The sequence below is a fragment of the Marmota monax genome, unplaced genomic scaffold (assembly GCF_021218885.2).
Source record: "Marmota monax isolate L192 unplaced genomic scaffold, Marmota_monax_Labrador192_F-V1.1 WCK01_AAM20220418_F8-fsc00824, whole genome shotgun sequence".
Classification (NCBI taxonomy): Eukaryota; Metazoa; Chordata; class Mammalia; order Rodentia; family Sciuridae; genus Marmota; species Marmota monax.
The window spans coordinates 18,402-90,490 of record NW_026693271.1 but is presented as its reverse complement, the minus strand read 5'-3'; the positions used below and the strand labels follow the sequence as shown (position 1 = coordinate 90,490).

Genomic DNA, 72,089 nt, shown 5'->3' with positions numbered 1-72,089 from the left:
GAACCTCAAATTCATTAGAAAAAAATGGGTGATTACTATCTGCCCCTGATATAGGTTCAAATCAGAAAAGTAATGTGCATGAACATGCAATGAAACATCAGGTGACACACACACAAAAGGAATAGTGACAATGATGTGCACCTTTCTTTGCTGAAGGCAGCATTTCTACTCCTCTCAAGACCCAATAGCAAAAGGAAGCAGAAAGCATTTATGTTCCCAGGAGGACAGAGGCTATGAATGATGTGATAAATAACAGCATTGGCTTAAAATAAATATCAGTGTCACAAAAACACAGTTTCCAGACCCCAGATGTTTTGGGTCTGTCCTTTCTGTTCCACCTCTCTGTTCTTCATTTCTATGGTATCTATCACCATGGTTTCTAGGTTCTCAGATCAACTCATTATGCTTAAAACAGAGACATGTGGGAAGCCGTATTATTCCTCTTCTAAAGCCTTATCCGGGAGCTGAGCTTGAGTTCAACAAGGTGGAACAGGCTCCTTGGATGATGGAATCTTGAGAATTACATGGGAGAAGAAAAGAAAGCACCAAATAACTATCAAATGCCCACAGGGTGATTGTCTTATTAGCTGCCTGGAGATCCTGAGTAATGAGTCTCTGCTCCTTGCCCTCAAGGACTTACAGCCTCTAAGGCAACAGCCAACTCTTCACACATAGGACTAGCATAGGACATTCAATCACACCAGAGTTTGTCCTTGCAAAGGTGATAGCTCGTCTCCAGAATAATAACAGCTCACTTCCATAGCAAATTCAGTCTCATTTCATACTGTACCATGGTCAAACCAAACTAGCAGAGAAAAGTGAGCACTAAGGAGATGTGTTAAGGGGAAGGACTAAGGGAGGCACACAGAGCTAAACAGATCTAACTCATCACAGAAAACCCCATTTGAGCCAGGATTCTCAAAAGTCTCAGATAATGTCCAAAGAGGTCAGATCTTGGTTCTATTGCTCATTCTGCTACCACTTCAACGGATAATCTAAAATAATTACTTAATCTCGTCTGATAAATGTGCAGTCTTTGGAGCTGGCTGCATGAGCCACAAATCAGGACACTAATAGACAAACATCTTAATGTTATTTGTACAAAACAAGAGGCCTTCTAGGAGGTGTGGAAAGAACATAAGCCTCCTGGAGTTTCTGGGACATAAATTGTTCATAGACTCAGTCACTGACAAAATATTGAGAACAGAACTATCCCAGATAGCCTGGGGCAAGGGATTGTAGAAATGGGCAGCTTCTACCTAGAATAAGCCTTCCCAGTGCACTGCCACATGTTCAGCAACACCTTCTTAAATATCTCCAGTGAGCTAGTCTTAAAATGAACATATTTTATTTCTTTACAAACCCTTGTGTTGAGGGCTGACTTTCAATAGATCACAGCAAGGGAGCAGCTCTGCTCTGAACAAAACCCCAACCCAGGAGCAGGGTTAGGGCCAGAGTCCACACAGAGGTGCATTTCGTGGTGGGTGAGAGGACAGCCCTTTTCCGGCCACACCCCGTTTCCCAGGACCAAAGGCTCTGGGCACTGGTGGACATAGGCCACCCACCCAATGGGGAGCTACTTTTAATATTGAGGCAAACACCTGCTTCCTAGCAACTTATTTGTCCATCTCAATTTCACTCTTTACTCCCATATAGGGTAAATAGTATCTCTTACACAAACATTGTAAATATTTAAAGGGAGATTGGTCCTTGAAAATCTTCATTTTCTAAACTAAATGGTTCCTTCCATTGCTTCTTGGTTTCCGGGCCTGTGATCCAGGATGCCCTTTAACCATATTCTAGCAGATCATGCATCTATCTGTCATGGCACAGTGTAGCCACTAAGGGACCTAAAGGCTCCCTTAATCCACCCTAGCTGAGAAGGCAGCAAATGCCTAGCCAAGGGTACAGAATTGGACATTCTCTGGCCTCTTCCACTCTCCTTCTTATCTATGCCTTGCAAGCATACACCTCTGGTCTTGTCAAAATATAACAGAAGCTGCCCCCTGAGTGGAGAAGGCACCTGAACTTTAGCAGGACCAAGGTGAGGCCAAGTAAAAGAGATACTTTGTGGTTGGCCTAGAGAGAATGCTATAGGCTATTTACCCAGGCCTTCTCACGGAGGTGGAGGGGGGAGGTCAAAGGAAGCCAGCATGGATTTTTGTCTGCCTTTAGCCTGGACTTACATTTAAGGAGAAAAGAAAACTTGAAGCTCTTCCAGCAAGGACGGCTGGCAACATTTAGCCACCTCCATCTCCTTCCAACAAACTAATAGCAACATCCAACAAAGAGTAAGCATAGTACAATGAGATTATTATAGCTCTTGGCCTGAGTGCTGTGCTTCTACTAAACCAAGCAAAACATTGCATTTTCCTTTTGAGCCAGTGTTTCTATTAGCTCCTGGTGAAACTACGGATTACAAGAAAAAAAAATATTTCCTAAATTAAACGATACCTAGATCCTGCAAGGTTTAGGATCAGGAGATGTGAAAAAAGGAAGGTCTGATAATTCAAAAAGCCCTGACTTAATCCCTAGCCTTTACGTTCTCTCACTTCAGTTAGCAAATCCATACCACACCAATACCCAATGTTTTTAGTCAACTATTCTGCTCTGAGACTAAAAGACCCAACCAGAGCAACTGTAGAGGAGGAAACATTTGAGGGCTCACAGTTTCAGAGGTCTTAGTCCATAAAGACCAGCTCCATTCCTTGGGACTCAAGGTGAGGCTGAACATCATGGAGGAAGAGTGTGGTGGAGGGAAGCAGCTCACATGGTGATAAGGAATTAGAAAGAGAGAGACTACAGAATGGGGAAAAAATCTTTACCACCCAAACCTCAGATAGAGCACTAATCTCCAAGATATATAAAGAACTCAAAAAATTTAACACCATCCAAGTGTGGTGGCACACGCCTGTATCCCAGGGCCTGGGGAGGCTGAGGCAGGAAGATCGCGAGTGCAAAGCCATCCTCAGTAAAAGTGAGGCACTAAACAAATATCAGTGAAACCCTGTCTCTAAATAAAATACAAAATAAGGCTGGGGATGTGGCTCAGTGGGCAGGCACCCCTGAGTTCAATCCCTAGGGCTTACCCCCCTGCAAAAAAAAGCACCCCCCCAAAAAAACCCACAAATAACCCAATCAATATATGGGCTAAGGAACTGAACAGACACTTCACAGAAGAAGAAATACAATCACCCAACAAACATATGAAAAGATGTTCATCATCTCTAGCACTTAGAGAAATGAAAATCAAAACTACTCCAGTCAGAATGGCAATTATCAAGAATACAAGCAATATTAAGTGTTGGTGAGGATGTGGGGGAAAAGGTACACCCATACACTGCTGGTGGAACTGCAAACTGGTGCAACTACTATGCAAAGCAGTATGGGGATACCTCAAAAACTTGGAATGGAACCACCTTTTACCCAGCTATCTTACTCCTTAGTTTATTCTCAAAGGTCTTAAAATGAGTATACTACAATGATGCAGCCGTAACAATGTTTATAACAGTTCAATTCACAATAACTAAACTATGGAACCAACCTAGATGCCCTTCAAGAGATGAATGAATAAAGAAAATGTGGTATATTTACACAATAGAATATTATTCAGCCTTAAAGAAGAATGAAATTATGGGATTTGCAGGTAAATGGATGGAACTCGAGAATATCGTGCTAAGTGAAATAAGCAGATCCCTAAACACCAAAACCCAAATGTTTTCTCTGATAAGCAGATGCTGACCCATAGTGGGAGAGATGGGGGAGGGAAGAATGAAGGAAATTTGGATTGTGCAGAGGGGAATGAGGGGAGGGGTGGGGGCTGTGGGGATAGGAAGGGCGGTAGAATGAGACAGACATTATTACCCTACATACATGTATGATCACACTACTGGAGTGACTCTGCACTACAAACAGCCAGAGGAATGAGAAATTGTGCTTCATTTGTATACAATGTGTCAAATGTATTCTACTATCATGTATAACTAATTAGAACAAATTTAAATAAATAACTAAAAAGAACAAATTTAAATAAATATACTTATTTATTAAAAAAAATATATATATATATATATATTTCGTATAGCCCTGGCCCCAATGAACCACTTCCTTCAGCCATACCCCACCTTCCTCCAGCTTCCACTCAGTTAATCCCATCATGGATCAATTCATGATTAGATTAAGGCTATAATCCAATTGTTTTTCCTTGCATTGTCACACGTGAGCGTTTGGGAGACACCACATCTAAACCACAATACACTACGATAACTATGATGTTAAAGTTGTACTCATAGTCCATTCAGGTTGCCATAAAAAATCATAGACAGCATGGCTTATAAACAGCATAAATTTATAATTTTCTCCCATTTCTAGAGGATGAGAAGTCCAAGATCAAGTCCTAGGAATTTTCCTCATAGGCAGACATCTTCTCATGTAGCCTCAAGTGCTGGAAGGAGACAAGCTAGCTCTCTGGAGTCTTTTTATAAGGGCATTGATCCCATTCATGAGGGCTCTATCCTCATGACCAATCACTTCTCAAAGGACCCCTCTCTGTCTGTTACCATACCACCATGGACTTGCCAAATCTTATCAAAAGCCCCCCCCCCCTTGTAATGCTATCACCTTAGGGGTTAGAATTTCAACATAGAATTGGGGGAGGGGACACAAACAGACCATGGGATAGTCTGGGTGTAAACATTACTCCTTTCACCCATTGGGTTTCTCTAGGCTCTGCTAAGCCTCAGTGGCTTTCCCAGCATGAAGCTTGGCTCCAAAATAACTAATTTGCCCCCACAGTTCACAGATCCTAACCCAATTCACTGACTACCTGAGAGAGCTACTCCCTTGCCCAAAAGATGTGGCATGAGTTTTTAGTACCCTCCTTGGCTTCCTCATTTCTACCTGGAGCGAAATATCTTCCATCCCAACCCCCAGCAATTCCCTCATTGGCAATCTTGACATCCTCAACTTCCAGTCCTATGAGACCACTCATTCTCTGACTGTCCAAGTTTTCTTGCTCAGATCAAAGATGTGAATTTGAGAAATGTTCTTCCTCCTTGGTGGAGTAACAAAACAAATGACTTTACCCCTCAGATAGAACCTGGCTTCCTCGTGGAGAGATGTGTCCTTAAACACAATAACACAATTTTTACAAAGTAAACCAGTTGGCCAATGCAGCCCTTGGTCCTGGAATCCTCCTTGGACTTGGGTACTTATTGCAGTATCATAAGACTGGTCTTTCCCTTGGAGGGGTGGCTTCTGTCCGTGACATCCAGGACCTGCCACATATGACTGGGGGTGCTGGAACAGCACGTGACTTGTCGCCTGCATGCTGAAGAGGGCTCAGAGAAGAGCTTCCTTCAGGATGTGCTTAGTGGGATGGCAATGTAACCCACAGGAAAGGAAGGGAGCATTGCCATAGAGAGCTGCCTCGACCTCAGGTAGCCAATGAAATCCTGCAGGCTCACCTTGCACAAGTGGAAAGTTCCGCAGGCCTTACCCATCTTCTTGGCACTATGGGAGAAGGAAAGTTGGTACCTAGCCCCCTGCTCTGATGGGGGCTGCCCCTTCTGCACCATGAACACTGTGACCCTGGCAGAGCCCAGAGATTCTCTTCCAAGTCTACATTTGTGTAGTCCTCCTCCAGCAGCAGAGCAAGGCTTGTCTGCCAGCCTCAGGGTGTCCAGGCTTTGCGGAGAAGGCCTCAGACCCCGCCCGGCCTCAACCCCCTCTGGCTGGCCCTGCTCACTGACGACTTCTTAGCGCTGAGGCTCATGACACTTGCGTTCTTCACAGGCCCAGGATGGCTCATTGCAAGGGGGGCGTGACATTAAATAAAGTAATTACAGCTTTAATATGGTTTCCGGCAAAAAGGAAGGCTACAAAAAAAAAATAATAATACACATAGGCTTACGTACAGAAATACACTGATTTTAAGTACTTGGAGATGTAGACGCGCCCAGTTTTGAAGTCCATAGACAAAACGCCTCTTGTCAACCGAGTCCCGGCCTCATCGCAGATGGAGTTCTGGCTCGGCTACCAAGGAGACAGGGGAGGGAGCTGGAGATCCGCCAGGCGCGGGCGGAGGGAGTCTCCTTCGCGCTCCTGGCAATGCGCCCCCGGAGGCCTGCGACACGCGGAGAAGATGAAGGACGCGTCTGCTTCGGGCTTGTGACTGCGAGGCCTCGGGACAGCCCTGCTTGGTCCCCGGGGAAGACCAGGCCAGTGGGCTCAGCGCCGCAGGAATGTGCAAGAGTCACCTGGGTACCGCGCGGCAGCAACGCCGCCCGCCCGCGATCCTCACAGCCAGGGCGGCGTCCCAGCCGCGGAGGTCTCTTAGCTCCTGTGCGCGATCCGGCCCCGACTACTAGGTGGCGGCAGAGGCCGCCAGTGCGCGGCTTGTAGGCGATCCGGGTTCTGAGGTTCGGAGAACCCAGGACCGAGAACTGCAGGAGGCTGGGGCACACCAGCTCGGTGCCCAAAATGCCCTGGCCCGGGGCCAACGTGCACAGGCGCCTTCAGTAGTATTGCCAGGGAAAGTTGTTGACCACAATAACACAGAACAGCATGGACACAGGTAGTAACAGAGGGGGTTGTTTAAGGAGGAGCACGAGTTCTGGAGTCTAAAGGGCTGAGTTGGAATCCTGCTTGATGACCTTGTGCACGTTGTTCAACTTCCAATTAATACCACAGCCTCATCTGCAAATGCTGATAATTTATTTAGAACTTTCGTCATGGGATGATTGACAGAAACTAAATGAGTTGATATACTACTTGTGTGTGTGTATAGATATGTATATATAAATTATGTGTATAAGTAATAGTTACATGTACATATAATTATATAAATATAAAGTATAGCTAACATTGATGTGCTAGGCATGTACATAATTTTATATATAATCATAACTTTCCCTGGCACTCAAAAAATAGAATGGCTGTGGGATGGTAATGTTTTTTGCTGAATTGCTAATTTTAAAAAAACATTTCATTCACAAAAGAAATTCGGTCACACTGTTGGGGTTTTGGGGATTAACATTTTATATGGAAATTTTTAATTGTTTATGAAAGTTGAGGGAACAGCATTATGAACTCCCCTAGGCCCATCACCCAGATTCAATCATTATCAACAGCTAGCCAATTCTATTCTGACTATACCTCAAACCCACCTCCACCAGCCCACTGGATTAATTTAAAGCAAATCCCAGATCTTGAATGATTTCATTTGTGAATATTTGACCATTTTGCAGTATTTTTTAAGCTCAGTGTTTGTCTCAAATTGCGTCTATGTACAATCTATTTTATTCATCAACCCATAAATTTCCCATGACACTGAAAACCTTGTCCACACCAGCTTTTGACACAGAAATTGAAACTGAACATTGAGTCAGTTATGAAAAGTTAGAACTGCAGTTTCTTTGCTGGAAAAGTATTTCCATTTCTTGTGGGATCAAGGAAGGGAATTTTGTAATTCATCTCTAGTTCACCCACAGTGAGATTATAGAGGCGGGTTTTGTATCCATGTTGACATTCTAGACTGAATTATTGCATGCAGGGAAGGAGATTTCTGCTAATTTGTCAGATCTGCCGCAGTCTGGCTGGGCACAAATCACGAGCCACTGAAGCAGGAACAAACTTTATTTCTGAACTCTACTAGCACACTCCACACACGCTCCCGGGAAATCTGCGGAACACCAGGCGGCTCCTCCAGGAACCAGCAACCAGAAATCCGTCCTCTGGCACTTCCCCAACCAATGGGAACTCCCCGGGAATCTCCCCGACAGCCTAACTGGAACTCAACAGGAACTCCGGGAGAACTCGATGGCGTCACCTCTCAACCACTACTTCTGGCAAAAATGCCATGCGTCATCCCGACTCGGTTGTGGCCCTCAACACAGATCTCTGTGCTCAGAGCAGGAATGATCCGTTTTAAGAATGAAACCACTTCTCCGGACTCTTGAAAGTTTTAGGATATACATCCAACACTTCAGGGATAATCCATTGTCTTCCTAACATACTCCTTACACGGTGCCAATGTCACTTTCACACTGAAAATTCAACCAAATGTTTTTCCTTAAGTAATTTTGGAACCACATTAACATTTTAAATTATTGCACACACACAACCTGCCTCATATTCCTTACATTCAAGAGCCCTTTGGGACAAGAAAAAGATGGAAAACAAATAATAAGATTCTCATTCAACTATATGTTTTTGAAATCCAACACTGCCACTGTGTCCTTACATACTGACTGGTGGACAAGGCCAATGTGACTGGACGCAGGACTAAGCTGGGATATTTTTGTGCTTCTTTCCCAGTAAGATAACAGCAGTGTCAGATAATATTGATATTGCTGTAAATAGCACACGTTCACAAAAAAAGATGTACAGTATTTAATCCTCACAATTGTGAAGTTGATAGCATACTCATTTTACAAAGTACATGAGAACTAAAATGCAAAGCAGTTTAAAAATACACAAATGCATATACATTTTACTCTAATTTGTAGTTTTTTAAAAAAATTGTTATATATGACAGCAGAATGCATTACAATTTATATTACACATATAGGGCATATTTTTCATATCTCTGGTGGTACACAAAGTATCTAATTTGTAGTTTTTAATAGACTGTATTCTCTCACTGGATGATGAACCTTGGTGCTGTTTTCTTATTATATTTATAACTAGGCATCTGTCTTTCTCTTATTCTCAAAACAGGGAAAAAACCTGACAATGTGATATCAAGCAGAGAGACAGTCTAGGTCTATTACTTGATTCCCCATTTCTTTCATTCTCTCTTAGCAGCTTAAGAATTATCAAGCACAATTATGCTTGTGACACTAGTGACCCCCTGATCAAACCCAGGGACTTGCACTGGCTAGGCAAGTGCTCTGCCACTCAACTATAACCACAGCCCATTTTTAAAAATTTTTACTTTGAGTCAGGGTCTCGCTAAATTTCCCAGGCTGGCCTCAAACATGCTGTTCTAACAACCTGCCTCAGCCTCCTAATTTGATAGGATTAAGGGTGACCCCACCATGCCTGACTGGGTTAAGATTCTGATATTATTGCCACAGTCTTGATCTCTTCTACAACATCTGCAGTTAATTAACACGTTTGGTTTTTTTTGCCTTATTTACAAACTACCTGGGGTTTCATTTGCCTGTTTTTTGTTTTTTTTCCATATAAATGCTCCAGGTACAAAGGCTTTTTTCTAAGTGAGACTCTGAAGACACAATGGGTACTATTAAATATAGAATTTAGGAACTATCTTAGGTAGAACTGGTGAAAAAGAGTGGTTGTAAAACAGCTCTTGACAGCAATGTCACCATCGTCTCCTCCTTGGAGTCATTTGCCCACCAACTGACGGACGAGGAACGCCCTGTGCTGCCTAGTAGTCTACAAGTAACATGGAGAAGAGAGCTCAGCATCATCCTTCCCATTTGAAGCCAACCTCCTCTTGTGACTGCAAAGCACTGGCAACAATCCACAAGTGGAGATGTTAGGAAACCTGGATTCATGGGTTAGAAATGGGTATCCCTTTGCTGACTGCTGCACTCTAAGGAAGGTCTGTTTCTCTTCTGTCCAAACCAGCCCCAACTGCATATCTAGAAATGTCCGGAACTTTAGTATTTCTTTTTTATACCTTGTTGCGTTAAGATTCATTGCATAGGACATGCTGCAGTAGCAAACCTGTAGCATTTACTCTTTGCCTGTGTCCAGCCAGAACAATTGTGTTGCTTATGAAGGTGTAGAACAATTTCTGTGTCAGTCAGCAAGAACCATAGGAGCTGTGGAGTCCCAGCACCTCCTAGGTCTGCCTAATTTCTTAGGTCCTCTTGCACTGCCATAGGGCTATCTTCCTAAAATGCCTATTATCCTTGGGCCATTTCTCTCTCAGGAATCTACTATAGCTATCTATTGCTTACTGGAAAAGAAAGTATGAACTGTCCTATGTACCCGGGGGTGCTGGGTGATTTTACACTGTAGTCAAGCCTGTGAGCTAAGTGATATTATCTCCATTGCTCAAATGCAGATTCTGTAGTTCAGAGAGGTTAAGAAACTTGTTTCAAGTCATACTCCTAAGCAGAAGAGTGAAGATAGATCCTAAAGTCCACATTTTTCCTCACACCAAGTGAATAGGATGGAATACAGATTGGTAAATCATCCTGGAATTCAAGCATTTCCTTATTTATCATCACCTCTTCAACATTCTCTGGCCCTCAAACACTTTCCAAAGAAATGCTCTACCACAGATCATTCCTGTAAGGTCCTTGTATACCTTGCTCCCTTAGGCAGTGAAGAAATCCATATTTACCATCAAGTTCAAAGGGTACAAATATGTAAATGACTTTTTCACAACAAGTGGGAAGTAAACAGCAGGTGAAGTCTGTTGCCTTCAACCCCACTCCACCCATGCACCTCAGTTCCTACCTCTTGTCAGTACCCTTCAGCCAGAACCCACCAGGAACACACCTGTAGTCTGACAAAGTTTGGTTTATTAATGACCTTTTGCAATGACAGAGATGCAGGCACTCAGTAAAAGTGTGTTGAAAAGGGTTCTCCACACTTGCTAGCTTGTGTTAGCTGACTCTGGGGAAGGTTTAAGGAAGTAGGACTTTGCTCTGGATTGGATATTGTCAAGAAGCAGGTATGATTCTGATGGGTACCTTAATTCTTATCTAGAAGGCAGGAGGAAGGAAGGAAGCTCACTGCTTTTCCAATTATATGGAAAAGTAGTAGTCCCTTCTATTACCCAGGATAGGGAATTTGGGGGTCATTTTTGTGGTTAGGATAACTTCTTTGTTTTGATCATGGTCCTACATGATCGTAGAGTGGCCTTGTTTCTGTCTTAATTCATGATGTCATGGAGTGGTTCTGTCTGGTGTTGATGTTCTGTGAAATTATATTTAACAAGAGTATATGACAAAAACATAACCATACTCTTGATATTACGGCTTATTTTCATTTGACAATATATCTTCTATACCTTTCCAAGTTAATACATATAAATGTGTTCTATTTTATGGCTGAAAAAATATTCCATAGAATAGATGTACTTTATGAAATCAATCCATCATTAATCATGAGTTATGGTTTTATCTTATGGGCTTTGTTTTGCTAATTGTTTAATCTGGGCCACTCTTGTTTTTGGTATAATCTCCTAATAACAAAGACCATGTCTTAAATACTAATTTCCCCCTAAAACCTAACACATCACTGCCTATTCATGTCATGCATTGGACATGACATAAAAATTCTTTTAATTTTGGAAATGCTCATCATGTTTTCTGATTTGCTAAAAGGAAGACAGTTCGTCGGATAAGAGGCTCGTATTTGACACATTTATTGAACAGAAGGAGATAATTTTTTAAAATTTCCTAATCCCATATAGTCCAATTTTTCTCCTTATACTCAATCTCCCTCCCAATCCATGCATCATGTTATCCCACAATAATACCCTTATTGTATTACCACACCAATTGTATTACTGCAAAAATCATTTAAATTCTATCTCTGCAACTTAAAATAATTTTCAAATTAGTTTCAGAGCAAGGCTGCCTAATCCACACCGTCAGTTTAAAGATGACAAAGTGAGGTCTGGAGGGATTAATACCTTGGCCAAAGTCACATGGCTACTGAACAGGGGAGCAGGAGGTAGGACGAGAGCTACTACCTGGCACAGTTCCTCCAGGGAGTGGGAATGACTGGGGCACAGCACATTAGCAATGGTAATGTTTTTTGTTTTTTTGTGTGTTTTCTTTTTTGGTACCAGGGATTGAACTCAGGGACACTCAGCCACTGAGCCACATCACCAGCCCTATTTTGTATTTTATTTTTAGAGACAGGGTCTCACCGAGTTGCTTAGCACCTTGCTTTTGCTGAGGCTGGCTTCGAACTTGAGATCCTCCTGCCTCAGCCTTCCAAGTCACTGGAATTACAGGCATGTGCCACCATGCCCAGCTTGGAAATGATATTTTTATTTGAGAAGAGTTTAATTTCTTTTCAGTCTTTGATGGATAACTGATTAGTGTCACTTGCTACTCACCAGTCTAAAGAAGGAACTCTCTGCCAGACCCCAAGTCTACAACCTGCTTTCCGCCCAAGGTGTGCTCTTGCCCCAGAATGCCCTATACTGTGCATCCAGCAGCTGATTGAGACATGAATTCTCCTCTTTACTTGTACTCCCACTCCATTCTTGGCATTCCAGTGTACCCTGGCTTGAAGTTGTGGCTGCTGGTTATATGAAGGTTATATATCCATCAGGCTCAGCCAGAGAGGAAACCTTTGTCAGAAGTTGGCCCAGATTTGTAGGGCCTAAAACCTATAAATTTTTTTGAGACCATCTTTAATGGGAAATAATATCTTTTTTTCCATTTATACAGAAATATACAAACATGTTGCATGGTCCCCCTCTCTGTGTCTTAAAATGGGCCAGGCCCTGAAAGGTGAGGAGGTCTGAAACTTAATTTTCTTTAGTTTTAGAGTCAAATTGCCCCTGGGCCTTATATAGAGTACAGTAGAACACACTTGGCGCACCCTTTCTGATCCCTTTCATGTAGGGACAGAGCTGCTAAGACCCCTCCACGAGGTCTACAGCAATTAGAAGTCCCAGATATTCAGGACAGTCTCTATTTGGATATTTTATCATGTATTAAATGATGCATATTTTCAAAAATATTATACATATGTGTGTATACACACACACACACACACACACACACATATATATATATATATATATATATATATATATATATAAATTTGTAGCTGTGTAGATGGACACAATACCTCTATTTTATTTATTTTTATGTGGTACTGAGGATCAAACCCAGTGCCTCCCACATGCTATGTCAGCGCTCTACCACTGAGTCACAAACCTAACCTTGATGCATTTTGTCTATTCAAAAAATTAGGTAATTATGTTAAAAGACTGGATTGCAAAAGAAAAGGGAAAAAAAGCAAGCAAAGCAAAATAAATACAATCAACCCCCAAATATAAGTATAAATAACAATGGAGCTATTCCCTCTGTCCCTCTGGATATTTTGCTTTCTATCTCAGAATGGAAAGAGCAAACTCAGGAAGGATGATAACAGCACCCAGCAGCTTCAGAGCACAGAAGAGTCTATCTGCTAAGAAAACAGCAGGAATCTTTAGAAGGAAGTTATCTTTCCTTATTGGGTAGCAATAATTATGCTGGCAAGCAAATCTTATCTTCTAGACTCACATTAGATAAGAAATAAACTTTACCTGGCAATTCTGTCACAATTTAATATGTGAATATGTTGTAACTGACAATTTCCAGTTCAGGCAGTATCACGAGCATATAATGGATGTTGAGAAACTATATACAAAAACCCATCAGCATGGGATTAATTAAATCAACTACCACTCCTTCTCATAATGATGCTGTACTGTAATGAAAAACAGTAGTAAAAAGGAGGTAATTTTCCTTTTTGACTGTGTCTTTTGTAATAAGCATGTCTTTTATAATCAGAAAAATCAAGGAAGCCACTTTCATTTTACTCATTTAGATGAAATTTAGAATAGTAGTAAACAATATGACCTTGGGAACCCAATTGGCTGGGTTCAAATCCCAGTACCATCCCCTTGTTCAACCTTCAGAAAGTAGCTTGAAGCCTCTGTTCCTCAGGTTCTTCATCACTAAAAAGAATTTAATAACAATACCTATCTCATAAGGCTGCTGGAAGGATTAAATAAATCAATATATGTAAAATGCTTAGCTGAGCATGATGGCACATGCTTAAGGAAGGCTGATGCAGGAGGATCACAAGTTCGAGACCAGTAATTTAGCAAGGCTCTCAGCAACTTGGAGAGACCGTGTCTCAAAATAAAAAGCAAAAAAGAGCTGGGATTGTAACTCAGTACCCTTAGGTTCAATTTCTAGTGCCTTCATAAATAATGCTTAGAGTCTACCTGGCACACAACAGCTGATTGATATGAATTAGCTATTATTATTTCATTTTGGAAACACAAAAATTATTTAGTGATTTCTGTTTAGACTGTGTCAAAATGTCTCTGATGTCAAAACAACTGATTTAAATGTCAATAGTCAAAGGAGAAAGACTAAAAAGAGAGACAGGTTTAAATATTGGAAAGGAAGAGATAGCATAGAACTATTTGCAGATGATAGAATTGCCTACCTAAGAAACTTCAAGAGTTTCTGAAAAATTACCAGGACTTTGGCTAGGCATGGTGGCATAGGCCTATAATTCCAGTGACTTGGAAGGCTGAGCCAGGAGGATTGCAAGTTCTATTGCAAGTCTCTGTTTCAAAAAATAAAAAGGACTGGGAATATAGCTCAGTGGTAAAATGTCCCTGGGTTCAATATTTAGTATATACCAGGATAATAAGAAATATACACTATACACACATACACACAAAGACTAATAAGAAAATTCCGTAGAATAAAGGAATAAAAAAATTCTGAATTCAATAGTCTTATATAATACTAGCAATAACTAGTTAAGAAAATGTAATAGAAAACAAAGTTCCAAATATACATCTTATATATGTATTCCAAGAATAATAAATTTCACAAGAAACATAAACTCTACAAAAAGAAAACCACGAAAATATGCTGAAAGACTTAAAAGACTTGACTCTCCCAGATAGAATAATTAAAACTATATAAAATAAATTTATCTAATATTAAACCTAATGCAATTGTAATGAAAGTTCGAATAGGGCTTCTTGTTATATACATTTGTCAAGTTGATCCTTAAATTATTTAAAAGAATAAGTACTCAAGAATAGACAAGACAAATGTGAAAAATAAGATGAGAGTAGCTTACTCTGTCAGATATCAAAATAACTGTAGAGATAATCAATAAAATGGTTTAGAGAATACAAACCCAGACCCAAGCAGAGCAGAGTTATTCAGGACACTGGTTAAGACGATTAGTGTGCATACATAAAAATTTTAACTTAGATTTCAATGTTACATAGTACATAAAAATAAATTCCCAAAGTTGATCAAAAAATTCTGATATTTAAAAAAAGAAACTATTAAATATAGGGAAATATTCATAGAACCTTGGAATAAGTTTTGCCTTTCAAGAGTTATAATCTATAATTCTTATGATCTGTTTTTAAAATACTCATATACACATATATCTAGATAGGCATATGGGAGTTGGGATTATAGTGGACTTTCATCATCTGTTTGGATTTTGGAGGTTTTAAAATTTTGTATGATTACTTTTGAAATAAAAAAGAGGCTAACAAAAACCAGTGCTGTAATTTGTGTCTGTAATGACCACCTAAGTCCTGTGTGTTAAAAGCTAGGTCCCCAGAGTGGTGCAGTTGGGAGGTGGAAAAACACTTTAAGTGGTAGGGTGTATTGAGAAGTCTTCAGGTCATTGTGGGGCATGCTCTTGAAGGGATCCTAGCCCCTTCTTCCTCTCTTTCACTTTGGGCCCATGAGATGAGCAACTTTGCTCTGCCACATACTCTCTCCACCAGTAAGTACATGCCACCTTGCCACAGATCCAAAAGCAATAGGCCGTAGACTGAACCTCCAAAACAGCAGGCCAAAACAAACCTTTTCTCTATACAAGCTGATTATCTCATGTATTTCTTATAGTAATGGAAAGCTGACTAATACAAAAGGCAAACAAAAAGTATACCATGTACCCTGATGAAATATATGAAAACACTCTCAGAAGATACTAGCATAGGCACAGCAAGGTATATAAAGTGCATCAAAATTTCTGGAGTATCAAAATTTGTCAGTCTTAAAGTTGTCACTACATGGATATAATTCTTGATGCACTTTAGATTGTGGGTGGTTCTCAAAAAAAAGTCATTCAGAATTGGCCCAACATTCCAGAAAATGTTGGACCAATCTACAGAGCAGTAAGATATGATCCAAAAACTAGGGTTTCCCTATCTTTATATTTTACTTTTGTTTTAGTGCCATGACAATGTGCTTTCATATTTAAACTGTGGTCAATAAAAGCCTTCAGTTGTCCAGTGATGCTTCTGCTAGAAAATGAAGCAACGGTATTATTTTTCTATTCTTGCCACAACAAATTACCAGAAACACAATGGCTTAACACAAATCATTCCCCTATAGTTATCAGAAGTCTGAATTTGTATCCTGGCTAAAATCAAGGTGTCTGGTCCTTCCTCAAAGCTCTAAGGAAGAGTCTATTTCTTTGCTCATTCTGATTATTGGCAGAATTCAGTTCCTTGTGTTTAGAACTGAGATTCCCATTTCCTTGTTGTCTGTCAGCTGAGGGCTGATGCCAGTTTCTAGAAGTCGCTCTATTTCCTGGTTTATGGCCCCCTTCCTCCATCTTCAAAGCCAAGAACTCCAGGACAAATTCTCTTCACACTTCGAATCTCTCCTTCTTTTGTTTGCTCTCTTCTCTCACCAAAGATTGGAAAGGTTCTCACTTATAAGGACTCATATGATTAGATTGGGTCCACCTGGATAACCCAGGACACTCTCTCCATCTAATGGTCTGAAACCTTACATCTACAAAATCCTTTTGCTATGGAAAATAATTATAGGTTCCAAGTACTAGAATGTGAATATATTTGATTGGAGGGCACATTATTCTAGGGGTTAGTAGTAGAATAAGTGCTTTGGAACCAAACCTTAGGGTTCAGAATTCTGGTTCTATCACTTATTGACTGAGCAATCTTTAAACAGGTTTAATTTCATAATATTTATAATAATGATCTCGACCTCATCTGTGTTAGCTTCCCATTGCTATGACAAAATACCTGAGATAATCAACTCATAAGGAGGAAAGGTTTATTTTGACTCATGATTTTAGAGGTTTCAGTCTATGGTCAGTTGCCTCTACCTTTGGGCCTGTGGTGAAACAAAGCCACTCCCCTCACAGTAGCCAGGAAGCAAAGAGAAAAATACAGGAAGGACCCAAGGTCCCAATATCCCTTCAAAGGCACACCCTCAATGACTAAGCTTCTTTCCATGGGGCCCTACCTCCTAAAGATTCCATGACCTCCCAGACCTCCTAATAGCACCAGACTAGGGACTAAGCCTTCAATGTCCTTCAATCCTTTGAAGGACAATCAAGATCCAAACTAGGGCTGGGGATGAAACTCAGTGGTACAGTGCTTGCCTAGCATGTGTAAGGCCCTGGGTTCAATCCTCAGCACCCTGACCCCAACACACACAATGCAAACTATAGCATCATCCAACTATCATAATTATATAACAAGCACATTTAGCAGGATACCTAACATGTAATTAAACTTAAATGAGGAAACCTTTTTTTTTAATATTTACTTTTTTGTAGTTGTACACAACTTTTATTTTTTATTTATTTATTTTTATATGGTGCTGAGGATCAAACCCAGGACCTTGCATGTGCGAGGCAAGCGCTCTATCGCTGAACCATAACCCCAGCAACCCCCCCCCCCAACTTTTCTTATCTCAGATTTCATATTGCTATTTGCAATCCAGGGCTGCAGTCTGTTAAGATAGTGTTTAATCTTGATTCTGTGATCTTCAGTATTATAACTTCCTTTAGATTTGTGGTATCTTCCTCCTGATAAGCATGCTTGCTCTTTCATCTCAGTCATAAAGCTAGGCAAAGTTAAGCTGTGATTTCAATATCACTGGAAACAGCTCCCATCATGGAAGAGACCCTGACTTACATGGGTGAGGTGCTGAGAATAAAGAGAAAAGAAATATGAAATTTCCTGCTCCTGTTGAGCTTTTAGGCTAATACCTATTTCACACATGAGAAAAAAAATAGGGTCACTGTGATGATCCCCAAGCCTACTCTAGGCCACTCATTTTGGGTTTAAATGGATAAACTAGATTAATAAGGGAGATATTAACATCCCTATTTTATGAATGAACAAACAACTGATGTTCAGACCATTTTAAAGGACTTGCTCAGGTTCATATTTCTAACAAGAACAGAGTAAGGATACAAATCTAGGATTTCTGAGTCCAAGTCATATGCTCCTTCCTCCTCAGTACTCTTTCTTCTAAGGAAAACAGCTTCCTATGCATATTCTAAAACTGGAGTGGGGTCTGCACTGACAAACAGTTCTGCTCACCACATCTCAGACCCTAAAAAGCACCAGAGGGTAGGTGATTAAATGATGGAAGACATTCTGGGGCTTTGATGAAAGAGGATCAACTTAATTATAATAAACAAGGAAGAAGAAGAGGAGGAGTAAGAGAAAGAGGAGGAGAAGGGGGTAGAGGTGAGAATGAAGTGGGTAGTGGGAAGGAGGAGGAAGAGATGGAGGGAAGGAGAGGAAAGGAAATTGGGACTCTTCAGCCCAGAAATATTATAGTTGAAGAAAAAAAAAATCTAACCCAGACTGACAGACAGAACTAAGATTAACAGGGATTATAACTTTTTAAATTTCTATTAAAGGACTTCTTCATAGAAAACACATTGATCAAATTCTACTTCCACAAAGTAGTGCTGGCCAAAAATATCCAGGTAGGTAGTGAGTTCCTAGGAGAAAAAAATAATAAATTGATTCATTAGGAATTAAATTGTTTTACCATATGTAGTCTGCAAAAGGGTTATGACCAAGGGGTTATCATGTCAAATAAGCCATAGATGTGGCCTACATAATATTAAAATCCAACATTGTGACTGAAAAACTATATTCATTAAAAAAATCTATATATATATATCCTGGTTTTATAAGGGATCTCCATTTACTACTGCCATGACCTTCATGGCAGTTAATTCAGGAAACTGGAAGAAGGGTGATGGGGCATTAGAAAAGACAGACACACAAGGAAAGAAAAAGCTAGGGCTTTTGCACTTTGGTGGAGTGTAATGAACATGAGCCAGCTCAGGACATTTATTATAAGTTTTATCACTAAAAATGTTATCGTGAGAAAGTTTCTTCAAAGCCAAGCGGAACCAAGGTCATAAGTGAGCAATGCGATTATGATGATCAATCAGCTTGTGCCCATAACTTTCTGCAGGCATCCCCAGCAGTTGGTGTCCAAACCTCAAGGTCAAGAACTAAATAGCTCTGTGCCTAGCACAGAACCTCCTGTTGGGTGTCACCATAGCAACTGGGCGGTCTCCACCTGTGCCTTTGCACCAAGAGTTCCTAGGAGAGGCATCACTTGTTACAGGACAGTTCAAGAACCATAAGTCAGTCACAGCTCCTGACATGCTACAAACTATGTATACAATTTTAATAAAAGTTCTATAATAAATTTCCCTTAAACCTACTAGTTAAAATGAGTATTAACTTTGCCTGCCTTTAAAATTTAAGAGAAAAAAGAAAAGAAAAAGAATTTAGGAGGACTTTTAGTGATTATATGAATGAGGCTTAAAGGCTTAAAAGAAACAAAAAATGGTCCAGGTAGGTTGTTAATAATTTGAATCTTCAATTTGTTTTTTAGTCCCTAAGCTATACTAGTTTTTAATCTATAAAATCCATGTGTATTGCTGAAAAAAATCTCAATTTGACCATGGGTTTTCAATGGCAATGAATGGGTTCTGGCACCTGACATTTTCTTTCAAAATGTCAACCCCAAGGTAATATGGAGGGTCTCTGGAATGGAAGCTCCCTTAACCCTTCTGGAAAATTGTATTGAGCATCACCAAAAGTACTTTTCTATATAGTTTCACTATGAGATATATTAAGTATTACTATAGTTCTCATTTCATCAAAAGGAATCTAAGGCTTCAAACTTACCTTAACTTTTAAGTTAAGGTAGATGGGGGTAGGATGTAGATTGGGTTGCTTGCAAAGGGGAAGGCAATCATAGTGCTGGCACACTGGGCTAGCACAGTTCATTCATAGCAGAGCAAGCCAGGTCTTACAAGTCCTAATTACACAATGTTCTACTATCCAAGTTACTGGGAATTAATTTTTACTCATTCCAAACAAACTGAATATATTTCTGTCCTTTCTGCACATTATCTTGGGATACATGTACCTGTGCTCTAACCCATTAAGTCCCAAGTTTTCAATTCTGTATTTGAATGAAATGGCACAGGTGCATTAAAATAGGCTAGAATTATAATATAGAGTTTATATATCAATTAATATCATTATACTAGGACATTGGGACAAGAGTGTGTCAACTGAAAAAGACCATTCTGTGATATATCTAGTCACCTGTCTAACCAGCACAGAGGTGAGAATCTTTGGAAGCAAGATATGAACATGACCAAAATAGGAATTTGGGTTGCTATAGTATTATTTCATTATAGATAGTAGATAGTAAGCTATCTACTATTTAATGGAGTCATTTTTTAAATGCCTATGTCACTTCTTATCATCACCTAATGGCCAATGTCAATTAAATTTTCTTGTGACCACTAATGCTCAATTGAGCTTTATCTCAAAGTCACATGACTGGGGGTCGAAGAGAGAATCAAAGTTCTAACTCTTGTGGTTCTTTTTCCCCAAGTCTTGAGTTAGAATATGGAATACCTCTGACATTTCTTCAAGCTCTGAATGGCTAGTCCTTAAAGAGCAGAGTTTTCAGGAAATCCAAACTCAACACCCCAGTGTGCCAGCACTATGGATGTTTCCCCCCTTGTAGCAATCCAACCTATAATCCTGTCCCCATCCACCTTACCCACAACCTGAATAAGAAGGTTGGTGTCATTTAGGAATTCTATGGGGAAAACCACTGCTGCTTAACAAACCTCAGCATGCTTCCCATATGCTGGGTTGAAGTTCCCCTCTAGATTTATACTAGCTTTAAGGATCCTCACATGAGCACTTTTCATGATGCAAGGTACTGGCAGGCAGCCTGATCCTTTATTTACTGTTACTACAAAAAGAAATTGACTAAATAATTATTAAATTGATCCATTTAAGAAACCTATCTAATTCATTAAGAATAAAAAGTTTACTCTGGAGTTTTTACCTATTTTATCTAAATAATTTCAATAGCCCCTTTCCATATAATAACTGCTGAACCAGATAAATAATATCATCATCAAACAGAATTGAATTCTAGAACCAATCATTCCATCTAAGCTAAACCCTACATCATACAGATAGGGAACTAGACCTAGGAACTGAGCTGCCCGTGACCAAATGGAATTGATGACAGAGATGACACAATCCAAGTACTGTCCCTCACAGTCTCTGCCCTTTCCCCTACATAGTCACATCTTCAATGGGGAAGCATTGTGACCCATCACACACCTCTGGGTTACAGCTCCATCCAATGTGTCAAAACTGGTGACAAGTTTGAAGATGGAACTCCAAGATGTTTTCCCTATGCATTTTCAGTGTCTTGCTCTACAATTTATAAACCACATGGTATTCATTCACATATAATGGTAGTAATTCTCCAAAGCAGTAATTCTTCCTCAGAAACATAAAAATAACCCGTTTTATTGATTCTGAGACTAGTGTTTGGAGCAGAAACTGTAGAGGACCAAAAGTAGTTATTACACAGGAGGTACAACAGGTATGGAATTACTTTAGTTTTTTTGGTCAATTGGTAGAAATTTTGGCCCAAGTCAATGATCACATTAGGCCTTTGTAAAACAAGCTTGGATGTTTTGATAAAAGTTCTGTAAATGTTATTTTTATAATAGTCTAGCAAGAAAAGTTCTGCTAAGTTTGAGGCCATAGATATTGGTTATCAATTCTCTCAAATATCTTCTAGTAGGCAGAAACCACCTCAGGCTTTATTGTATATATTATACAGGCACATAAAAACAAAAATGCACTGCCATCTCATTTTTTATTTTAAAAATACTCCTAAAGGCTTCTGAAGAATTTGTAATGCATTACACTTTTTTTTTTATGCACTGTTATCCATATAAACCAGTCTCTTATTGAATTCTTAAGATTTTTAATGCACACATGTATATTGGAATATGGCTCAAAGTCTACATGAACTGGGTAGTCTGGATAAAACAGTCCCTGTATTTTTCAAGAAATATCTTGTTCATGAATATGGTCTCCTACAGGCTGAGGCCCAATGCCTGACAGTAGCTCTGAAGTAGTCAGAGGAGTCCCAGCAGAACCTAAACTGAGCAGTCAGAGATTTTTTGTGGTTTAGGAATACAGAGAAACTCTAGTTTCTACTCACAAATCATTCCCTCACCCTCTAATTTCTTTCCTAACTGTTCATTGTGCATAAGACCCTGGTTGGCCCTCTTCCCTGGCTACAATTCTTTTGTTTCAGAGTCTGGGGTGACAGACAGTAGTAGTAGTCAGTCACCACAGCAATACAATCATAAACCAGACTTAGAATCACATCTGTAGGTATGGAAGTGAACTAATACAGATTCACCTTATACATCTTCCTCAATGTTACTCATCAACTACATTAAAGCTCTGAAGCACTGCATGGGTCCATTTAAATTAATGGATTCTTGGTTTAGGTTGTTACTTTAAAAAATTATTATTGTAGAAAAATTCACATAAAATTACCATTTTAAAGCATACAATTCAACAGCATTTAGTACACTCAGTGTGTACTAAACAAGTACAAAAACAAGGTGAGATTTAGGCAACTAGAATTAAAATATACTGATGATCAAACTAGTTTATGCTTAAGGTGGTTTCTACATGCTAAATCCTAATTCAGGGTCTCTTTAGTTCTACCCTGTGTATGTTCTTCACTGCAAGAGCAGTTCCTCAAGTTAGCAAAATGGCTATAGCAATCTCAGGCCTCACCTTACAGATCTCTACCTTAGGGAGAGCATCTTCTCATCCTGGGCTTATCATTTTGTTTGTGTGGTGTGGAGGAAGGAACCCAGGGCAACCTGCATTCATCATGGACACACCCCTAGATCCACCCCAACCACTCTTCAACGAATGTCCTAGGCATCACTATTTGATCAACCTAGGTTACTAGTTCAACACACAGATTATCCTGTTTAAGGCAATGGTTCCCAGCCCAATCTGATATTTTTATGCTCAAATAATATTCCTACAAAATTTAACTACAAACATAAATTTGAAGAAAAAAACAAATACCTTAGTTGATAATATCAGGGAGAAATAAACTTGCATGGCTACAATAGAAGACAAAGAGATGTGAGAATTTTCATTTTCAAGTGAAAACTGACCCTGTTTATTGTAATAGCAACTCCAATACCACTTCAATTAAAGTTTTCCAAAATGGTGAACCTTGAAACATGTTCCAAACTAAACAATCCTTTTTCCTTGATTTAAACAGTAGTCGTATTGCTAGAAAATTCGATGTACTACATGTTAAAATCATACAAAAGGACTGAGAGTACAGCTGTGGTACAGCACATGTCTAGCATGAATGAGGTCTTGGGTTCAATCTTTCAAGCAACAAAAAATCCAGAAATATTTTGTTTGTATATACAAAATAGGTTCTAGGATCAGATCATTAGGTTCTTTACTTATATGAATATCTGATGGGATACTCGAAAGTCATGAAAGACAAGGGAAAATTTTTCTTCCTGGTCTTTGCCCATCAATGTTGAGTGTCTTCCTAACACTATAAAAGAAAAAAAGAAAGAAAATTCTTACAACTATCAAAAAGCTTCCTCCACCTCCAGAGGCAGCACATCCATTAAGAGGTACTTGGCCAGAAGCAAGAGTCAATCAGGCTCCCTCAAATCTTCATTTCTTCTACAAAATGGAAGAATAGAATAGCTGCAATAGTTGAAGAGCTAACAATATCCACCACAATTAACTTCATTTGTAAATTAAAACAGAATTTCAAGTGTTCTTTCATACCTTTATGTTGAAGCCTATTTTGCTAGTGACGTACATTATATTTGTTCAAAACTTAATGTAATTTACACCTTTTAAGAAGGTCACTTACAAAACATACTGGTTTGGTTTTTGTACTGGTTTAACACAGGGGTGCCTTACTAATGAACTACATCCCCATAAACACCCTCCCCCAACTTTCTGGAGACAGGTTCTTGTGAAATTACTGAGGCTGGCCTCAAATTTGCGATCCTCCAGCTTTATCCTCCCTGATTGCTGGGATTATAGGTGTGCGCCACCATTCCTGTTAAAATTCATTGTTCTAATCAATATTTGAATCTATTTGGTTTAAAGTTCCAGGAAGAAACAAGGATACTATGGATTCAATATCTACTAGACTTAAAATCCCAAATAACTTCTTTGGCTTAAACAGGAATCATGTTTGTATAATTCACTTACATTTTGGCTGACACAGGAAATGAGAGTAGAAACAAAATCCCATGAATGTAATTTTTTTTTCACCTAACAACTGGATTTATAAGGCTTCACTCTATGAATAGATCTGGAGTACTATGAATAATAATAATTAAAAAAAAAAATTCTTGTCATGTGGACCTTCAATGGACTAAAAGTCTCCTGAGCCAAACAGCCATATGACAAAAACTAATTGTTATCCCCCACTCGCTTCTTAGTTCTGTTCTGGAAAACAGAACAGGAACAGATAACTAAATCATACTAGGATGCTGGAAAGATTCATGTCAGCTGGAGTTGCAAATATTTTATTTTGTGGGGTACCATCCTCATCAGCAGAGGCTTTTAAAGTGCAGCTCATATTCTAACTCAGTATGGCAGATTTATTATCAGATATGTAATAATATTTGGATATGGAGATGGGATTTTAATATTAAAAAAAATAAATTCCAAGCTAGCACTTTTTTTAAACAGCTCTAAAATCTGCTCTTTCACTTTCTTCTAAAAGCAGAAAGATAGCACAAGAAGGAATGCTATTATCAAGGCCAAAGACAAAGGGTGTGTTCACAAAGCAAATTCCATTCACAGCAGAGATGCACAAGTAAACAAGACATTAGGGGCAGCAGCAGTACAGGGCTTACACACCAGCACACATATCAGAGCAAGGTCCAACCTACCAACTATTTATTTGTAAGGAATTCACTTGTCATTTTGCTGGGAAGATCATATCTAAAAGTCAATGCCACTTAAAGCAAATCTAAATTCAATAAGCCCTGCCAATATCCACAGGTTTATTTCCTAGACTCCTAGGCACAAAAAATCTCTTTAAAACTTATAACCTGTATTATATTTCAGAAGCAGGGAAGAGAAGTCAGCTATTACACAGATCTCTACAAGTTTAACCTTTTAAAATTAAGATATTTCAATTTTGCAACAAAGGCCAAAAAAAAAAAAAAAAGCATTAGAAAAAACACTTGTTTTACTGTAAACTTAGGTATTAAACTGTCAATGAATGAGAAACACACATTATCTGGTATCATACATGTACAGTTCACACACAAGAACCTTTGATCTAACTTACTGGTTCCATGATAAAGGCCAAAAATATTTCTAGATTGAATTTAATTTTTTTCTAATCTTTAAAGGGTTAATTAAAAGGACACTGATCTAACAACTGTCACCAAAATCCAAGTGAGAAACAAATGATAATGTGTATTTAGTTTCCTAAACTTTCTATTTATCAGCTCTTAAATTAAAAAAAAAAAAATTCAGTTGTAGATGGACACATTATCTTTATTTTATTTATTTTTATGTGGTGCTGAGGATTGAACCCAATGCCTAATGCATGAGAGGTAAGCACCCTACCACTGAGCTACAACCCCAGGCCTGGCTCTTAAATTTTTAAAAACTCTTGCCTCATTTTAAAAAAGACTTAAGATTTTTTATCTTAAAGTTAGAAACAAAAATTTTATATGAAGACCTAAATGGAACTTTTGTTTTCAAACTTGTCTCAAGATGATGACAAACTGCTATTTCCAACTCTGGACTTCATAGTTGTTATAAATAAGTGACATATTCTCCCTTCTTTAAAGATGAAAACAAAACGACTACATCAGTTTTCTATTATTAAAAAGCCATGAACTCAATAACAAGTGTGATATGGTCTTTTAATACCAAGTTTAGTCTTTAAATCTTACTTGCCTACATATGAGATTTGAAAAAAGAGAAAGAAACAGATTCAGTGGGAGAATGTTTAATAAATGGTGTTGAGACAAATAGCTATCTGTTTCAATTAAAAATAAAATTAGATCCTTAAATCTTGCACCATATATAAAAATACATATATTATGATGGATCAAAGAGTAAAAAATAAAAATGCAAATACCCAAAACTCTACACACAATTTTAGGGGGCTATAGTCTCTCTAAAGCCCACCCATGGATCCCAGACTTTTATATAGAAGAGGAATTGTTAACTAATTAACTTCTATTAAAATCTCAAACCAAACATTAGATGCATCTTTAAGATTAAATCACATGCAACAAATGAAGATAACACATTAACTCATTGTTATAACTTTATAAAATCTCCAAACTGGAACTAGAAACAGAAGCATATCAATACAAATGAACAATGACTGAAAAAAAAAAATACACCAATTTAAATAAGTTTGAGTGCAGACTGTACAAGTGTATCCATGTCTATTATCTGTTAGCCTTTTAGAAATATAAAATCAGCTAAATCTGTAGTACTTAAAGGTCAACATGTGCAATGGTATTCTCAAACTTGATTAAAATAATAAATACAAGTCATGTTTAATATGAGTAACTGCAACATACTTAAACATCTAAACATATCATAGGAATTCTATATTAAAATGCAATACTTTCACCTGCATTAGTCTCATACACAATGGAAAAATACTTGCAGATAATTAGCATTAAGAATGCAAATATATTTTTACTGTGGAAGAAAAATTATAGTAATAAGGTTAGAAATCATATATTTGCATAATCTACAATGATGCTGTAGACAGTCTACATTATGATATTCTATCCTGAAATGAAAAACAATATTTCAGTTTACAACAAATTTACTCAAGGCAAAATATTTTATTACAGAACAAGATTTTAAAGTAAGCAAGGCAACATTAGATCAACCAGTTTTTTTTTAGTGAAGTGTAGTTTTAAAACTGTAATAAAGATGAACATAAATTCTAACATGCTCTTCTCTTCTTATAAATGGGATGATGTAGAAAAACAAAGCTTCAAAGTATATGGATTGGATCCATCTGTAAAAATTTAAAAATCAAAGTTAATTCAACATCACATCTTGAATTAGCAGAGAAAATAAAGAAGGAAAATTTGTACTTGCTCATATTTACTAAAGCTCCATGAGGGACTGTACTTTGTTCACTGCTACATTCTTACTGTTCCAAGCATTTAGAAGGCACTGAATTCTTTTTTAGTAAATTAAAAGCTAAATATTCACAAGACACTTCAGAGGATAAAAAGATTAATAATTGTTACTGTTTCCAAGGAGTTAACAATCCATACAATATCTTGAATATCTCATGTAACTTTAAAACATTGTTAAAACTTTCTATCAAAAATTAAGCCTGACTTACTATTTAAAATTTTGTCACTAAATAAAAAATGATAGGAGGTATTTCTCTTATTTTTAACTTATGAAGGAAATTTTCAAATATACATGAAAATATATATTAGTTCCACAAGTTTACCACGTTGCTTCAATAACTGTCAACATTTGGCAGTATTATTTCATCTACCTACCCCTCACTTGCACTTTTGGGGGCAGGCTATTTTTAAATACTACAAATATATATTTATTATTTATGTTTATAAAATATAAATATATATTTATATTTCAGTTTTTTACAGACCTTTATATAATTTATTTATATGCAGTGCTGTGAATCAAACCCAGTGCTTCACACATGCTAGGCAAGTGCTCTACTGCTAAGCCATAACCCCAGCCCCTTAAAAATATCTTAACATACATTATTCTACCCATAAACCCTTCAGTGTGTATTGTTTTTCATGTGTCTGTTGTTTTGTTTTGTGGTAGGATCTCACTATACATATATATAGCCTAGGCTGGTCTCTTAACCCGTAAGTTCAAGTGATGCTCCCACTTCAAGCCTCACGATGGAATTACAGGTGTGTGGCACCATGCCCAGAAGCATGTAATGTTTTTCCTTAACTACCATTCATTAGTATACCTAGTAATTTAATTTTCCCTGTTATTTTATTTTTTGATTTTATTATTTTTTTAAATACACAACTTTTATTTTTAAGAAGTGAAATTTTAATACCCTATTTAGATCCAGGATCAAAGTAAATTATACAGCACACAGTTTCAAAGTTAAATTTAAATCTTTTTTTTTTTTGTGATGCTGGGGATTGAACCCATGACCTTGTGCATGTGAGGCAAGCACTCTGCCAACTGAGCTACATCCCCAGCCCTTTAAATGTTCTTTACATGGCACCATTATGTTGACAATAAACAAAGAGAACGACAGTTTCACATGAAACAAATTAAAACAATGGAATACCATTTTTTTCATCTATCATACTGATAAAATCCAATGGGTATTTTCACAGGCCACAGGTGTTAATGTACACAGGCACAGCCTTTCTAAAGAGCAACCTAGCAACATTTTATCAAAAATATAAACTTTAGGGGCTGGGGATGTAGCTTAGTGGTAGAGTGCTTGCCTAACATGTGCAAGGTCCTAGGCTCCATCCCCAGCACTGCCAAAAAGTAATAATAATATTCCAAACTATCATTCATGGTTTATATTTCACTATCATTCATATGTTTATGCTCTTATGAGGATTATCAAAATATAAATTTTAATGTCCTACATTAAAAAATTGTTCTATAAATACAAATTTAAAAGTGTCACTATAGCCAGGAGTGGTGGTGCACACCTGTAATCCCAGGGCTTGGGAAACTGAGGCAGAAGAATCACGAGTTCAAAGCCAGCCTCAGCAAAAGTGAGGTGCTACGCAACTCAGTGAGACCCTGTCTCTAAATAAAAATATAAAATAGAGCTGGGGGTGTGGCTCAGTGGTCAAGTGCCCCCGAGTTCAATCCCCAGTGCAAAAAAAAAAAAAGTCACTGTAAGCATTCTTATTACCAACAGAAATAACTCTGCTTGTTTCACCAGAGTTTTTGTCAGTGGAGAGATGGACAAAATAAAATGTGGTACATGTCTATGAATAGCTATGCTGAAAATGTTTCTAAAAATTTAAAAAGCAGCATTGTATGTGCCAATAAAGAAGTAGCTCTAAGACATATTAAATGAAAACAGCAAAGCATAGAAAAGTTATGTACAGAAGAACTATGTAAATTTTTTATAAGTAAGATGTTATATGCTGAAGAGGTAGAAGAAGGAGACCAAAAAAGGACGGAAGTTTAAAAAGCTTTAACTTTTATTTTGCACCTTTATGTACTGACTTTTCTAACATTACATTACTTTCCTTCAAAACAATCAACATGGATGTGGAAGGCAGTCTCCCTGATGGCCCCAATGATCCCTACCTCATGGTATTCATACCCTTATATAGTCTCCTCCTAAATTGCACCATTGTCTGTGTGACCCAAAAGAATGCAAAATCAAATGATGGCAGGTCACTTTCAGCATGCAATTATTAAAAACAAAAACAAAAAACATCCAGAAAAACAAAACAAAAAACCCATACGTTTCTCTTATCTCTCTTTAATCACTCACTCTGAAGGAAATGAGCTACCAAAAATAGGCCAATTATGGCTTCAATGGACCTGCAAACATGAGTGAGCATAGAAGTGAATTTTTCAGCCCTGTCAAGCCTTGAAATGACTGAAGACATTGACCTCCATTGTTGTCAATGTCACCTCCATTGACAACAATGGAGGTCAAGAGCATAGGAGCTATTCCCATATTTAACCATGAGACAAGTATCCAGGTGAAATAAAGCCAGATTATTAACCCTCAGAAAATTAAGATAATATGTCTGCTGTTTTAAGCTGCTAAATTTTATGGTCATTTGTTGTACAGCAAGAAATAAACAAAACAGGGTTTAGTTGTGGGATTCTATGCCCCCGCCCCCTTTTACCTTATTTGTAGTTTCTCTGTTTTTAAGGGGGGAAAAAAACAAGCAAACAACAACATGGGATGGGGTAGTACGCATACATAATACCATATACAAGGTCCTGGGTCTACTCCTTAGCAATGGGGAGCCAAAGGGCGCAGCAGATCAAACAACCCATTAAAAACATCTACTAAGTGTTACTTTAAAACTACTGGAGGGCTGGGGTTGTAGCTCAGTGGTAGAGCACTTGCCTCGCATGCGGGAGGCCCTGGGTTTGGTCCCTAGCACTCCATAAAAATAAAGATTAAAAAAACAAACAAACAAACAACAACAAAAAAAAAACTGGAGATATACCTCAGTTGGTAGAGTGCTTGCCTTGCATGCACAAGGCCCTGGGTTCAATCCCCAGCAAAACAAAAAAAAAAATACTGTCAATGTTTCTGAAGGTAATTCCCAATAAATAATTAGGATACACACACACATAAAGGAACGTACTTACTTGGGACTCTTATCTGGTAGTGATTAAGTGCAGTAAGGGCTTCCACTGCATCAGTTTTGCATTCCCATTCCAACAGCCCAGAAAGTGTTTTGGCAGAAGCTTAAATAAAAAAGGAACACAAATCCAGTTGTTATTTTCCTGTCATCAATTTATCCAGAAAACTTTGAAAGAAGGAATGTTCACTTACGTTTTGCATCAAACACTTTATATTTGATGAATGTAAGAACTTCATGGTCATTACACAACTGCCAAAGAAAGGTAAAATTTCATTAAAAATATGGCCAGAATAATATTCCCCCCTTTTTTTGTGAGTTACCTAATTGCTCTGTAATTATTCTTTTCTTTCTTTTTTGTCTCTGAAGTCTTTATTCATTAATTCATCAGACTTTTATGACAACAATGGAGGTCAAGAGAATAGGAGCTACTCCAAGTTTGGGTAGGGAGCCCCTCCCCCCCTTAAAAAAATAATGAAATTCTATAAACTATGTAAATAACTTTTTTTTTGGGGGGGGGGATACTGGGGATTGAATTCAGGGGCACTCAACTACTGAGCCACATCCCCAGCCTTATTTTGTATTTGATTCATGCTATACACTAAAACCACAGATTTGTTAATTGAAATATATATTATCCGAGTTGACTAGGATTTATCTAGTACCTAAGGTAGGGAAGAGAGTTACATAAAATGTTTCCAAAGTATTTTTACAATAGGGAAGAAGTTAAGAATGTATAAAATGTTATGGGTGAGATTTAAGGTCATGATAAAATAACTTTCTGAATGCAGGAGTAAGAGTATCCCCTTTTAATTCTAACTTGCAAAAAGACTGAATCACAAATAAATAAAAGACTTAATCACAAATTACTAATGGATACCAGAAGAGTATAAAGGTCAAAGAATAAACTATATGCCAAATACCTCCCCCAAAAAGAAAAGAGACTTTAAAGTGAGGCTAAAATATGATATAAATTTAATGCCAGGAAACGGCAACATTCTACACACATTTGCATTTCAGTGCCTACCTTTGTGAAGGTCTCTTCTGTGACACACAATGGAACATTATAATAATGCAGCACACATGAGGGTGGTTGGATAATATTCTTAGAAGCTTGGCCAGCACTTGTAAAGCGATTATTTTTGCTCATTGCAAAATCTTTGTAGCTACTTGTACCATCCTCCAGCTCAAATATCTGACTTGGAACAACTGAATGTTGTTTAGATACACTGAAGATTGGAAAGGAAAAAGATACATAATACACCTCGTTAGATAAAAAGCAACAGGTAGTATCAAAATGCTTGTATGTACAGCTATTTAAATATAGTACAGTCTTTGCTTGGTAGCCAGGGAATTGGTTCCAGAACCCCTCAAGGATAACAAAACCTGAGCATGCTCAAGTCCCCTATAAAAGATGGTGTAGTGTTTGCATATAACCTATGAACATCCTCCCATGTACTTTAAATCATCTCTAGATTACTAATACAGCATAAATAGTTGTTAGACTATATTTAGAGAATAATATTTTTTAAAACAATCTGTATACATTCAGTGTAGACACAATTTTTTTCCCAGATATTTTCAATCTGTGATTGGCCGAATTAGTGGATACAAAATTGTATTAAAATCTCTCTTACAGTTTAGGCACCAATTTGGAAAGAAAATCTATTGATATACTTTCATATTAGGTAACTAACAAAAAAACTTGCCTATTTTAACATGTTCTTTCATGATCACAAAACTAAAAATTAGGTATTGTAAACAGAATATGAATTATATAACCCTAAACTTGTCTAAAAGGATAATGTTACCACTGCTGCTAGTTTCATATGTGCTCTCTAAAATATTCTAAAGTTGAAATAAATGTCTCTAATAAAAGACAAGAATTTAAAAAAAATTTATCACTTAAGATAAATAATTACCAAACATTAAGTCTTTTCCCAAATAATTTGACATTATTAAGGTGTGTGACAGCTCTTTCTACAGCATACTCATCACCCATTTCTACCAGTGCTGTGCCAGGAATAGTCTTCATAAATTTTACCTGTAAATACAAAAATCCAAAAAGTGATCATTTAATTCCCTTTTACATAAAAGAATTTTAAAAAGATAGTATGATTTAATTGGTTAACCATTCAGCCATGAGACACCCTTAACTTTTATCAAAATCCAATAAAGTTGAAAACTGTAATTCTACTGTATAGCACAGTGAAGAGCACAGACTTATTTATTAATTCTGTGATTTGGGAACAATTCACTTAACTTGTCTGAACCACAAACTGTCCTGTAAAATTAACATAATGGTAATATCTAGGACTCATTCTACACTCATCAATATTTATTCATTCAACAAATATCAACGTGTTCTTATAAGTACAGTGCTAGGTACTGGCAATTTAATGGTGAACACAATCTTCTTGAACCTAACAGTCTAGTAGGTAGATCAGAAATTTCAAAGCAAATAATAACTATGAACTATACGGAGTTCTGTTAAGGTAATAAACATAAAATATAAAACGGCCTGAGATAGCATGGTCAATAGGAATTGCAATGTAAGAGCAGTTTAAAAAACAAACAGTATACTTGAGTTTTCATAACATCTTGGGCAGAGATCATAGGTATCTCTCGGTATTCCAATTTTAGTATTTAATGTTGTAAAAACTAGGTGAAAGAAAATGTGATAAATATTTCAGCATAATGCCTAGTCCTTAAGAAGTCCCTAAATAATTAAGTACCACTAACATACATGATACCTTGAAAATACTTCTTTCTTACATGTCTACCTCAAGGGAATACTGAGAACCTATTTATAAGACATATTCAATTATCAGATTTATTTCCATTAGTTTATCAATGTTAATGTGACACAGTGTCTTTACACTACATCTGTACTTAGAAAAAATTTAGTAGCAATATTTTTCAGCTTATTTGAAATCATTCTTCTTGTGGACAAAATTCTCCCTTGATTTAATCCAATTATATACAAAAAAATCTAATAGTGACTAAGTGTATATACTTCTTATACTGGTAAATCTCCCCAAAAAAGTCAGGAAAAATTAACTATATCTAGGTCTTTAAAGGATTATGATACCTTGAGTATAATGTGTAATAATGTGTCATTTTAATTTTAAAAATATTTGAGATGTGGAGTAAAAGATATTAGAATTGTCCGATAACATGCAGAAAAACTTAAGTTTTATTCGAAAAAGCAATTTGGGTTTCTCAATCACAAAATTACTTCCCAACATAAAGACAAAGACAATTAAAGATGTAGATTAAACTGCCTGAGTATGGTTGTCTACATAGCTGAAAAGCACAAACAGAAAAATAGTACTGTAATAAAATATAAAATACACATTAAGCCCATGGAAACATGCAGTTCCTAAACTTTAAAACAACCTGGTCTAAGAAAAATGTCTGTGAAAAAAAAAATTTAATCTATTCTCCCCAATGTTATTAAATCTACCCCATTATATAAGCAGTTATATAAGCAGAAATATCCAAAGTGCTGTCCCTCAGACCAAATGTGGAATTTTCTTTCTCTTCTATTTTTTAATATAATTAAATAATGAAGAAAAATGTTGTTTCAGAATTCAGAAGAGTTCCTTCCAGATCAAGGAGACTTGAGAATTAGTGAACTAAAAATAAAAACTAAGAGTACCAACTTTTCAAGTCATGCTCTCCTCCCACACACTTGTGACTCACACGCTTGTATTCTCTTTTCATTGTGAAAAGAACATTTAAAAAAAGAACAGACAGAAAACAGCATTACTACAGTATTAAAACATTCTATCAGAGTAGGTCAGTTTCCAATACTGATGGAGCACACTGGTCCCTGGAAGATACTCATACCATTGTTTAGGAAGTACATAAACCTTAGAATTCTCCCAAAATGCAAGACTTCTGCACAAGCTCTTTAGACATGTTTATTTATACCTAGCTCTGTGAAAGTTAACTGCCCTTTTAAATTCTATAGTTCAACATGGTAAGTGCTAAAATTTCTTTGAAGTGATCAAATATACAGATATAACTTGACTAATAACAGACCCACTGTTAAAATTGTTACTTATATCCTTTAAGCAAACTTAGAAGTCTTATCAACACAGCAGACTAGAGAAAATCAGTTGTCTACCCTCATCATGTAATTGACTTGGAGTTGTAGCTTGCTACCACTTCACAGCATTATAAAAACAATATTATACTACATATCACTAGCATGGGAAAAGATGAGAAATCAAAATTTGATGTACTATTTCTATTGAATGCATATCACTTTCACACCATCGTAAAGTTGAAAAGTCCTAAGTCAAGCACTATTAGTTGAGAACTATCCATAAAGGGTTTATGGCCAGAATATTCTAGTAGCTGATTAAATTACTGCTTTGAACTTCTATATTAGTTATTTAAAAAAAATTTTTTTTAGTACCAACAACTTATACTTATCATTTAGCAACAAAAAATAATTTCTGAAATTCATACATAATGGATTTTTAGCTTGTGTGAGTCACTCCTGAAAAAGACTTGGATGCTTCTCATATAAGGAAAAGACATATATTGAATGCCTCTTCAGAATTACTAAATACTCTAGCAAAGAAACTAACATAAAATGAAACTCACCTTTTCAATATTTCCATATAAGCAGAATAGGTTGAAGACTCTTGAACAATTCATTTTTAGTTGATGTAATCCACTAACCATTACAACTGAACCAGAGGGATTTCCTCCATGCATATAAGAAGAAGAAGCCTGTGGTAATGGATATGCAACAAGCTCAGGTGTATCTCGAGAGCCCATTCTGTAACGACTTGGTAAAGGCAACAGTGGACCATGGGATCCTAAAATAATGACCAAAACAAAAAACAAATAAATAAAACACATACACATAGTTCCATTTGTAAATACTTCAATAGATGAACATCAGATAAAACAAAAGGATGTTTTTTCCCCCCGTTTTAGTGCTATAGATTGAACCCAGGGCCTCAGACATGCTAGGCAAGTGCTCTACCACTGAGCTATACTCCCCATCTCCCCAAAATAAACTCTAAATATTACCTAGTTTTACATACATCCAAAAACATAAAGTGTATGAGTAGGAATAAATAAACTGTGGGAAATTAATAAAATCTTCATTTGTATTGGATCCAATATACACTGATCTGTACCTATACACAGGCTACCATTTTTAAAAATATAAATTTATAGCCTAACAAAAAATTATATGGGATTAGGCTCTGGGGTTGGGGGGAGCCAATGTAAAACTCTGGGCCACTGTATGTAAATTATGCCTCAAATTTTAAAAATTGCCAATGTACTATAAAAAAAGTATACAGTAAAACCTAGGAAGTAATCTCTATACAGATATAACAAAAAGAGCATCTTTAGTTCCATAAAAAGTTGTCTCCTTGAATACAATGCACAATAATGTATTTTCAGGTTAGTATTCTATTCTAATTTTGTTTTAGGAAACTAAAACCTGTTTGGCATCTAATATCAGTGTCTTATCATTCTGTAACCTCCATTTTTTAAAAAAACACCATCAAGAACCCAGCAGGAATTAATGTCTGAATATCTAAAACTGATGTCACAGAAACAGAAACATACAAACCTACATCCCAAACTAAGAATCCCTCAATAAGACTGAACGTGCTAACTTTGGTTTAAAACAATTATATCTTACTTTCCCATCTACAATTTTTAAAAAAATTTTCTTGTTACTTGAAGTAACAACAACAACAAAAAACTAGAGTGTAAAATAGAATGAGTGTGTGTGGCGAAACAGTGATACTAAAAATTGGCATAGAGCACACTTACAGTAACAAGAGGCAGAATAACTCATAAGTACCAAGTAAGATAAAGACATGTAGCTTAGAAACATAAGCCCTACATATCTTAGGTACTCCCGAGAAGTGATTATAGAAGCACAGTCTGGATGTATGAAAAGATCCTCCTGATGTATTAAAAAAAAAAAAAAAAAAACAAAAACAAAAACAACAACAACAAACTAATACAAAAACTCAAGTCCTTCCCTTGTTTCTCAAGAAAAGAATGTAATGCCACTGACTTTCATTCTTACTTAGAACTATTTATTGTCTACTAATTGAGTACTAAGATCTACAAAATTTGATATCCATAAAATGCTATTAGAGATTATGGTGAAGTTCAATTTTCAGTTATCCTAAATACAACTGCTATTTATAGCAACACAGCAACACTACTGAGCATACATATACAAATACAATGTGAATTTCTGCAACTTTGGAGAATACTTATCAATGCATCATCAGTGTTACCTTAAATTGTTCACTTTTTAAAACTGCTCTTACAAGTGATAGCTTATCAAAACAATTTAATATAGCTTGTGGTGTATAAACTACTAGCTATTATACATATTTTGGCTTCTAACTCAAGATGGTTATACCATGGTTCAAATATCAATCATTCTTCCTTTTGCAAAAGTATATATTCCTATTATATTGCCTCCCCGTCACTGCCATTTGTTTTACTCCTCACTATAATCACTTTTTTCATGAAGTAGAAAAGACCTGTAGTCAAAAACTTTACTCTGCTTAAGTTGGCTAAAATCTAAATACTTTGAGATCCACTGTTCTAGGTAACAACCAAAGTGAGTACAAGAGAATAAATCATGCTTGTAATTATGACCTTGAGCCATCAGAATTAAAATTATGTTTGTTATCTACACTGTTTAAATTGTTACTTATATCGTTTAAACAAACTTAGAAGTCTTTAAAAAGCTTGCTATACTAAATATATATCAGGTATTTAAAAAATCCACTTATGTGAAGAAATGCTATATAAACAGCATTACTAACATTTTGAAGGCATTTCTCATTTTTCAAAACTTTAAAAAAATCTTCAGTCCAGAAACCACATCAAAAGATGCTAGCAATTAATATACAAACTTTTCTTGGGCTCATAGTAAGTATATTCATATTCACTTTTTCTAATGTTTAAGTATAAACTTCTAATCTGTTCATCTCATAGGGCTAGACTTCCCAAATTGAAAAGATTTAAAGAATTGTGACAACATAGATTTTATATTGCTATAATAAACCAATGAATATGCTTAATCTAATGAAACCTATGGGTCTTGACTCAATTTTTTCTACTTCCTCTTTCTTTTAGACTATTACAGGAAAAGCCACTCATGATGTGACCCCAAAATGCAAACAAAGCTCTTCTGCTCTTCTCTTGGCTAAAGGGATGCAGTTAAGATCCACAAAATTTGTAAAAATTTTTATCAGTACCACTCATCCATTTCTTCCTACTTCCTCATCTTACTTCTTCTCTACCACTTTTTATTCAGACTCTGTTTCCTCTTTTATACTCCTAGGAGATAGAACAAATTAACTTCAGAGTTCAATGCCTTAATAGACACAGCTCAGAATGGATGCCCTGACACAACCATCTCCCCTCAGGACTCTCCAGAACCTCAATGATCTCTATTTAACAACTTGTCATTCCAAAGAATTCTGCCCTTCTCTTTATATAAGCCTACATTTTAAAATTTACTCCCACATACAATAAATCAGGACATGAAATTATCAAAGAATTTCACAGTAGGCTGTTTTTTAAAATAAAAGGCTCTTGTAGGGCATGTAATATAGTTTATATAATTTTTCAGTAAAACATTTTGTAAAGAAACAAACTTGAAAACCTATACTATGAAAATAATCAGTTTTAACACAACAGTAAAGTTCCTTTTCCTTCATTTATTCTTTCAGTTTTTCTAGTCCCCTTTGGCAAAACATTCAGCCAATTTTTAGCTTTCAGCTGACTGCCATTGACATATTTAACTCTACAACTATTCTACAAACTAGTAATTAGCAATTTTTGTAACCTTCCATTATGCAAAGCACAACAGGCTGTCAGCCAAGTGTTTCTTTACTGCAGGACCAGAACCACTCAGACAACCATATTTAATATTAATTCTGTTAGACAACAACTAATAAAAATGATTAAGGAACACACTCACTAAAACTTGTACTAAGACTTCCATTCTGTGACATACTATTTTGACATATAGCAGATGATTTCAACCTTCTGTGCCATATAGACTACTAGGGAACCTTGAACATAAATATATCACACATGATAAGGAATAATAAAGCTCACACCTTCACACCTAAGAATTGTCATTAAATCAAATACATAAGCAATTTGAAAACATTCAGTACAACAGACATCAGGAGTTTCTCAATGAAAAATCCCAAGAGTACTTTTCAGCAATTTATATTTCCTCCCACTTTGTCTTGTATTTTAGCTGTAATGCACAGAATAGGCAGGGGCAAAATAACTACCACTAAAAACTAAAAAAAACCTTGAAAACAATTTATATCAAGTTAAGTCTTATCAATAGCAATCTGCAACATCTACATGGAAGAACAACAGTTTGAAGCCTAATTTAAAAAAAAAAGATTATTATTCTAGGTTTCATAATCTTAATTATCAACACAGCAAACAAGAGCTGAGAAGTTTTAAAAGGGGAATTAAAACTTAAGCAAACCCAAATACCAACAGTAGAACTAAGAATCTAAACAGAAGCAAGCTTTGTCTTTGACAAATACCCCATTCTTTCGCCTCTATTACTCAAAATTTCTCTTTGCTCATAACTACTGAAGAAAATAAACCTACTGATCAATACTCCTTTTTGGTCCTCTTTCTGGTCAAAGCCCATTACAAATCAAAATCAAACCAAACAAAATATAATGGCAAACAGTTTTCAATCCCCAACCAATAGCTCTCAATTTATCTCAATGACTATTTGGTATATTAATATCCTAAGAAAACAAGGGATTTGGGACAACTTCTTGGGAGTACATTTTAAGGAACTGATCCCATATAAATCAAATCAGATGAGCAGGAAAAATTCAGAGACAAGAAATGTGCCATTCTTCATCAGAAATGCAAAAATTCTAATAGTTCATCTGTACTACCCTCCTTCTGCCTTGACAAACTTACCATAGCCATCATGTCTAAACGAAGAAGGGTGTTCTCCCAAAATGGCTTGTCTCTGGCGACCCTTTCCTCTATCTGACACAAAAGTAGAAACATGGTTTTAACAATTTTGATCCAAGTACTTCACAGAGTTCTCACATGGGAAACACCCACTCAAAACATCCATTATACTTCATAAAAGAAATGTGACTCCTGGTTAACTTTAAACATCCATTCATATCCAATTTAAATACAAACACCAAAAGTTTAAGAAAATAATTCTATCTAACAAATTCCACTTAACTTGAAAATATCTTTTTGGCAAATGCCAAATACAATCACACTTCAAATTTAAGGGAAGAATAGATACTTTGCAGAAAATGAATGTACACAATGCTAGAGGTTGACACTGTACAGAAGGTTTTACCAATACATGTCTTTAAAACAAGCTTTAAGTGCAGTACTTTTGAAAGACAGTACCTGAATCATACTATTAGCTTCAACAGCAACACATTTTCAAAGTGGGCTTCTTTCAAGAAGTTTCAGCATAAGCCAACAACAACCTGTATTACATGGTTTCACAATCAGTAAACACAGAGTATTTATATGTATATACACATATTTACAAACACCTACTGACTTGAGAGCTGAAAATTTTCACGTCACTAACTCATATTATCTGATAGGTCATTGTCTATAGACCTTAACACCAGGCAGAACTATGAGCAACCCCCAAACTTTTAAGTATGCCAAGATAAAACTAACCAAGGGGGCTACATTATTGGATGAGAATACTACAATACTCTAAAGGATAATTTTTATTCTAGCTACATTTTCAGGAAAGGCATGCCAATTTCCCCAAATCTCGAGGCATCAATAAAAAATTGGTTGTTGAGATTTCTAAAACAGCACTTCCTATCTTAAATAGAGAATTAAAAAAAAAAAATCATTGTACAATACTTTTTAGAAAAGTCTGCTGATCATTCCAATCTTTGAAAATTCAGAAGGAGGCTTTTCATATATCCTTAGTCACCTAAACAAATCAGGTTTATGGGAGATGAGAAATAGTTTAATATTCACTTCAGTCTAGTGAAATATAGTTTTAATTACCTATTCTAAGTTATCACAACACTGAAAGGGACTAAGGAGATCATCCAGTTCAATATAAAAACATCCCTATTATTTGGGACCATTTAGCCTCTGTTTACCCAATATCAGTAAACAAAACAACTTACTACCTTCCCTTATTTTTTCAAATACCCTATATTGTGGGAAAATTAATTTTTATATTGAGTAGAAATTGACACTTTACCCACATTCTAACGTTTGTAACCTCATAGTCTTTGAAAACTCTTCTAAATACCTGAAAAGCTATTGTGACCCTTCCCTCATTTTCCCAAAGCATTGTTTCTCCAGTCTAAATATTCAGTTCTTTTTTTTTTTTTTTAAATCAAATGGCATCCACCATCTCTCATCATTTAAGTCTGAATCATCTTGAGTCAATTCAGTCTGCCAATTCCTTCTGGTACTGTTCCTTTACTTAAGCATAGCCATCAAACACTAAATACAATTCCTTATATACTCTAGGAATATTAAAACCAAAACCACCATAATGTCTTCATGGCTCAATTTTATTGATAAGTTAACAGTGCTATAAAGGAAAGAAAACTAGGTTGGGAACCAGAAGATTCCAACTTAATCACTAATTTGATGTGTTGTCACAGAAACAATCTTCATAAAATGAAGGAATTAAGAGTAGATGATTTCCAAGGTATCTTTCAGTCATACATTATTTTTAATAATTCATTACTTGAAGTATATTCTACCTAAAACGAAGTCACATAAAATAGAAGCAGAAGAATCCAACACTGAATATATCAGTCTATAATAATTAGGGCTGAATAGGATAATTTTAAATGAAAGAAAAATGTAAAGAGTTCTTTTTTTTTTATAGAAAAAGATATATAATAAAGGTATTTATTTGGACAGAACAGATAAACAGGTTCAATGATCTATCCATTTGAGTGCAAGCTAAGATCACTACAGAAAAAAATATGAAAACTGCCATAGGCTTGCCAGAAAATTACATGTCTGTAAGAAATTAGAAGACAAGAGCTTTTCCCTTGAAAGCATCAAGAAATTGTTTTCATCCTTTAATTAATTGTATTTCACTATTTGTATTATCTGCCTTACACATTTCTAAACAGATTATCTGACTAAAAATGTGTGAAAAACTATGCTGGTTTTATGTAAACTCCAGACCTTTTAAAGAATACATATAAATGTTGTTGAAATCTAAAAATGTTTTGAGACAATAAGAAAAATGCAACCAAAAAAGCACTACACTTCAAATAAGTAAACAAAAATCGGTAACTGACTATAAGCTGACAGAAGTGAGAGATTTCTCATCAACCACTTGCCTTGTTGTTTGAGTACTAAGGCTTTGTTTTCCAATATTGGATTGAACTGAACCAAGCCTAGGCCAAGCAGATTTCCATTAAGTAGTGAAAATCTGGAGGTCTAGCCAAAGCTTCATTAAAAAACAAACCTATTTACAACCCCATGCAGAAGGCAAAGATGATTTTCCAGAAATTGTGAGTTAAAGAAGCCAATCATCCCAAAGACCTAAATATTTGAACATGCAAAGGATCATCACATTGTCTTTTTTTTTTTTTTTTTTTTTTTCTAAACAGTACGTGCACTAAAGCGTACCCACTGCCCAAGATATTTTGGATGCCATGATTTTTTTTTTCTAGTTGACTTTTATACATACTCATCTTGAGTTTTTCCAACACATGGTTCAAACACAGATATTGTAGTTGAGATGTAGCCAATACTGCAGCCCCCTTGTTTTTACAAGATCCACATTTTAATTTGTATATTCCAGAATTGCCACACAGTTAGTTGAACAATTTTATGAAATTTATGCTCATGAAATTTAGCATTTATAGGCTATAGATGAATATGCATCTCAAATGAAATGCTCTCATTTTTTCAGATTTATCAAGTTTAAATATATTCTACCTTGAACAGACATGTTACTTTCACCTATATTTGAAATGTCAAAATTTCTAGTTACACAAATTAACATAAGTGATAACCTTAAATTGTTACAAAACTGACAACTTATGAACAGTCACTTTACAAAAATCAAACCACACAGAAAAACATCTTTTACATATAATGCACCTCTTCATTATGTTAGAATTCTGTTCAATGACCACAATTGAGGGGGGAAAAAGTATACTTAAGTGCAGCAAGTATGCACCTCTCTTTCTTTTTGGTATTTTTTGGGTGCTGGGATCAAACACAGGGCCTCGCACATGCTATGCATGTGCTTTACCATTGAGCTCTACCCCCGGCCAAGTGTGCACCTTTCTAATCCACATATCTTTAGTATCTGTGTGGATTGGTTGAGCACCATCAATTTCCAAGATCTGTTGATAAATTGGCCCTGCTTATTTGCCAATTAACAACTTGAATCTAAGCTGCAAACAGTTACAGTAATGGGCATCAAGATTTACAACATTGTAGATAAAAGTCTAGTTTCCGTTGGTGAAAAGTCTAAAATTCTACAACTGAAACCTTAAGGGAAATCAGACCAATATATACATACAACTTGAATAAATGGGCACAGTCTATCATGGTGTTCATCCCATGCAAGTCTGAAGTACTGTTAAGTGTCCTTCTTTAAAAACTTGGGGTGATGGTGCATGCAGTATGCAGTCAAGGTGAATTGCAAGTCTGAGTTTTTTCAGAGGGCTTTTTGCTGATGCCGATGTTGTGCATGATGAAGTGTAGAGTCAGCCTGTTGGAGTCCTCTATCCTTCTTAATGCCTCGTCCAGCTTGGGGGAAAAGTCCTTTCCATAGAGAAGCAGTGTGCAAGTTTGCAGTTTGTAAGGAATATTCTGAATCAGTTTTCTCTCCTCCAAAGAGAGAGAGCTGCTTGGAGAAATGCAAGTCCTTGAACTGCGGGCGTGCCTGTATGTGTGGGCTTCTTGTTGAACTAAATATAAATAGCTCAGTACATACCAGTAGGGGGCACTAATGTTCAAGGTTATTTTCCAGCATTACATGGTCTTTTCAAACAAAAGCATTCACCAACCAAATTTTCATTTGAATTAACTAGCTCATCTCAGGAACAGGAATCTAACTGCATGTAAAATTTGTCAGCAGATGTAAGTATATTCTAAAATGCATAGAATACCTACCTCGTCTTCCCAAATATGGTTTAGTGTAGTCCCAACTGTCATTGTCATTCCTAATAACATTTAGACGAGTTGGCTGTCAAGATTGAAAATAAAGTAAGTTTAAACTGTATTTCCCAAAGCATAAATATTTCTTTGGTAAAGTATTGGAAAAATATTTACCCTTGCATATTCAATTTTTAGTGTGCAACATCCAGCATATATATCTGCTCCATTGAGTGCTGCCTTAGCTTTCTGTGCACAAAGGACTGATTCGAACATAAGCTCTATTAAGGAAATTTGGTTCAAAGTATCTGATATTTAATCATTCTTCACTATCAAAGAAAAGGTAATAAAAATAATCAGAAATAACTCTTTAATTCTAGAAATATTTTGCCAAATAAAATTTCTAGACAAATTTTGATAGAATTTATTTTTAATATCAAGAGTACCAAACAAAACAAAACAAACTATCCATAGTAATCCTGCTAAGTAGACTTTGTAAATTGGGGAATGAGCAGAAAAACATTACAAAGAACCAAAGTAATACAAAAATGAATAACAAAAAAATATATATATGTGTGTATGTACACACACACACACACACACATTTTTTGGTACTGGAGATTTAACTCAGCACTTGACCACTGAGCCACATCCCCAGTCTATTTTGTATTTTACTTAGAGACAGGGTCTCACTGAGTTGCTTAGCGCCTCACTTTTGCTGAGGCTGGCTTGAACTCTTGATCCTCCTGCCTCAGCCTCCCAAGCCACTGGGATTACAGACATGCACCATCGCATCCAGTGCAATTTTATATATTTTTGAGAAGGCAAAGTTTTATAATCACTTGACTAGTTTTACTGGTTTTTAAAAATTATTGAAGTTCACAATTTAAAAAAAATCAAATCAATAAAGCATATGAAAAAGACCAAAAGCAAAAACATTTTGCCAGAAGCACGCACTGCTAAAGATTTCACTGTATAGCCCTACCTTTTCTATGCATGCCCATACACAGATAGGTGGAGGTTTTTTTTTTAATGAGCTTGTATTATATATACCATTTTGCAACTTGCTTTTTTCAAAGTATAAAAAATTCAACAAAGTAGATTTTCCACAAAACCATGACTACTTAAAAGGTTCAAAAGAAAGGTAAAAAAGACTCTAGTGACTCTAAAGTTTTGCTACTTCCAAACTATTTTAAGAGGAGAGTCAGTGAAGTTCATTAGGGATAAACTTCAAAAGGTTGAAGTGTACCAACTGCAAAAAATAAAAATATATTAAAAAAAAAAGGTTGAAGTGTACATATATAAACAGTGATACTGCACAATGTGAGATGAAGTATATAATGTTTTATGGCACCAAGTTATTCTTATCAAAATGGTAAAATTCTCTATGGGCATGCAGTTTCATTTTTAAAATCTAAGCCAAGTAGACTTTTGTAGGAAGAAAAAGTAAACACCTTTTGTCTAGTAACACTTAAGTAGAAAACAGTAAGATCTAATATGAATTACACAGTAATCACATATATTAATATCAAATTAACAAATAAAGGATATTCAACCATTGCTTGTATTCCATTTCTCTTGAATATAACAATGCGTTGTACTTTCCCAACAGGGTTGCATACCGTATACAAAACATCCTATGAAAAAAAAAAAAAAAAGATTTCTTCATATTTTACTTTCAGAAAAAAAAATTTAAACCATACTCCATTTTGTTTTATCTAAAAACCAACAATTTTCAAGATGTCATTCTTATTAATTATTGATTTTTTTTTAAAAAAATGCATGGTGTTGGAGATGGAGCCCAGGGCCTCCTCACACATGCTAGGGCAAGTGCTCTACTACTATGCTATATCCTCAGCTCCTAAATTAATTTTTCAAAATTAGTTTAAAATTTTTTAATAAATTTCAAGTCATTTCCTCACCTACACAATATACCAACATTAGAGGAGTTCCAATGAAACATTTGAGAAGCAGTATGCCTATTTTATCTCATAAAAAAATAAATAATTAGAATTCATTTTAACAGTTGACTAAAATAACCTCTGGCCAAAACATAACTAATAAACCAAAACTGTAACTAATTGTTATTTTTCCAAATGCAACTCTGAAGTATTTAATATTATCATCAGTTGAATTATAATAATAAATACTTATTAAGGGAGGATTAGAACTCTGATATTCGTTTTAAGGGACAATAGCTCTAAAGACAAAAGGAAAATCATTCATATAGTGTTGTATGTTACCAAACAAGATGCCCAAGTCATCTAAGAGAAATCTCAATACACACTGAGGAATAATTATTCAATTTTCAAGAAATTTCTGAGCAGTTGTAATTACACGGCTGTACTGTTAGGCACTAGGGATTTTAAAAAAAAAAATTCAAAGTACATAATACCAAATTAGTTTTATTCTTTTTCCTTAAACACCAAATGCTATAAATATATGTATACTATTATTATATTAATATTTTTAAATACACAAATACACAATGTCTAATTAAATATAAAGAGTTATCTTATGCTTAGCTTTAAGTTCATGTCCCCACATCATATGCCCATGCTAGAAATCATACCAACTAAAGGTTCCCTCACTGTGATATTCTAGTTATTATAAAAATCAAGGGTCACTGTCACTAGTTTACTATGAAACAAACATGATTATTAAGAATTCAACTGGTTCAGCCACCATTTGACCCAGCTATTCCTCTTATTGGACTATACTCAAAGGACCTAAAATAGCATACTACAGGGACACAGCCACATCAATGTTTATAGCGGCACAACTCAAAATAGCTAAACTGTGGGGCCAAACTAGATGTCCTTCAGTGGGTGAATGGATAAAAAAATGTGGCATTTATACACAATGGAATATTACTCAGCACTAAAAAAGAACAAAATCAGGCATTTGCAGGTAAATGGATGGTGTCAGAGAAGATTATGCTAAGTAAAGTTAGCCAATCCCCAAAGCAAATGCCAAATGTTTTCTCTGATAAAAGGGGGAAGACTCAAAGTGGGATAGGGAGGGAGAGCATGGGAGGAAGATTATTTCTAGATAGGGAAAAGGGGTGGGAGGGAAAGGGAGGGGGAAGTGGAATAGCAAGGATGGGGGAATATGATGGTCATCATTATACAAAATGCATGTATGAAGATTTGAATTTGGTGTCAACATATACAACATATACAAGCAGAGATATAAAAAATTGTGGTATGTGTATTAAGAATTGTAATACAAAAAAAAAGTACATGTATGATGGCATAATTCAGCGTGAACATATATATACAGAGTTACGAAAAATTGTGCTGTATATGGGTAATAATGAGTGTAATGCATTCAACTGGTTCAGGACATGAATCCTTTTTAAAAATTCTACTAATAATTATACCTTTTAAAAGGATTACAGGGGGGCTAGGGCTGTGGCTCAGTGGTAGAGCACTTGCCTTTCACATGTGAGGCACTGGGTTCAATCCTCAGCACCATAGTAAAAAAAAAAATGTAATAATAATAAAAGGATCACAGGGAGTTTTGAGTAAATCAAAGTAAGTCAAAGATAGGTTTTTAACAAGCTATCTCAAAATAACACAATTATGTGCATCTTACTGTATTACTGTCATTACCTGGTAGATGCTCTTATACATATTCTAGCATATGAGTAAAAGAGATTTCCTGGACCATTTCCAGCAAGTCTATTTATAATCCCATATTATTGGAAACAAAACTGATACATGATAAGTAATAAAAAATTTTAATGTGCCTATTTAATTATGACAACTGTGCTTCTGATCTTTTTGGCTTCAGTGCTATTTTTTCTCTGTTCACTAAACTTGATAGTTAAAAAAATTAATATTAATAATTTTAAAAACGATTTTAAAATATCTAGCTGGCTGATAAGAAAAATACAGGTTAATCACTGTAGAGGCAATTTGTCATACATACCACTGTAATTGGATAAAGAGGATTCTGAATTGACAGCAAGAGAACTTTGTTGCCTCCTGATGGATCATCAGTATTTCCTGGCCGAGTGATCCTTTTACTTGTAGAATAGTTGAAAAAAGCCTGTTGGCCAGCAATGTACACAGGTTCATCTGCGGCAAATGTCACACATTCTTTGGCACTATCTATGTTTTCAAATTCCACAAGAGCCTGCCGTTTAAATGGCATCATCATCACATAGCTGAAAAGAAAAGTGATAAGGAAAAGAAGGGAAAAAATCCAAATATAACAAGTTCAATTAATATTACTTACTCAGTTAAGAACAGACTTTAACAAAAAATGTGGCAAATCATACCGATTAGTATTCTTTACTGTCTACATCCAATATAAGTCAACCCTTAATCATCCAAATTGTGGTATGCTAGGGAGATGGAATACATTTGAAGCTTGTCTCTCCAGGATAGAAAGCTTATCCATCTCTTGCCTTCCTCAAGCACAATTCCCTGTTACTAGTTACTAATGACACTATACAGTTTATTCTTCAGGCTACTACTCCCTAGCAAATATCAAGATAGAAACTATCAGGTTGACAGGCAGAACCCCTACTTAAATAGCAGAATTTACTACTTCCACTCTTGGATTTTCCAAATAAGTGCGCACAATGGTAACACAGAATTGACTACACTTTTCTTATTAAAAACAGAGCCAAAAAAAAAAAAAAAGCAACCTTAGACTGACAAAGGTTCACATAAATAATCTCCAGAATACTTTTAAACATCAAAAATCCATGAAAAAATATTCACTAGAATATAATAATCATGGCTGCCTAAGGGCAGGAGCATGAGGCATTTACTTTCATAATATATTCTTTGGAGGGGAATATATTTTAACACATGAAATGAATAATAAAGAAAGAAAAATGAGAAATCACAGCACAACAGCGCAAACATGTTCTCTATTCACAGGAACAAGAACCTTAAAAATGTTTTAAAAAATAACTAAAAATCAACCATGCTTTTTAAAACAGCAGAGGCCAGAGAAATCACATCAGGTCATTGACCTCACTGCTTTTAAATCACATATCCAGGACCTACAACTTCATTTTAAAAACTGACAAATAATAAGATATTAGAAAGAAACAGACCATCTACATTCCAGGAAATTATTCTCATAAATCAGTTTCCTCATTTACAAAATTTGGAGAACTGTTGTTAAGAGTAGAGTTACTATACAAAAACTGCTTAACTGAGTACCTGTTACACAGTAGGCCGTTAAAAGATAATTACCTTTTTTGGTACCAGGGATTGACCCAGGGAGTTTAACCACTGATCCACATCCCAAGCCCAATTACCATATTTTACACAGACCTTGCCTCATTCATCTTTACATATTCAGAGGCTAAAAACAGAGCCCAGCACACAACAGGTATTTAATCAATATTTGTTGGTCTAGGAGGCTTGTTAGTTATACCCACCCACATTATTCAAAATTAAAGAAGTATATACTGAAATAGTAACGCCAAGGACTTGGAAGATTTATCAACCATAAATGCAAAATATAAATCCCAAGACAGAAAACATTACTTTTAGAAAGACTCCTCAGTGAAATTCTAAAGTCTTGCACAAGAAAAACAGAAAACCCTGGAATTAGATCTATGCTAAAGAAATTGTCTCAAGGAGAATGTATGTTCTTTTCCAAAAAAAAAAAAAAAAAAAAAAGATCAGTTTAATATATAAGTTATATTACCAAGAAAATATGTTAATAATGCCCCTCAACAGAAAAATTATAAAGGCACAAAAAAATTATTGGCTTAATATTGACTTGATCATAATAAAACTGCTCTCTATAACTAAAAGAAGTAAACTAAGCACAAAAAGTGAAAAAGGTTACCCAAAAAAGTGGCATTATATGAAGATAGAAAAGGGGAAAATTTAAATATTACAGACATTTTAGCATGTGCTTAAGTTTGCTGGTGCAAAATTTTAACAAATCTTAGAAAAGCAATATGAGATAAAGAATGAATAACCAAAGAGAAATGGAAGAGAAACAAAAAGGTTAAGGGCATAAAAGGTCAATGCTTTCAACTCCATACCTTGAAAACTGTTACTAACTTTTAAACAAAAATACAGAAGGCAACAAACTAGGTCCACAAAATTTTGTCTTAACTAGAATAGGTCATCACTATACAACATCATTTCCTTTTTGACAGAGGAGAAGGGAGGGAAAAAAAGACAAAAATTTTTAAATATCCTTTTGGCTATAACAAACTATAATAGAAAAAAGACAAAAAGGTAAAAACACAGCAATTTTATTATTCTGACATAAAAAGTCTTAATATATTGTTATTCTGATGTCGCCAATTCTTATTTCCTATGCATCTAGTTTTTAGGTATAAACTTTATATTGAACTTGATAATTTACCCGACATGAGCAGTTTCTACAATCTTTATAATTTCACATTACAACTAAATAAACACATTAACGAATAGAGAAGTATGCCTATAATCCCAGCTGATCCAGAAGCTGAGACAGGAGGATCTCAAGTTTGAGGCCAGCCTCAGCATTTAAAGAGACTCTGTCTCAAAAAACAAACAAACAAACAAAACACAACCCAGTACAGCCCCCTCCACACACACACTCACACACACACACAAAAGGCTTTATAAATAGAGTAATTTTAAAGCAAAACTCCTACTCCTGATTGGAGCTGTTCACAGTTCTTTTCAGCTTTAACAGTCACCTTTTATTCAAGATTATTTCATTCAACTGACACTCCTCTTATACTTATTTATGTCAATTAAGCTCATATACACTAATTGGTTCTAACTATTTCATAACTTTTCTATCCACATAATACCAATCCTGAGGGCAGAATGATGTACTATACAAATTAAATGAGTGACATGCATATACATTGGACAGTACTAAGGATTCAGTATCAAATAGTCTAGAATCTAGAATGGGCCAGCCACCCAAGAAATGATTCAAGTTACTCAACTAATTAAACAGTTCTAATTCCTTAATCCCCTAAACTCGCATCATCATTCCAATTGACATCAAAATATGTAAATAGTTATTTTCCTACAGTTACCAACAAGTCATCAACCTGCTTTCTGATATCTGCCTGAATTTTTCCTGGCTTTAAGAAAGCTCCCTGTGTTTCTGGTTAGTTTTCTCTTTCTTTCTTTCTTTCTTTTTTTTGTTACTGGGAACTGAACCCAGGGCCCTTACTAAGGTACATCCCCAGCCCTCCCTTTTTATTTTGAGCCATGGTCTCCCTAAGTCACTGAGGTTGAACTTGTGATCTTCCTGCCTCGGCCTCCTGAGTATTGAGATTACAGGCATGCACTACTACGCCTACCTAAGAAAGCCCTAACTTAAAAAAAACTCCAAATATATAAGGAGAGAGGGAAAACAAACCAGAGAGATCTGCATCTTTATAACTCCACAGGATAATATCCCACTTATACAATGATTAGAAGATGCTTAGAAAAGGATTAGTGTAGTGCCAATATATAAAATTGAAGGTCTGAGGAATTGACTTTAATATGTAACTCTTCAGAGTTAATTTCCAATATCAACTCCAAATGACAAAACTGATAGTCATTTTAGTGATACTTCAACATACAGGCGTTACCATTCCCATATGAGTTCTCAATTTACATCTCTAATAATAAACAATCTGTACAGCAGTTTTTGAAGTAAATAAATTGCACATAAAAGGTGTGCCAAGGTCTGGGGTTGTGGCTCAGTGGTAGAACGCTCGCCTAGCATGTGTGAGGCACTAGGTGTGATCCTTAGCACCAAATAAAAATAAATAAAGGTATTGTGTCCAACTACAACTTAAAAAAATATTTATTTATTTATTTATTTAAAGGAAAAAAAGGTGTGCCAAGTCAGTCACCAAAAAAATCACTAAAATGATGCCTTGACGGAAGGTGTCACATAATGCTATATATCATTGATCACACACTTAATCTATTTATACATTACCCTTCCAATATTCAAAGTTTTCATAAAATATTTCACAAAATAGATTTTATCGCTAGGTGCAGCAGAGCACGCCTATAATTTCTTCTACTTGGGAGGCTGAGGAAGGAGAATCATAAGTTCAAGGCCAGCCTAGGTAGTGTAGACCATACTGTCTCTCAAAATAGAATGTTAAAAGAACTGGGCATGTACTTCAATGGAAGAATGCCTGCCTAGCATTAACAAGGTACTGCATTCAATCCCCAGAACCAGAAAAAAATAAAATTGTTAATAAAATTGAAGCAATCAAACTGTCTCAGCAAATACAATGAAATTTCTCTATTTACATATTTCAACTTGGTCTGTGCCTTCAATGCCAATAACAAAAACCCCAAACACATTCATCAAGAAAAAAAATAATTAGGCTGAGATGTAACTCAGTGGTCAAGTGCTTACCTGGAGTACATAAGAACCTAGGTTTGATCCCCAGCACAAGAAAAATTTAAAAATAAATCAATTCTAGATTATCTATACTAAGAAGAGAATAACAACCAGACATATTCCAAAAATAATTTAGAATTTGAGTGTCTACTTTTGGCAGCAGATTCACTTTTCTAATTATGTTTTCACTTAAAATTTTACATGCAACCTTGTTGAGAGATTGAGAAGTGATCATAGATCCACAATAATATACTTAGCATCACATCAGGAAGATTTAAAATAACAAGTCTAAGATTGAAGGATGTAGCTAAGTTGTCAAGCTTTTTCCTAGCATACAGAACGCCCTGGATTCATCCCCCAGCACTGAGGGGGGTGGGGAGAATTGATAACAAGCTTTTAAGGCTCCAAAGAAATACAGTCATAGGCAAATAATTCATACAGTGCAAAACAAACAAGCAAAGCTTATTCTACCATACTGTTTCCAACTTAAATGAAGTCCTTATTGTCCTTACCATATTGTCCCAAATTTTTCCAGCGCCTCCACCAGGTCTGCTTCCACCACGGATTCGCAGAGCCCTCGAACATGGACAACAGGTGAAACAGAAACTTTATGATGACTTCCACCTGTCTCCTAAACAGAAAAAACAGTATCTAGTTAATAGTTAATAACTTTTCAGTCTAAATTGCATCTTTTATAGTAAACTCAACTCTGTATTAAAAAGTAACATTAAAAATAAAATTCCAAAACCAAACTAAAAGTCACAAGTTAGCAAAAGAACTTGAGAATAAAATCATTACCTGAATATTTGGCTTAAAATTTTAATTCCTAAAAAAGAGCATTTTATCTCAATAAAAAGTACAAAAAATATTTAATAACTTATTTCAAGGAAATTGCAAAAAAATTTCAGCATACACACAAGGCAAGCTATGAATAGAAATTAATAGTCACAATTTTCTAAGTTTTACCTCCGTAAAATCAAAATTTCACAGTCCAAATGAAAAGTTATAATTAAAATGTTGTCCTTAATATATTATTACATACTTCATTTTTCCTATAACATAGTAAATTTGTATAATCTTTTGCTCTTGTTTAATCGGTTACCTAGTTCCACTATATATTAACTTGAAGCTATTCACTTAGCACACATGACAATTTAAATATATAAGGTACCATATGTGCTGATTAACAGGGAATAATCAAAACTGCAGCCCTCCTGGGCTTTTAATGGAGTATTTTGTATATTTGAGTGTGTCTAGTAGGAATTCCAAAAATATATACAATTTTAAAGTTTATAATAAAATGCAGTATCTACAAGCATTACTTTGAAAATGGAAATAGGTCTCATTCACCGAATCCGAGTTCTATTAAGACAAAGATTTATATTACAAATGACACCAGGCACTTTTTTTCATCACCACTTCATATACAACTTCTGGATTCATACAACATAATCTATTAACTTTCGTTTCTCCTATGAATAGACCAATCTAAAAGCACTGTTTTAAGAAAATTAACTCCTTTTAAAGCTACTTTAAAATACTTGACAATTTTACTTGTTTTGTACCAGAGACACTTAACCACTGAGCCACATCCATAGCATTTTTAATTTTTTTAGTTTGAGACAGGGTCTCACTAAAGTACTTAGGGCTTCATTAAGTTGCGGAGGCTGGCTTTGAACTTGCAATCCTTCTGCCTTGTGTACCACCACACCCAGCTCCAATTCTACTTTCTACAAAGACTGTTAGGAAATATATAAAAATGGCAAGTGCTGCCAATAAAGAGAATGTCAGAGGATAAAGAAACTGATTTAAATACATAAAATATCACAGGACTACTCTTATGCTATTGTCAAATTCAACAAATAAATTCAGTCTTTTGCAAACACTAATTCAATCCTTGAAATTTCACTTAAATTTCTATGTTCGGTCTTTTCTATGGTTAAACAAATAGTCATTAAATGTCACTAAATTAGAAATTACTCATTCTGACTGTACCCTAGGTATACCAACACCCTAAAGTAATATTAATAAACAAGACTCTACTAGGTGAAACTCAACATCAGATATACTTTATCATCATTAAATTCTTAAATATATCCAGGAAGAGAGCACTAATAATATTTTCTTAATTTAGAGCATATCTTTAAATAACAAATTTAACTCTCAAAATAGATAGTAACTACAAATTATAGCTAAGACAGTCATTTCTTGCAATTCTTAGAAATCAGCTGGCAAAGATAAAAGGACAATAAAAAACTATTGGCCTGGACTCTTCAAAAAGCTAGTATCAAAATATAGTGAAAAGAAGATTCTAGATTGAGACTAAGGAGACCAAACACCAAATGCAATAGTAAGACTTCATTTTATACTAAGTAAAAAATGCTATAGAAGATAAACAATGAAGAATTCTGAATACAGGTAGGACATTAGATTTATCTAATATAATATGTATGAAAATAGTTATGTAAAATAATATCCTTATTCTTAGGAATGTTGAAGTATTTAGGGATGAAGTAGCATGATGTCTGGAACCAATTTCAAATAGTTTGGGGTAGGAAGTATAAACACAGCTATGCAGATATGGATAGGTAAAAACCCTAAATGGCAAAATGTTCTTAAAAACTGCTGAAGAAAGCTAGGGTTGTAGCTCAGTGGTAGAATGCTTGCCTAGCACATGTGAGATACTGCGTTCAATCCTCAGCACCATATAAAAATAAATAAATAAAGGTATTTTGTCCACCTACAACAAAGTATTCCTTTAAAAAACTGCGGAATAGCTGGGCGCAGTAGTACATTCCGTAATCCCAGTGACTGAGGCAGGAGGATCCCCGAGTTCAAAGCCAGCCTCAGCAAAAGTGAGGTGCTGGGCCAGGGTTGTGGGTCAGTGGTAAAACGCTTGCCTAGCATGCATGAAGCACTGGGTTTGATTCCCAGCACATTAAAAAAATAAATAAACAAACAAAAAGTGAGGTGCTAAGCAACTCAGTGTGACACAGTCTCTAAATAAAATACAAAAAACAGGACTAGGGATGTGGCTCATGGTCAAGTGCCCCTGAGTTCAATCCCAGTACCCCAAAACAAAAACAAAACTGAATAAAAAGTTTAGGGGTATATGTAATAGAAGATTTTATATAGTAAAAAAGTTACCAAATTATGTAATACTTAAGACCTACAAAGAAGGCATTAAGAATATTAAAAAACAAAAAAACAAAAAACAAAAAAGAATATTAAAAAACCCCATGAGCCCACTACCTACTTTAATAAAACATTACTTATCAATTGATCACATCTCCTCCTCTTCCCTTCACATTATGGAGTAATCTCCATCCTGAATAGTGCTAAAAAAAAGGTGACTACTTTTCAAAGTAGTCTTTCTCACACACACAAAAAAAGGGTTATAGAACCAATTTAAAAATCCCTCAAAAGAATTCATTTTAACATTACCAAAGTCATTTCCTAAAAGCTGGACGACATGGCAATGCTAATTACTCTGATATGGTACACTGCATACATGTACCAAATTATCACATTGTGCTCCATAAATATGTACAATTATTACATGATAAATTTTTTTTAAAAAAAGAATTTACAACATAAAAAAAAACGGAAAATATTAAATGTAATCAACATGGTACTTGCGGAAAGATGTGATTTTTCTCAACCTCAAGGCAGAAGACATATCCTCACACCTTGTATTTTACTTATTCCCATTCAACAAATCTTCTATTCATGAGTTTATCTACTTTGATATTTCCCTAACTTGAAATTGTGTCCTCCTTTATTTAACAAAAAGTTTTCTAGTTCTTTCTGTATTAAAAAAATTTAAAACTCTAGGGTTGTTTCAAATGTAAAAGATATATTAAAGATGTCTTTTCAAACTATATTTATACTTTCCCCTCCAGATCATTTTTTGTGTCCCTCACCCCACCCCCACCCAAAATACTAGCATTCTTTTTAAATCACTATTTTCTCTTCTTGTATTATTTATACACTGGAGACAAGAAATCTAAAAAAATCACTGGGAAAGCCTATTTCATCTACCCTAAATTTACTTGTTATTTTTCATGATGCTGGGGAACCTAGGGCCTCTCTCACATGCTATCCCCAGACCGAAAATAACCTCTTTTAAGAATCATCCTATGCCATCTGATTCCTAAACTGGTAGATAACTCGGTATTACATATATACTATATACATAATAGTATTTCAGTCATTTTTTTCTCCAGCTTATGGAGTCATTTTTAAATCCTTTCTCATACAGAGTCCTTCTACTTCAAATGTTTAGGTATTTGGGTCTGCTGGTCTATTATGATCTATTATTTACTAGACTAGAAACAATATTCCAGGTGTACACCCCAAAAATGAAAGTATGCTTGCAATGTACATTTTTTTTCCCAATTGTATATCCCTTCTTTAAATAAATGAGTCAACTATAATGGAGGCATTATTTGGTTTCCACTACAGGATAGAGACAAAAACATCCAGCCCCTCAAAGGCCATCTCAAAGACAAACCAATAATACCACTCATAAGATCTAATTTTAACTGCTGCAGACTGAAGACCAGTCTCTACTGCAGACAAAAGAAGCTCAATAGAGTACAAACTAAGCTTCTATCTGAAAGAAAAGACAAGAATCCATTAACACGTCTTTGTAAGCAAGAACTAAATTCTAAACTCACAAAGGCTAGGCATAATGTCTTTAAAGCTTTTTTGTTTTCCCTATATCTCTGTGCATAACACATGCGCAAGAACTAATGAACATTTTTTTTCTTCCTCCTGTATAGGATTTTAAAAGACTAACCTAAAATTCAGTACTTCATTCCCTGGCATCAAACACCCACAAACACAATGCTAAATGATAATCTAGCCTCAAGACAATCTATCATACTTTAAGAAAATTCTTCATAATCTACAATCCAATCTGTCTTTTGCTATTTCCCATCCAAAATGGCTTTTTTGAGTCAAAGACCAATATTCAAATCTTTGGACAATTACTGACTCAATGATCTTAGGATAGTTATATTACCTTTCTGTACCTCAATTGCTCTGCTAAAAAACAACAAAAGCCCACAAATTCTTTATCATGCAAAACTACAATAAATAATTCAAACATAAAAAATGTCAAACAGTGCTCAATATAGCTATTGAACACTCCATAAATGATAGTTGGCACCCGCTATCTTCACCTACATTTCCATCTTCTAATCTTCTAATTATTTGCAATTTCTTAAATCACACCCCAGTTTACCCTTAAACTAAATATCCTCCAGATTCTCCTGTTACACTTATGAGCTGATTTTAAGTGCCTTCTCCATTCTAGTTATCTTTCTCTAGATACATTAGATTTTATCAATATAGTACCAAGAAATGAGTATTTCCACATGTGAGACTATTACCTCTCTCACTTCAGGCACTTATATAGGTCAGGACAAAATTTGCAAGGAGTGCTGTAAATATTAATTCATACTACATTTTAAGCTAATCTACATTTTTTTTCTTCCTAAATAATTTTATCTCTTTATTTGGTTGTCTTCTCTTTCTAAAAAACAATGTAACAGACCCAAAATATAGAAAACTATCCAAGCTTTTAGGTACATTTAATCACACAACAAAATTAAAAAAAAAAAAAAAAACCATGATTAATATATATATATTTTTAAAAAGCCTTTATTATTATTTGCTTAGATAGTAGAAATCATTTAGTTTTGCATATCTACAACTCCTTGCTCCTCCTGGTTAAAAAAAAAAAAAAAAAAGGGGGAGGAGGGGGTGGTTGAGGATACAGCCTAATAGAAGAGATCACCTAGCATCAGTTGGGCCCCGAGTTCTGAGTTTGATATCCAGCAATACAATGTATACAACAAAAACCTCAACTCAATGTTATCCCACCAACATTTTTAATCACACAATCATGCCTCTCCAACTTCAGAGGAAGCCCAGCATTAAGGGAAGGAGGGCAGTCAAAAGTGGCCTCCCCAGAGGCACTGGACCACTGATCCCAAAGAGGATAAATAAGGACATTTAGAGAGAGAAAGGGTACTGTTTGCTAGCGTTAAGAATCTAAGTCTAGCTTAACCACCACAGAATAAAAACAGAACTGAATCACAAAAAGAGAATCAAGTCCTTATGACATCCAACCATGCCTGAAACTAATGCCATTATTTGGCTTTTCCAGTTGCGTGGGCCAAGAAATTCCCTATTCTCTCTTGTTTTTTGTTTTGTTTAAACTCATCTGAGTTGTCACTGTGGTTGTATCTACAAGCCCTGAAAGTTGCATTTCAATTTCATAGAGGTTAAAAAGGCAATAAAGGCAGCAGCATCACAGATTTCTGGATAATGGGATATTATATCTCATCACTGAGAATGGCACCTGGCTCAGGGCAGGAGCTCAAGGACTACCGAGGCACTGGACCACTGAGCCACATACCCAGCCCTATTTTGTATTTTATTTAGAGACATGGTCATACTGAGTTGCTTAGCACCTCACCCATTGCTAAGGCTGGCTTTCATATCTTGATTCAATTACTAGTTTTTAATGGATTAAAAATCATACAGACCACCGAGTCTCAGGTTAAGTTAAAAAGCTTGTTGGCAACAGAGGGAAGATAACCTACCTTGGTTATGCTAACTGGCTCTATTAGCACTTTTTCTTTTTTTCTAATGTTGGGGATTGAACCTAAGGCTTTGAGCATGCTAATCTCACACTCTAATTCTGAGCCACACTCCCACCCTCTGCTCTTTTCACTAGACATACTAACATGAAGAGATAAGTCATTTGTTAAAGCCAAAAGATAGTAAAAGCTACTTTTCAACTCTTTCCCAAAACTAGCCCTAAAAACCCTCACTCTACTATAGCAACTAGAGGAAATAATGGACACTATTGCTACACACCTTCAAGTTATAGTATTTACCTTCAGGGGGTACACATTCTTAAGTATCCCAGTCCCCCAAAAGAGAACATAACTTGCCATGTTTGCTATTTTCGAAACTTCTATGGCAGTTAAGCCAACTAAATGATCTTATCCTATCTTCCATTCCATATTCGTCCAATGACCGAGCCATCATAATAGTCCTATCATTTCTGTAATATACATTATGGAAGTGTTGTAGTATATCATGAATTCAAACTGGATTCTTTATGTAATGTATAATCCTTTATTTAGAAATCCTAGGAGCTATAATTTTATCTTGGCATTTTACTTGCAAGCCTATTTATTAAAAGTTGAGAAACTTAAATTTTTACCTCATCAGCAAACAAATCACTCAATCTCTGCCGGTTAATTAGCAGAACGGAATGACTGAAAAACAGTCTCCAAAATAAATTAACACCATCCCAATTTATTCAACTGGCTTTTCCACGGGAAGCCCTAACATTTGGAGGTCAAGCATTAAGCAAATATTATGAATGCTTTAATTTTATAAATTAAGAGGATACCAAAGAGTATTCAATAATATGATCTTGAAGTTCATGTCTGCTAAATTTAAGAACACTATTTACTCCACAAGAATAAAATAACTGCAATAAATGGCATGAACCTCCATAATCAAGCTTGTGAATTTAAAACCTTGGGAGTTTTTGCTGTATAAAAAATAAGTACCAAAGATTCAAATTTGAAAGGTGTTTTATTTCTTGTACTTAAAATACTTACTCTTATACACCTTCAAATATCAATTTACAAGATCAATTCATCTTCAAGTCTTTCTTAAATATTTACTTTCCTCTTTAAATTCTGTTAACATACTATTTAAACACTCACAGAAACTGAATTATGAACAGCCAAACAATGTAAATCTTTCAAAAGTCTTTGTATTTTACAAACTTCCAACTAGAGTTGAAAAGATTGTCCATCAACATATCTAATCTGCATTTACTTTAACAGTTTGACCAAGGTATTTCTTCCATAGGCTGAAGGACCACCAAAGTTGGGCCAAACTCTCTTCAATTAGATGAATTACCATATTTTTGCAAGATGAAGCACTAGCTAGTGAACTTCTATCCAAGAATGCCTACTTTATAAGTTTCCATAGCTAGAATGGTAGAATGGTTATTAAAAAAAAAAAAAAAAAAAAAAAAAAAAAAAACTCACAGGGGAAAACAATGTTTAAAAACAGGAGAAATAAGCCTCATTATATTCCACAGTACAGAATTAGTTCTAAAGTAAAACGAAAGCAACTCAATCTTTCCTAAGAAATTTAACAGCAGTGCAATTAACAAAAGCTAGAATTTATAACTCAGTCTACATACCTTAGTTTCTGCCTGGGTAATTTAAAACCTGCATTAAGTTCATTACTTAACTAAGTCTTCAGGTGTGGAAGGCATGTAGTTCAACTTTTAGTTTCAGACTAAGAAAACCCAGAGCAGTAATTAACTTCTTCAAGGTCACATAAATTGTATGCTAAGAGTCCTGACCCTCCTCAAGTCCTAGCTCAGTGCTATTTCCACTACTCCACTCAATTTAATATTATTCGCTTAACGTTTTATGTTTTCAAAAACAAATTTTTATAAACTGACTTAAGTGTATTCCAAGACACTTAAAGACATTTTATGGCGCTGCACAAAAACCCAACCAAGACTTTTGGCAAAAGAGATATACTGATTAAATATACCTAAATATCCGTTACAACATTCCTATTTCCAACTTTCACACTAGTTGATTTTGAACGAAAACTTCCTGAGAAGAGTTTCCTTTTTTCACACTACAAAGTTATACTCTGAATATTTCAAATAGCTAGGTGCAAAATCAAAAAAAAAAAAAAAAAAAAAAAAAAAGAAAGAAAGAAAGAAAGAAAAAAGCTAAGGAAACGTTCTCAGAGGAAGAAAAAGTTCCTTTTTAAAATGTGGTGCAATCATATCTGTCACATTTCCGTGTTTGAGAACACTGGAGACTGCTGACCAGAATTTTTTTTACACAAGCTCCAAGGAAAAAAGCTTTAAAAGACTTCCAATTTGCCTCTTACAAAGGGTAAGGATAAAATCACTTTAATGTACTAAAATCACTTTAATGGACAACTTTGTAAGTTCCATTTAAAGTTTGGAATTGGTCACAATTGAAATATACTAAATGTTCGAAGAACATCTAAGTCATTAACACACTATAAGTGCACCAAAAAAGGGCAGAAACGTTTGCTTCGCTTTTGTTTCCTTAATAAAGTCTCCATCCAGCTGAAGCTGAGTACTTGCTGTAGATAATAAAATGGTTTGCACACTTCCTTCTGCTTCTAGACAACATTTCCCCCATCAAAGACAAGACTCTAGGAAAAGTGCTTAATAGACTGGAGTTCAGTTCCTCCTTTTGCGGGGCAAATTTGGAGTAAATTACTAATGAAAAGCTTAAAATTACTTAACAAGATTGGCTTTACTTTAAAGTAAGGGTGGACTAACACCTGCCAACAAATTTTTGTAACCGATCTATACTGAGCCATCATCACAAAACTGGGTAGCAAAGTATGCACGCCAGGCCTGCAAAGGTAAAAAAAAAAAAATGTTTTAATGAAACCTTCAGGGGAAGTAAGTTGTGAGCGTGAAGGCGTAATTTGTCACTTAGTAGCTCTCTTCTCAGGACCGATATGATGAGAGCCCTCCAGTGATGGTGCCCGGCGCGGAGATGCTGCGGCCAGAGGTCCCAGAGGCGGCCCACGCCAGAGTTTTAACCAACAAAGAGCAAGTCATGCTCCAAAGCCCCCCGCAGCGGAAGCGACGTCCCCCACCCCACAACCCTCCAGGAGTTCAGAGCCGGGCAGCTGACTCCCGGCCCGGCCCGAGCTCGGGATGCGGGAAACAGGTAAAGGCAATAACACGAGTCCCAAGAGGGCCCGGAGCCGGTCCGCCGCGTCAGCGCAGCAGAAAAGGAAAACGCCGCGCGAGCGAGGCCCGGCCGGATCCCAGTCGCCCAGCCGCCCAGCCCTACTTCCTCGGGAGCCGCCGGGCATGCAGGACCCGGCGCCGCGCTTTGTTACCGGTTGCGAGAAGCTCCGGCCGCCGCCGCCATCGCCCCCGCCCCGGGGCGTCGCTTCGCGGCGGTTCTCTCCTTCCTCGGCCGAGTAGTCTATCTCCCCCTCCTCGGTCTTGAGGCGCTTGGCCTGGCTCTCGTACTCCCGGTCCTCCTCGTACGTCTCCCTGGGGGAGGAGGAGGAGGAGGACATGGCGGCGGCCGGAGGGACCAGCGGGAAAGCGGTGGGGGTGGCGCTGGAGTGCGGGCCTCAGATACTGCCGGCCAGTCCCCGCCGCGGGCAGCGTCTCTTCAGCTGCCGGGCCGTCCGCGGGGGGCGCGCGCCCTAAAGCCCGGTGGCTGAGAGCTAGGGCGGGCGGGCTGAGGGGGGAGCCCCGGGAGGAGGCTCCGGAGCGGCCGCTCCCCTTTATTACCGAGCCAGCATTCAGCCTCTCCCTTCTACTCGGTCTCCGCTCCCAGCCCCGGGGAGCGAATCTAAGGCTGGGGACGCGACCGTGGCTTCCGGTCTTCCCTCCTCCCCTAATCCGCTCCCCGCCGTCCAAGCCGAGCCTCCGCCCCGCCCTCACAGTCGCCGCGCAGGATCGAATTCAGCCGCAGCCCGCGGGAAGCGCCCCCCAATGGTGTCCCGCTCCTTATTGGCAGGAGAGATAGTCGACCTGGCTTCCAATTGGCTGGAAGACCTGTTCGTCAAAAGCCGTCCGCGGCCGGGCAGTGCCTAGCTCCCCACTCCTCCAGAATTCTCCGCCAGCCTGTGAGTCCTGGCAGCGCAACGCCCGCCGCGCGCCTCCCTGCAACCGTTGCGGCCCCGCGGCCGTTGGCGTTGTTACACTCTTGCTCCAGGGGAGGCGACCAGTGAATCTAGAGTGGCGACGAGGCGTGTGGTGGGGCCAAGGCTGCGGTTGTTAACCGCCCTCCCGCTAATTTAAATGCTTTTATTCTTTTTTTCAAAGGAGGATGAGGAAAACCTCTAAAATCCTGCACACATACCCTACACAGCAGCCCTAAAACTTAAGGGGATGAGGAGAGAAGAGGGTTTGAAAGCAAGAGTTTAGCCTTACCCTAGGTCGTGTGCAAAAACTGATAAAGTGCATGGACGCTCAGTGCGGCTAATAGATTATTCTAGAAGAGCTGTAGACATTTACTGAGCGTCAGTCATCAGCGAGGAAGATGCTCCTCACAGGCGCCTGTCAATTGGATGGGTTATTTGTAATTTGAACCCTTTAATGACAGTGTCTCAGTCCTTGCCCATTTAAATGTTTTCAACTTCCCCTACAAAGTGCCATGCTCATCCTGATTCGTTTCTGGATGTTCTATTTATGATTTTCGAAAGATAAGGAAACCCTATCAATTTTTTTCTGTTGGTCCACAGTTCTCTTCCTCTGTGGACGGCCTCAAAATGAAGGCCTAATATATCTTTCAGGAGAGAAACTGGCAAAACTAAAGAAACGTAATTTCTCTTGTGTTCTGTTGTCCCTCATTCCTAAATGTGGCCTTCTTTTCCTATTAGTGTGGATTGTTTCCTTCTCCAGCCTAATTCTTTCAGATACTTGAAAAAAAAAAGCTACTTATTGTTGAGAGTACTTTAACACACACTGTTTTGTACTTTATAATTTACATTGCTGATCATTTTAGAATGCAATTCCAAGCTTTTCCACAGCATTACACAGTTGTGTGAGGCTACTGGTATATATTGACAAAATAGAACTAAAAAACAATTACAAATTTACTGTTTAAGATAAAGTGGGAGTAACAGAAGTATTAAAGCGGGAGCTGCAGAGCTGGCCACAGATAAGGAAATGTTGTGGGCAAAAGTGCTGCAATGGTTTGAGAAAATACCAACAAGGGATGCAGTTCGGTTTAAAATCTGTCCGGGACGGTGGCACACATCTGTAATCCCAGCAACTCCAGAGGCTGAGGCAGGAGGATCCCAAGTTCCAAGCCAGCCTCCGCAATTTAGCGAGGCCCTAAGCAATTTAGTAGTGAGGCCCTAAGCAATTTAGTGAGACTTGTCTCTAAATAAATAAATAAATAAATAAGGGCTGGTAATGTGGTCTCAGCATCAAAGACCAGGAAAGAAGGATAAGTGCTTATCAAGGAAATTCCCTTGATATGGGGGTAAGGTATCTGTTCAGAAGATATTTTTATTTTGTTCAAAAAAGACTAGGGGTGTAGCTTAGTGGTAGAAGGTGTGCTTAGCATGGTTGAGACCCTGGATTCAATCCCCAGCACCAAATATTAGCAGCAACCACTTAAAATGGCCAAACCACTGACAGGGTCATGTCTATAAATTCTGACACAAACCTTCTACCAGAAACATTATTGTTACTCTGTCCATTATACAATTAAAGAAAACAGCCCAGGAAAGGTTAAGAAAGCTGTTTAGAGCTGCAGTTAGTAAACTAGAGAACCAGGATTGGAACCTACAGGATCTGATTGCAGAACCAATACTCTTCATCAAAAGAATGATGATTTAATAATTATTGTGCTTGTTGCTACCATGGGCATATTATCCTAATTTATAGTCATTTCTCCTGATACTAACTCATTCACTAATTTCTACCGACAGTTCTAATTCTGGCAAGTGGTGACTACATTATAGTTTTTACCATTTTTATTTGTATAAGGAAATTCAATTCACTTCTATAGGATATTAACACTATAATATACTGGTTTAGTATTTTTAAATTTAATTTCTGTAGAAAAGACCCAGAAATTATGTGAAAGTGTCACCATTTTCTGATGGATATATTATTTGCGATGCAAATTGGAGGTTTTCATACCCAAACTCAATTTCTAATATTGCTACTGGGTGGGGGTGCTGGGGATTGAACTCAGGGCTTTGTGCATACAAGGCAAGCACTCTACCAACTGAGCTATATTCCCAGCCCCAATATTGCTACTATTTTACTGAATGTACAACACTTTTCCTGCCTTAATTTCTGTAAAAGTCAAATAAAACCTTTACACCTTACTGTGAGCCACATTTCTAAAGGATCAGAGCCACAGAGGTGTGTTATGATTAAGACTACATATTTAACATAAAATCCAGCTATTCAGAAACGAACCAATTATTTCTATGAATTTTTGTGAAATCCAGAGTGCATTATTTCTGATGATACCACTTTCATTGTTCAACAGAAATCACCAAGAAAGAGCACAGTGGTCCATTGCTCAAAGAGTACTGTGGCTCTGTTGCTCCTTCTATTCAACCCACCTTTGGTTAGTTATGGTGAAAAACCACAGTTCCGGGAGGATGCACCCGGCAGGAAGTGCCTTGAGCACTATTAACTCAGCAGTGTAGTCAAGTGTAACCACAACTGCATAACCTTTGAGAGCTGCATATACATCTTGTTTTGGGGCCCCAACCTTTACAACATTTGGCCTATTTTTTAAAGTTGTAAAATATCTAAAAAAAATAAAATGGATTGTTCTTAGCAGTGCTCATACACCAGATAGTAACAGATATATTTCTTAACAGATAAGATAAATTCTTATCTTAGTCTTAGAAGTGATATTTAAATTGTTTTCACTTCTCTCCCTGATTCATGTGAATTGATAATACTTTTGATTTTAAAAAATAAATTGATTTAAAACTGATTCCTCTTTCCTAGTCTTTGATCCTGAGACTACTATAAAATAAAAGACAAAAGATGCTAAATGTAGCACATAACGTAGGTTATGTAGATCTCAGCTTTGGACCCTTTCCTATCTGGGCAATGTCTTTGCATTCTGAATGTCAGGGGACATTTAAAAAAAACAGATCATATTTTGCAAAATTGTATAATCGTTTCCCTTGTTCTTGTTTACTTTCCCAAACAGTGCAAAACTTTCTTCATCCTCACCCCTAAACCCAGAAAATCAATGGGCCATTTTTACTTAAAAACTGGACAAAAGTACATTACTTGTGCAGCCTCTCTTTACTAGCCACAATCAGCTATGGTTTGACCTTGACCTGTGCTGTACAATATAGTGGTCACCCGTCATATGTCATTATATAAAGCAATGAAATTTAAATAAAATTTCTAGTTCAGTGTCTGGATCACACTAATGATCAAGAGCCACATATATAAGTGGTGGCCACATTGGACAGGGTTAAACTGGACTATAGCACAGGGAATGGTGTAGCTCCTTCATCTTTGTATCTTCAGCACCTAGAACATTGCTTGGTACACACTAGGCACTGAATAGATGTTTGTTGATCTAAATTAACTTTCTTTTTATCTGGCTCCAAAAGAAACACATGAAACAAAGGATGTAAACTTAGCAAATTATGTCTCTGCAGGTGTCTTAGTTGCAAAGAACCACTCCAGTTGGTTTAAGCAAGAATTAAAGCACTTAAAGAAGAATTGAAAATGTTGATGGAGTAACTCTCAAAACCATGCCTCAGAACTAGAACCAAAAGAGCTGAACTCTTCCTCATTGAGAAGCCAATTTGATTTACTCCTCACTTTAATTTAAATGAGATTATTTTAAAATATAATTCCATTTTTCAAATAACTAAACAGATATGTCACCTTTTGTGTACTGGATATATCAAAATGTATATGATTTAAATTTTTAAGTCAACCCATTGTAATAAATATGATAGAAACATTTTAACAAAAGATTTCCTACTGTGGATATTATCAAAATTCCTTTACAAAGCAAGTAGGTTACTCTTTGACTTAGCTTTAATCACACCATTATAAGAAACTCAGTATTTACACTGAACTGAGGAATTAGGCAAACAAAAATTGTTTTCTTGAAAGATGCTACCATAAAATAACATATAAATTTAAAAATAAAGATGCTATAATAACCACTTGGTGTCAAAAACTGTGGGATAGAGTTACTATTATTACTAATTATAAATAATCAGAATTGTGTAGTCTTTTCTACGTACAAAACAGTGTCACATGTATTATCTTGCTTGATTCTCACAGATACCATATAGGGTAGACAGTAGACAGGGCAGGTTCTTACTATTTCCATTTGGCAGATAAAGCTTAAAGGGACTAATTTTTTTGTCTCATAAATTCTCTTCTACTTTTCACTATAACTAGTAAAATCATATAAACTATCTGTGATGATGATATTGGAATTGGAACTCAGTTTTTCTGCCCTATTTGCATGTATCTATTTTTAAATAACTTATAATTTGTGTGAACTACAATTATTGTTTTATGCCTCTGGAAAAAAAATGTACCTCATCACCTCTTAATAAAAGTCCTTCAATCAATAAATATTTGCTAAAATATCAATGAATATATGAGTAGTTCTGAAAACAGAATAGACAATATCAGTAGAAGTTTATTTGCAAAGAACCACCCCAGTTGGTCTAAGCAAGAATTAAAGCACTTAAAGAAGAATTGAAAATGTTGATGGAGTAACTCTCAAAACCATGCCTCAGAACTAGAACCAAAAGAGTTGAACTCTTCCTCATTGAGAAGCCAACAGCTGCAGCACTATAACGCCATAGCCATAGCCTGGAAGCCACCATGGTCCAGAAGCTGCCACTTCCAAGGCCAGCTCCAGAATAATCACATTGTACCAACTGCACAGGCAACATGGATGTACCATCCTTGCTTCCTTGTATTCACAAAACTGGTAAGAACAAAAACACCCTTTCACATGCCTATCAGAAGAAATAGCCTTCCAGACTATACATAGACTCTTATAGTTGGAACCTAAGTATTTACATAATGGAGAGCTGCAAGAGTCTGGAGGGGGTACAATTTTGGCTTATCACTCTCTATCGTGCAGGAAAGTAGTTGAACAAGAATGAAATGGCTGTTGAGTGAATCCTCCTTATCCTCTGTGTTCACCTAAAGAAACTGAGTGTTTGGTTTAAGTAGATCACACATTCTATTGTAACTTGTTTTTCGAGTTGTTTAAGACCAAGCTAGTCCAATTGACCGTGTTCCTTTCTCTGTTAAGAGTGAGTTTTATCTCAGCTTGAAAGCAAAGTCTCTAAGATGGCTTCAGCTGTTCTGCCAATCACACCAGAACGACCAAAAGGAGGAGAAAGTTAAACTACGTGACTGTTTCCATAGTTGCAACTTTTCTGCAGGAAAGAAGGAAATCTTACAAAATGTTTTCAAATGTTTCTGCATGAATACCTTGTACATTTGCAGTTTAGACATAGAACTTTTGTTGTTGCTCCTGCAGATAGTAAGACAAAATCTGGACCTTTTAAACTAGATAGGGCAACAGTTCTACCTATTCAGATTTTGAGTTATTTTCACACATTTCAACTACTCCTCAAATCCCTTCTCTGCCTCATGCTTCCCAGCCCCATTGACCAGCTTACGGGACACTAAGTGAGAAGAGAGTTTTGTAGCCACATGGAGGATAGTCCTAAGTATACTATAGAGTGGGGCTCTGAAAGGTAAAGGCACTGCAAGGCTACTTTCAGAGAAGGAAAAGAAGGAAGCCCTCAGAAGAGGGAAAAAGGAGGAAGAAAGCAGAGATTGCCAAAGACAAATTTCACCTACTTCACAAGTCTTTCTGTCTGTACCTGGTGTTGTAGCAAAGAGGGAAGCTTGCCTACTGGCTCCAGATTATCCAGCCTCCATCTTAAAGATTCAAATATAAATCAGAACAGAATTGAGTTAAAGAAGACAAGAGCTCTAGAAATGAAATGAAGCACCAGGTTTCCATAAATAGCTGTTGACTTTATTTACTTTCTGACATTTTAGAGGGATCTAGTTGTGATATGCCAGGCATCATAGTTCAGTTTGGAGACAGATTCAATGATTGATAATCCAGTTAACATCATTTATACCTTATGAAATAATTGATTCTCATTCTTAGCCTTCTACACCTATAAAATCTGACCCCCCATTCTGCTAAATCATGGAATCTCGGCTAGGCATAAAGCCACCCATCTAGAGACTACATTTCCCTACCTCTCTTGCAGCTATATGTGGCCATGTGACAAAGGTTTTGACAATAGAGTACGAGTAGAAAATATGGTACATTTGCATAAGTTGCTTGAAAAAAAATTTACTTGCCCTTCACATTCTCTTCCTCCTTTCTACAAGCTGGAGTACTGATGTGTGCTGAAATAGCTTCTACCATGCACAACACTGTAAGGCATGGCCAGGTACCTGGATGCTTTCTATGGAATGTGACCACACCCCACCTAGACCACACACTCCCAGATGTTACATAATAGAGACAAACTTCTGCTTTGCTTGTACACCTTATTTTGAGATCTCTTGGTTATGACAGTTTCTAGTGTGCAGGTAACATGTCTATGGTAAGCCTCCAGGGAGTGGATCTGGATTGCTGGGAAACCACAGCTTGGCTTCTATATAGTCTCATATTTTCCATTTTTGTACCATACACACATATTCCCTAATTATTAAAAATTCATTGTCTAATTCATTAGTTAATTAATATCTTTGAATCCCTGTTAAATAAAACAACCATTGCGTCTAGTTAAAGAAGCTAGAACAAATTTGTTCTTTTTCATTAGAACAAATCCCACCCACTCCTCTCATCGTGCATGTGTATCTGAATATGACTTTTTACACATAACATGCAGAGAATTTAAGCATTAATTAAATAGTCTTATGGGTTAAAAACAAAAGAGTGGCTTTTTCATCCTGACTGAAAGAGCCAGACCCTGTGCCCCCAGACTCTTGTTATTTTACCACCCCTAGCAGATATTTCTAGCAGAGTCTGATAGCAAAAGTAAAAGTCTTTAGATCATTACCTATAATAAAAACTATAAGAATCAATTTCAGTGTAGTGATTTTGGGGGAACACAAAGTTTCTTATGTTGTCATCTGCCCCAGTGAAGTCAATACATTCTGTTAGTCATTGTGTGTTTTTCTACTCCTACTCCTCTCTTTCCTTTCAACAAACAGAATACACATTTTCAACCTGACCCTGAGGTGGAGACTGATACAAGGTGCTCTTATATTAAAGAAGGCTAAGGCAATTGTTACATCTCCTCACCCTCAGGCTTACATGACATTTCAAACAGCATGGGTAACATAAATGAGGGGTAAAGATATGTCCTTCCTGTGCCTGAAATCACACTATCTATTCAAAGAGCTAAAACTGGCCAGGTGTGTAATCCTAGCTACTCAGGAGGCTAAGGCAGGAGGATCCCAAATTTGAGGCCAACCTGGGCAACTTAGACCCTGTCTCAAAATAAAAAAGATATAGATCAGTGGTACAATGCCCCAGGGTTCAATGTCCAGTATAATATCATCATCATCATCATCATCAATAAAAACCGATAGCTATAATCCTCCCCCAGCACCATGTTTTTCACTTAGAAAATTATAGCATTAGAAATATAATCACAGGCAGACTTTAATTCTGATAAACTGTTTATAATTGATGTGTTTTGCCAAAGTTAGTGTTTATAAGGCCTGTGCTACACCAACTATAAGAACCATACAAATAATAAGAAACTTTGTCAAAGTAATTTTACTTAGAAGAATTTGTTTATTCCAGACTGTTGTCGAAACCATAAGCATAACATCATCTATGATATGAAAGGTAGAGGAATCATTAAATTATCAACTAGATTAGATGTACTAAGGAATAATTACAAGATCCTTGTAATAAACAATAATTTTTAATAACACAAAAACATTTGTGTGTGTGTGTGTGTGTGTGTGTTTATATAAGGGTTTTGACACCACTGACATTTTGTTACAGATAATCTTTTGCTAAGAGCTGTACAATGTAGAATGTTTAACAGCCTTTGGACTCTACCCCCTAGTTTCAAGTAGCACCACCTACACCCAGTACTATCAGTCAAAAATGTTTCCACACTTCCACTTCATCTATGTAAAATGCATGTGTGTATGGACAAAGCTGGAAGGAAATTTGGAAAAATTTAAAAGAACATTTTAGCTAAGATGATAAAATTATTCTTTTAAGAAGTCTCCTTCTATTTTTTACAATAGTAATATTAAGTGAGTTAAAATAAAACCTGAGTACTGTTTTGATTCATGAACTCTTCTGAGGAGTTTTAATCTTTAAAGATTGCTACATGTTTTCATTATTAAAAATGATTTTTATCTTCCCACTATAATATCATCAAATTTTATTTAGATGATTGTGAAATCATTTTTTTTAAAACCATAAAACCAAAAACTGGTATGTGATTCAGAGAGAGAAGAACAGAGTGACTCATTAATATTGGACATGATTCCCATTCTGCTGAATTCTTCTTGGAGCCTGCCCAAATTCAGAATTATCACCAATTCTGAAGGAAATTTTATGCAAGAAAATGAATTCATAATTTATTTCATCACTGATAACCAACACTAGATTTGAGTAAGCTAAATGTATGTTTGGCATCAATGAGAAAGTTACTTAAAACATTTGACAAGTCCCAATTCTATTTTTTAAAAAAAGTATTAAGGATTACAGCATGTAATATTTCCAGAACACAGTGTTCATTCTCTTCTCTAATGGATATGAGTACAAGAATCAGAACCTCAATTATGAACATGTGCTGAGTAATAGAAGTATGTAACATAGGAAAAAAAGAGAATGTAGGCTACTCTAACATTGTTGGAATGGGAAAGTATAAAACCATTGTTGACATATAACCTTTATGTTGCTTGCTCCATTCAAAAAGGTGAACTTGTTTTGCACGTCTGAAAAATGTTATTCTGAGAAGCAAGTGACCCAGTGGGGCTGAACCTTGGCAGAGGGGCACGTGTGAATGGTTGACACACACTGTCTTCTCTTCTGGGACACATATTTGAATCAATAAACAAGGACAGAGCTGTTTGATGTTTGACTTGAAGAGTTATGCCTAGAGGCATTAGGAATTTGTAGACTAAGGAGGAAAGGAAAAGGGAGAAGATTATGAGCAGGAATCTGGAGACAGTGGAGAGGAAGTGTGGGGAGCAGGCTGTGCCCTGCCCGGGGTTACTCCATAATGTAAAGAACAGTAGTTTTCAGACTGCACCTGGCCCTGAGTTGTTCCATTTTATAAAACAGTAGTTTTCCATAAGACATTCCATTTTGAGTGCAAGTGCGAAGGTAGATTGACTGTACACCTTGTCCAAGTAAAGAACCACACCTGCCTGGCAAAACCATAAGGCACAAACTGATAAATTAATTGTGCTAATAAAAATGACCACCTGTGCACTTATGGAATTAATCAGAAGCACATGAATGTGTGGCATATCAATCTCATAACAGAAAACCCAGGCCCATGAACTTATCAAACACAACAGACCACCAAATGAAGCCACTCCCTCATCTGAGACCCATAAAAGGAGGAGCACACTGAGACTAGACACAGAGGTGCACTGATTCTGTTACCTGGTCACTTGTCACAAGCCTGCCCAGGAAAATCCCTGCAACAATGAACCTCTGATTTTCTGTTCTCTGGCTTCATGTTTCTCCACCCATGTCGACCACACACCAGCCCACTCCAATCTGACATCTCAAAGTGACATTCTGAAACTC

General features: G+C 36.3%; 1 protein-coding gene across 1 annotated transcript; it reads right to left on the bottom strand.

The window, feature by feature from the left end:
* Nucleotides 1-25,867: 25,867 nt before the first annotated feature.
* On the bottom strand, nt 25,868-62,181 carry Hnrnpll (heterogeneous nuclear ribonucleoprotein L like). Its single transcript, XM_046456406.2, has 13 exons — nt 61,666-62,181; nt 52,221-52,339; nt 47,302-47,539; nt 44,920-45,005; nt 43,546-43,642; nt 43,387-43,459; nt 39,199-39,270; nt 34,837-35,054; nt 32,142-32,263; nt 31,247-31,448; nt 30,414-30,471; nt 30,227-30,325; nt 25,868-26,921 (listed from the first exon to the last, which is right to left on the bottom strand). The coding sequence occupies exons 1-13, from the start codon at nt 61,849-61,851 to the stop codon at nt 26,866-26,868; spliced, it is 1,626 nt and encodes a 541-aa protein (XP_046312362.1). The 5' UTR covers nt 61,852-62,181; the 3' UTR covers nt 25,868-26,865.
* Between the last annotated feature and the right edge of the window lie 9,908 nt (nt 62,182-72,089).

Bases quoted from the DNA above. Each gene is read 5' to 3' on its own strand.
- Hnrnpll (XM_046456406.2), bottom strand. From the start codon at position 61,851: ATGTCCTCCTCCTCCTCCTCCCCCAGGGAGACGTACGAGGAGGACCGG. The intron at 52,340-61,665 runs GTAACAAAGCGC...TTTTCTGTTTAG, and splicing joins GCCGGAGCTTCTCGCAACCG to GAGACAGGTGGAAGTCATCA. The intron at 45,006-47,301 runs GTATGTATGACA...TTTTTTTCATAG, and splicing joins CTCTTTATCCAATTACAGTG to GATGTTTTGTATACGGTATG.